We start from the raw sequence: 72089 nt of genomic DNA on the forward strand, positions 1-72089 counted from the left end.
CCAACAAAACCTACCTGCTCTGAATGAGTGAAAAAGCGTATTTTAAGTGGCCTCTATTGGAAAAGATAAAGAGTTACATGTGCATTCAAAAAAGACAGCACTCAGGACAAATGAACAAAAACTCTGACACATGGCTGGGGTATGAACAAGATGCCAAACAAAATTCTTTCTTGCTACCATTCAAAATTTTCCTGTGTTTTAACTGAAAAGTCCTTTTGATTCATGTCATGACTAAAACCTTGCCAGGACTCATTGCAGTGTTCCTTCACCTTCCATCAGCAGTTTCTTGAAGCACATGACACAGGGGTTTACAAGAGAAAAACACAGAATGTTTTTTGTGTATTCAGTTCTATGAATCAATGCACAGAATTTAGAATGAAGCCAGGCAGAAAAAAATAAATATTCTGTTTTTAAAAAGTGAACCCTTAACTAGTCCAAACTGTATCCAGTAGGTTCTCTGGTTATATAGTTATCGCCAGATTACGATATCTAGGGGATAAGAAATAAAATACATTTGACCCAAGAGAAGGAATGTTTAACACAAACAGCTAAAGAAATTTTGTTGTAAATGAACTTTTCAAGTTTTGATGGAAGATGAAATAAAGGGTAATTTGGGTGTGCCTGACATTGTAAGAATATTTTTTGTGACATTGTAAGAGTATTTTTCAATGCTTAAAGAAATGGATTGAACTGAGTGTTCTGGACAGTGATCAGGTCATTAAGTTGTGAAAATGCCAAAGCAATTAGGGTCATGTAATCAAAGTTTAATAAGTCCAAGTTAACTTGTTTGATTATTGGTGCACTTCCTGAAATGGTTTTGAAAATGTACTTTTTGGTGCTTCTTCAACATTATCTGTTCCAACATCTGTGTGTCTTGTTCTGAAAAGGCTTAAAATGTGATAAGAAGGAACAGTTGTTTTTCTACTCCTCTCGTCTCCCCTTCACCATTTTCTTGGATGAAGAACCCCAATCTCCTCCCGGCATAAATGGAAGCAAACTAGGTTTAAACATTTGAAAAGATATAAAGGTTTATTAAATGAATCCAGATTTGACAGCTATTACATTAAATTAAACAGCAATAAAGTTTTAATAGGGTTTCTGTACAGATCACAGTGATTTATCATTGTGCAATGAGGGCTGACTTTGTAAGTTTGAACAGTACTTACACGTGAGCTACAACAAGCAACCAGCAACACACAACATTAGCCCAAGTGAACCTCGCAAGTTGAGCAGTCCAAACTGATTATGTAGCACACAAATGCCTGCTGTCACTATCACTACTTACTACACAACAGAGTATTTATAAAGCAGTCAAGGTTTGCCATAGAAAAGTGCAAAACATGGGAAGTCTGTACACAGTACAGTACAAAAAGGAATCATGCTACAGTCATTGAAAGCTGAAAAATAATTCTATAGCATAGGAAGCACTGCATCACAACTCTTCTGAATGGCAAGCAGACGGGCTGAGGAACAGCCCTATCTTCATTGCTTTCAAAACTGTAAAATCCCTGTTTATCCATTTAAACATAGTTTAGTACCTATATTTGATCCATAACAATGACTCTTTACAGTGGAAGATCACATTAGTTAAAGCTCAGTAGCACACATATTCGTTGATCAAGCTAATTTACAGGAAAATCTACAGCATGTTCTTCATTGAAATCATGAAGCATTTATATCATTTGGTTACAAGGCAATTGAGTTTACAATTCATGTCTATCCCTTAAAACCTCAGATTGGGCAATTAAAAATATATATATATAAAACTCAAAAATAAAGGTTGTTTTTTAATGTTTAACATTCTTGTTCACTGATGTAGAATAGCAAAGGCCTATGGGCTCTCTTGCAAGACAAGTCCTTATGCAACAGTCTATATGCAAAAGTACACATTAACAGAAAGAATCAAAATAAAATGAACTTCAGAGAACACCCTACTTGAATAGGAACTAAAAAAAAACTTCTAGTCTTTTAAAAAAATCCATAAATCCAGAATTCCTAGTGCAGTGTTTACCTGCATGAGCACTCAGAACTACATTAATGGGCCATGAAGTCCCAGTAAAGACTTAAAGTAGACTCACTTGTGCAAATAAATAAAACAGCCAGGTAATAACACCTCATTAGGTCCAGGACTGTAGAGAAAATAACTGATCACTTAAAATAATGCTTAAAAAATGTTTTGGTTTTATTTTTTAATTCAGTATTTTAATTTAAAAAAAATTGAAAGCAGTTTTGTACTAGAAAGCATGCTGACGAGGTCAGTAGTTTATGTGTATGTACACATGGCTCAGAAATAATGTAAAGTCAACGGATTATCATTATTAATAACATTGTATTCACTTCCTTAGTCTCCATCATAATGAGTGTCAGTGCATCCACTGCCAGCAATGGGTGAGATTCATAAAACGAAAATCCACTATCTCCTGTTGTTCAGGCATTCAAAACTTCTAACCACCACCGTGGCAAATTACTCAAATTCAACTTCATTTCCTCAGATTTGAAGACTTAAACATAGAGCAGCTTTGAAATTTGAAGAAAAATCCTATATTTAGCACACTTTCTTGTTGCAGTATGTAAATTTTCAAATAAGAAACTGATGTTGTAGTATTCAGAGTCCACAGAATACTGCAAGCTTGCACATTAAGAAAACTCCCAAACTGTTTGCTCCCCCTTACTCAAAGTAAGTTGTGTTTTATGTGTTTCAGTTTTTCCAATTGATTTAGATTAACGAATTCCACAGATACAAATATAGTGGGGCAGATTCACTTTTCCAAGAGAATAAGGTACTTACACAACGTTAAAACTGTAATTTCCTATGGATTGTCCTGTATTTCACTGTACATTCCTACACGATATTTACTGAGTGGCAGCTGGGGCCATTAAATTGCATAACATCAAGACAGCTTTGTGATACTCCAGAATTATCATTTTGAAATATCCTGATTTTGTTACACATCAAGCATTTTTGCCAAGAGTTATACAATCTATTTAAATAAGACTTGCTTTATGAAGAAATAATCTAATACCCTGGAAGTTACAGGTTCTTGATAACACTTCTGTACTGTTTAAACAAAAAAAATTGAGATCACTTTTCCACAAAGAGACTCCAGTAACAGATCTACCATAAAATCATAAATATGGTAGTTTCAGTAGCAATTAATAAAATGCCTACTTTGTAGGCACTCAGGATTTAGTTTAGAGAAACAAATCTTCGGCCTACATTTGTTATTGCTTTCAGATCAAAAATGTGGAGAGTAGTTTTTGAGAAAAACTGTCTGTGTGATGTAATTAAACAGTATGTAGAACCATAAGTCATAGTAGTAAAACTCCAGAAAGCTGATCTCGGAGAGAAAAGAAAATTTCGTCTGATTACGATAATTTCATTGGAAGTTATCTAAACCCACAACATCCTAAAGAATGTAACTGTTTTCTGTAATTGAAGTACTACAAAATCCTTATATTAACACAAGTATCACAATATGTAACATGAAAAAAACCCTAAAAAAAAGATTTTGGCTAGTATTCAATTTACCTTCATGTTTCTGTGCATTCATATGTATAGATACATACATGTGCACATACTGATATTCAGTGCTACTTAAAATTAAGCAGTATTGCAAATACTTCCAAAAACAGTGTGCTCAAGCTGCTAGAAAGATGTTAGCACAGGGTAAAAAAAGAGACTGCATCTAAAGTTTGAACTCTGTGCATATGAAATTGCTGGCAGCAGGGACTAGGACATTTTCAAAAAAAGAGGAGTAGAAAAAGAAGGCTGTACTATATATTCAGTCTTCCCTCTGATATTCTGAAGTGTTCAGCATTCAACAACAACTATTTCACTAATGAAAAAGGTCTGTTATGGCTCATGCTTTCCATTTGGAGAAGACAACGAGTTTGTGAGGGAACAACTCCTGTCAGTGTCAGTCAAAGCCCCTTCATCAGGATGGACTGACTTGCAAATTTACAGTGAGTTTTCATGTGAGGAGTCTGATCTCAAATAGTGTATAATCACTCAAAATTCTGGTTTCCAAAGAGACATAATTGTAACAGAAGTTCATAAATTAGCCATTAAGATGCATCTTAAACAAAAACATGCCCTTGTCTTTCTGCTTTCAAGTACCATGGTTGCAAGTGTGAGGCATTGGAAATTTTAGGTACAAATCTTTTTTAAAACGTAATTATTTTTGCTTTTTACAAAGAATTATAAAATGTATATAAGATGATGAAAAACTCATTTATCCTTTTTTAAGACTTTTATTCCTAAAGAACTTCTTGAAAAACATTATTTGAAAAATAAAAATCATAGACTCTGCAAAGTACAAAAATTTACATCTTTGCACAATTCCTGTGCTTTAGTTGTACTGTATTCATTATATACATATATACTAATTTGTGCTTTTAATTACACAAGTTTAGTATAAACTTATAAAATTAAGTCTATGAGTTAACTATGCAAAAAGGATCTGGGAATAGCAGGAAACTTAATTCAACCATAAGTTAAAAAAAATAATCCTAAAAATATCATTTTAGTTAGTCTACTTCAAAGCAGACTATCATTATTACAATTTACTAAATTAAAGTCAAATGTTTACAGCAAAAAATTATTCCTGCCCACCTCCATCTTTTTTGATATTTATTATATACTAATACACATATCTGAATGCAGTATCATTCTTAGCCACAAAGAAAATCTTCCTTTACATCTGAACTCCATCGTTCTTCAGACTTGCTCTTAGCACTTCAACTTCCTTCCAGTTTCTAAGACAAAAAAAAAAAAGAACACAAAACTCAAGGTGGACTATTTGAACTCAGTAACAAGTATCAACCTATCACATTTATAAGAGAGAATATCCAGGGTACAGAAATAATCTGACAATCTTACTCCTCTAGAGTCTGCATTCTTAGTAGTAAAACCTTACAGTTTAATCTATCACACTTCCTTATCTGTCAAATCAATCTAGGTATTTCTTTTTAACACACTCTTTTAAGAAATTTAAGGACAGAAGGACTTAAATATCTGTATGCAAATAAACCTTCATCACCGTTGAAAATCAAATCCTATGAGGTGATTTTTGTCACTTCAACCCATTATGAATCAGAAAATGTAATTTCTGCATATGGTTCTCACTCAAAGATCTGCAATGTTTTCAAGGGCACTCTTGACATTTGGACATACCTTGTCCAGTGTAGATGTTATACTCAGAAGTTCTTGAAAATTTCTAGATCTTTCGGAGGTACCGGTGGTGTCTTGTTCCAGTCATCTTCAGGATAAGCTTCAAAATTGGAAGTATCCCCATCATTGGATACTTTGGGCACTATGGGAGGCTAGTCAAAAGAAGCACAACAAAAATGTAAGTGGTTTCCTCAATGAGTTCCTCTCCATCATTCTATTCTGTAAAAGATCTATTGAACAAATAAAGATTTACAGTTCACCTTACCCTAATAATGAATGGCATGAGAGAGAGAAGCTTGCAGCAATACATACTCATTCCCACACTTAGTCAATTTTACACTTAAATTATGTGGTTAAAAGACACTTAGATTAATTAATAATTAATACATTCAATACAGATACCTGTTTTATTGAGCACTAGCTTCTTTTCAACTAAGAATCTTCATAGCAGCATGGGAAACTGCTACCATATTGAAGGAAAAAACCTCCTCTTCACTGCTTTCAAATAGATTGATTGCTTTTAAAGAGGTTGAAATTACTAACTTCCGTCTACCAACTGTGGTTTTCCTAACCTAGCAATAAATTCAAGCAGGTAAAGAAATTGCTTCACCATAATTCATTTCAAAAGGATGGCTATAAAAGCAGCTGAATTCAAATGGGTTGTTTTTATGAAACTTGAAGGTGCCAAGAGAAGTATCAGTTTTTTATCTGTTTTCACAGAGGATCCTTTCAGTTTCTAGTATTGCTCATCAGCTTCACAGTACCTGTAGTTTTAACTTGTCTTAAATCTAACATTGAGAATCCTCTGCCCGTCTGGCCACAGACTATGAGATAAAGATCCTTTCAGGAACATTTCATTAATTGCAGGTGTTAATGAAGGGCAAACTACTTTTCCTCTCTCAAGGGACATTCATCGCTCTGTCCTCTACTCAGCACCTGAGAGCTTAACTATCATGCTGAGTCCAACAGAACACTTTTGAGTGAGAAAACCTTATGGACAATCACTGAACTGGCTCAAAATCATAGCACAGACAGAACTATACAGTATAGCAAAATGTTCTTCTGCATATCCTCAAAAAGATATAAAAGTCTGGCTTCCACTAGCCTATGAGATCTTATCTTTTGGGCTTCTCAAAATGATATCATCAGTAGGTTTTCAATGGGAAAGAGGGGTCCCTGTAAGATAGTACTTGTAACCTTCAGCCAAAAGCAGAGTCCTAATTTTATGTCTGGCAGTCACGGTAATACTGCCCAGCTGCTGAGGAAAATGTGCAGAATCTGCTCTGCCCTGGAAAACTGTCTGCTCTACTGTGGGCAGTCCCTGGTACCCCTCCTCCCTGAAAGCATTTTGGTAGAAAAAATCAGTTTTGTGAAGTGACACACAGAAAGAAAATACAAAGGAAAAGAGAGAAAGGATGATTAATGAAACGATTTTCTCTCTTTCAGCCATTGTTATTGTTTGTATGATACTGATACTTAAGACCTTATTAGGACCATGAATCAATGCCTCATACATGAGACAAATTCACACTTTTTACAGGGAAAATGGAGCATTGTGTGCATTATTTCATATTTTCAATCTCTTCATCAATATGAAATTATAAAAACAAATTCTGAAGAATATAGCTGCCTCTAGAAATAACCAAGTAAAATTCTGATCATTTCACATCCCTACTTTTAAGTTAAATTAAGAACTATCTCATCTTTTAAGAGCTTAATGGAACCACCACAAAGACTAAGAAACAAGTTTTGTATTCATAATAATCTGAATGCTATGGTGACTCTTTTTTGATTATTTTTTTTAATAAAAATGCCACAAAAAAATGTTTGGACCTGAGACATTTGACTGTACATCTAACAATCATTTTTAATACCCTTTGTTTTTTATTGCTTTGGTTGTTATAAACTTCAGAGTTTATATGCTTATAAAACAGGCTATCATCCAGTTTGTGTTCTTTGCAGGTTCCAGTAAACACAATTTGTAGGTCATACCGACAAAAATTTGACTTCATTACAATGCTTATACATAAAACATTAACTGGGTGCAGTAATGATTAAAAATAAAACAAACCCACACATTTATAACACTGTAAACTTATTTTTCCTGAAGAGAAAAGTCCCCTACTGCTTTGTATTAGATATTGTTTACAAGAATACATCAAGAACATTTTATTATTGTCTTTTTTTTTTTTTTTTGCAAGAACTCAAGGTATCTACCTGAAATTTAAGTGTAAAAAACTAATGCAAAGAAAAGAAAAACAAATGTTTAATTGGTACTTGACTGACTGCAAGTAAGTCAAGAGGTAACCCAACCTCTCCTAGAGAAAATCACTCGTGTAAGGAATTGTAAAAGTTAGAAAGTTCTGAGGAAGGAAAGAAATAAGGCAGTTTTACTTCCAAAGGACTTAAAAAGCATTTTGCAGTAATGATAGCTTTTGCAAACATCTGCCATCATACAATACTAAAATTCAGTGCAATTAAAAAGTATGTTGGAATTACATTCATAAATGCTTCTCTTTCACCTTCCCTATTCCTCCTATTTCCATGTGCTTTACTTTTCATTAAAATATTTACCTGAATTGAACTTGGCACAAAAATTTAAAGCCCAGAGTAAAACATTTCCATATATGTAAGGACAAGGGAAAAAAGAAAAAAAAAAACCAAACTAACAAATTATCAATCCCCTCCACCTCCCCAAATAAAAAAACCACTTACAACAAGTAATCACTTACAAAACTCTAAACCTGAAAACTAAATTTTGTATTAACTAATCAGCTTCAGTAAATTAAAGCAGGGATTTTTTTTAGACAGTTTGTATATAAACAAAAATGCAAGTAGACATTCATACAATTAACTCTGCATTGCAAGAAGGCACATATGCATTTAATTACTAAGTGTGCATATAGATATGTGGTTATACACACACAAACACACAGATGCAACAGCCAACAAACCTTCAACAGATCAGCTTAAATGAACAATGATTTCTCCTTGTGATGTCCTATACAGTATTTGCAGAATGTACCTTTAGTCTCCTTTGAGGTACAGCATCCCAGTCTATAGACCTGAACCATCGATGTCTCTTCACATCATCTGCTCCATTCTTTAGGGAAAGAAATCAAAATAACTATTTTTTAAGCTACATGTATGCCAAACCATGAATTTCATTCCAAGGACTGGGATATCAAAGCAGACTAACAGTCTAGCCTTTTTTTCTTGTTTTCAGGTGATAATCATTAAAAGATTCTAAAAGGATAAATTCATAGTGTTAACTCCATAGCAGGTCCTGAGTTCCAGCAATAAAACACAAGCATTTTCGATTTGGGTTTTGTTTGGGCTTTTTTCAGCATTCTTCTGACACAATGGAGAACAAGAAAAGGCTTTAAAGTATCCACAAAACCATTCACTACAGTCCTGTTTACTTTTGTTTTCTCTAACATTTTAGAGAATGCCTTTTATTCATATATACTTTCTAATTCTTGCACTAAAAAAAACAAATGAGGTTGATGGTGTTTTAAATGAAACTAATGTCTAGGAAGCACATAACTTTTTCAAACATTACACATATCTAATGCTAACATGGGGTTGTCAGTACTGTTATGGAAGTAAATATATTACAACATTTGTTTTCATTTTAGATACACAGTTAAAGGTGTATTTGCCTTGCAATGATTATTCTCTCTGGGGTGCCTGCTTTGTTTATGTACATAAGAAACAAAAATGTCTCTTTTTTTCATGATTAAGCTTGTTTCAAGCACAGACTTGTTCTCAAGGCATTAAGCACCAGGAAAAAACAGTTGGTTCTGTCTCAGGCCTGATCACAGCACAGCACTCAAGATTATACCACGTACAGCTCCACAAAATGAAGCATTATCACACATTTAGGTTTTTTCAGATTAATGTGGACAGGGATTATCCACATTCATATCCAATGAGGCATCAAGGAGAACAGTATCATCTAGCTCCCTCAAAAGCAATGACTGAATGCTTCACAAGAAAATGTTCAGTGGGATTTACATCTTTTTAAACCAATTATGATCATGGAAAAAGATCAGACACAATTCTGACCTAGTGCTCCCACCCCAAAATCTGCTCTTAGTTAGAACTATTTTTGATTTAAGCATTTTAGGAAATTGTGGGGAAAACCCCAAAAACAAACCTAAGCAACCACAGACTAAAAAAGTCCCCCAAAACAACACAAAACCCAGCCAAACACATTTACCAAAGCCCATGTTTGAATAAGTCAAGATTTGCTTTTGTTCTTGTTTTTCTTCAAAACTGTCCAAAGATATAAAAGTTTTCACTGGTAAATGAGTTTAAAAATTTTCAGTGTAAGAAATCCTCATGAAAAACACAACAAGGGATTCTGAAGGATAAGAAAAACATTCTTACCAGTCTAAGTTTGTGCCATAAAAGGCTCCAAAAGAAAACACCGGGCAGCTGGTTAAAGCATTTATACTTATATCCCTGCATAACTGTGTACCTTTTACCTTCTTCACCTATGTTTACCATTCAATGTGCTTTGGGCCAAAAAGCAAACCTCTAACATACCTTGCCCAGAGAAATAAAAATTTTAGATGTCTCTAAAGAAATGAAAGATTATACAAGCTAATTTCAGTACCTATGGTCTTCATAAATTTGTTCAGATTAGGGTAAATAGGTCTTCCTGGTGGAAGAGTATTTGACTGTGCTTAATCAGCCCCACCAACACAATGACCTGGTATCATAGTGCTACAACAATCCTTATACTCCTAAAAATAATTTTTAAACATCAAATTTGATTAGTGCTCCTTTGGGGATTAACATCTCCACAAAAAAAGAACCAAATGAGCTGGCACCCTGTACTACAGGACTTAATACCATCTTTCTGGTCTAATCTAGGTTTTCACATTATTAAATAGGGTGGTGGTGGGGGTGGTGGTGAGAAGAGAGGGAAACCATCATGAAGAGTAGCATTAATCCAAACAGGAGAATGATTTTACGAAAAACAGAAATACAGAGGTTAAACTTTGCATTTTGGCTTGCATAACCTAAGTGATATATGGGAAAATGTATCTGTTTCATGCTTATAAAAGCAGAAACTCTGTGAAGAGCTGGTCTATATCTTTCCTACAGAATTCTTTCAACATTGTGCTGTGTTACACTAAAGATTTTACACTGACCTTCATGTTTCCTAGTCGTCTTGTTCTGTCAACCACAAGCAGCTTCTTAATAAGGTCTCTGAAGTAAAGAAAACATGTTCTCTGTTAAACAGAAGTAATTTATATTTGACTGTCCAGTGTTACAGAATATAGACATGCTTCCCTTTGACCCATTCATTTCCTCATATTTTAGGATGTTTAAGAGTAAACAATAAAAAAGAATCTAACAGAATTCTTGCAGGTTTCTTTTAGATTTTTCCAAGAAACAAAGGAAAAAAATTCTCTCTCTCTCTCTCTCTCCTCCCCTGCCCCTTGCCAAGTAGCACCATTTCGTTCTTTGTATTTTTGTATTTTGCTGGGCATTCCAAATCTCAAAATGGATCTCCAATCTGTTGGTCAGAATTCAACACTAATATATATCAAAAAAGCAGATAAAGTTGTATCCTCATCTTTATGCCAAATATCCAGGGAAATCATGGAAGAGCTAGTCACCTGCTTAAAACTAGTAACATCTATAACTTCATTGAAAACAAGAAGCCACACCGAAATACTGGTTCATTGAACAGTTCTACATAAAGCTAAATCAACATTTTAAAAGATTAAAAGAAGTTTAGAGACATAAAACTCTTCAATTTTAATAGCAAAGTACTTCAAATATTAAGCCCCAAACAACTCTGACATAAACAAAAAGTATCAGAATTTATGGAATTAGCTTAATTACTTACAAGTTGAAAGAAAAATATGGCTTCATATTTCTATAAGCAGTTACATTTTATCTGAAAGATTATTTTGCTACTTGATTTTAGAAAAATGGCATTCTGGACTAATTGCATGAATTACGAATGACAAGATAGAACAAAAGTTTAACCATGCTTATAATCTCCTGATTATATCTAATCTACTATATTAGACTCCTAATTATATTCCTCATTATACTCTTTATTCCTCCTTATTATACTCCTGATTACAAGTAGTCTCTACTATAAGTAGTCCTGAGAGATGACATACCGCATGAAATGCTGGAGATTAAAGAGTTTGCCTAGTTCCAATTTTTAACAGTATGAAAGGCTAAAAAAAAGTCAACAGTTTTCTTTACAGCAAACAACACAAAAATAACAATGATACACCTGCCTCTCTTCATCCCTACCTTCAATGTCTACTATCCCTCCCAAAAATAGCATTGTGTCACCTATCCTTGAAATCACAAAAGTGTGTGCAGAAAGAACACATGAACTGAATTTGCTAGACTATTGAAAAAAGTGTTGCATTTGGCAGGAATAAAATTATGAAATTCAACTTAAATGAAAAATTAAATTAAATTATAGGAATAAAAAAGTCCATGTAGAAAGCAATTTTTGAAACTCTCATGATTATTTCAGACAATCAATATTTGAATTAGATAAAATCATGTGACCAACTCCTTTTACAGTCACCTTTGCAGAAATACTCCTTTCCATTTCACAATGAAAACCATTCCTTATGGAAGAGGTGACAAGGATGACTATAAGCACACTTAAAACAAAAGTAGGACTGAAAAGAAATCCAGAAACCCATAAGAGATTCACAGTTTGTGGCCAAAGACACTTCCCTATTCCAATAAAACCAGACAACATTTCATGGATCATTCTTGGCTTGCTGCAAAAAATTCATCACAGAACAGTTAAGGGATGAGCTTACTTGGTGACATAGTGTTGTCACCAAAGATGATGCTGCATTGGACTGGTGAAATATCCATTGAATTGAAACAAATAATAGATCTCTTAGTTGTTCTTTATTACATTGGTTCTAAAACACAAATTTAAAATGATGTTAAAATTAATTCAATGGATATGCTGGTCTATGTATTTGGAGAATCAAATTCTACATGAAGGTCTCTCCAGACCAATCATCAGTAATATGCTGTAACAGTGATATTTCGTTTAGAGTTTTCCTAAACTGGCTTTGCAAAGAAAAGTTTAAAAAAGCGGTAAGAAAGAGGAAAAGCAGAAGTGGTACAAATTTAGAAAGGGTGATAGGTGAGTAAAAAATGTCAGTTCTCAGAGTTCAGAAAGGGACGTAGGTTTGCTGCCTCAGAACGGAGAATTAAAACACTGTATAACCCTAGTACTTCAGACACAGCCTGGATGTGACAGGACCCAAGACAGCCTTCTTTCTGGCTGGAATACTGACTTATTGGAAGAAGACAGGGAAAACAGATGAGTCAGAAGGTAAGAAGCAGACTGCCTTCACTGGACAAAATAATCTTGGCACTTGCTTTAAGCTAATATTGCAGAGATGGTCAAAGACTATCCAGTTCTGCATATTGTGGTTTAAAAGAAGGAAGAGGGGCTGACATCCAAGACACTGTGCTCACAACTCAACTGCAGAAAGCAAGTGAAGCCGCAGAATTAGCGTGGCCAGCAGGACACAGCAGTGACTGTCCCCCTCTAGTGGCCAGTGGTGAGGCCACACCCAGTGCTCCCGTCTCCAGTTCTGGCGTCTCAGGTCAAGAGAGACACGGAGATGCTGGACTGTGTTGAGATAAGGGCAATGGAGCTGGTGAAGGGTCTGGGGGTAAGTCCTACAAGGAGTGGCTGAGGGAGCTGGGATTATTTAGACTGGATAAAAGGAGGCTCAGGGGTGACCTTATCAGTCTCTCTAACTGCTTTCACTATATTGGATGGGTTGTTAGTGATGATAACCTAATCTGAGGTGCTCCACCTTCTGATCACAGTATTATAGTTCAGTGAATACTACAGAATACTACAAGAGATAATCAGTTTTCTTTCCAGGAACAGTTGGATTAGGAAGACCAGACAATGGACTACACTAAACTGGAAACAGTATGGAGCTACTAAGACAAAACTGTTACAAAGAGACAAAAATACGAGACACTAACTAGTCAGCCTAAGAGGATGAAGACGTGCTTCAATCAGCACACCTGATGATTCAGTGTAAGCTTAAATCTTTCTCAAATGATTAGTTTTGTTTTAAATTGTTCACCCAGTACTGACAGTTAGCAAGTGCCTCTCTAAGATCACTATCAAAACATAATGAATGATTAACATAGGAATAACTTCCTGTCTTCACTCCCTCACTCATTCACTCAGTTATCTCTGGTTCTTAGGAGAAACTTCATGTTTATAATTGCATTTCCTCTGTTTTAATGTTTACTAAAAATTATTTCAGTTATGGAATTTTTAAATAGGGGAAAAAAACTTTTTAAACCTGCAATATACCTTTAACATTTGCTAAATACTGAGACTTAACCCCACATTATATGAGTATGTAATACTGCATATTGAACTGGGCCCCTGCTATCATAAATGTAAGCTGATTTTACACCAGAACTTCTGAAGGACCAGAGTTCTTTCAAGTAATTATCCTGAGAGTGATTTAAGTGGTGTGTATCGATACATAGAAAAGTTTAGTGTTTTCTTCCTGCTCTCCTAATTTTTACTCAGATTATCTCCTTATATTTCTTCACTTGATTTTCTTACAGTACAAGCCAATGGAGTTTGCACAAGGTCGAAAAGCATTTAATATCCCATAATACACAGAAAAATGGGTCAGATAATATCTTACAACTGTATCACCACCTCGAAATCTACCAACTATATAAGTTTATTTGGACTGAAAGTGTAAATATAATATAAAATGTTTTCCAACACGATGTTTCAGAAAATCAGAATCTGAAATCAGGTCTTCTAAAAAGATTTTTTAGAAACAGTGCTGAGGAGGTATTTAAAATAGAAAAACAGTGTTGGTAGTCATGGACTTACTTTACATATAAATCCAAATGCCTCGGGAAATCTATTTTGCCAGCAAGAATCTTCTGATATATACCAAATGGATTGTCATCAAAAAATGGAGGAAACCTGTTTTAATACAGACAATTTTTAGATGTTAGAAAAAGAAATTCTGAAAATCTTATAAGCAGTATTATGTTATAGCACTTCTCCTCAGAAATAATTGATTTTATTGTTCTTTTTGTAGGACACTACCAATCAAATAGCATCTTGAAGAATAATTTAAGACTGCCATTGTTAAACAAAAAAACATTTTTGTACACAACACACCAAATGCAGAACTAACTAAAATTTAAACATAACAATAGAATAGAAAAATATAAAATTTTTACATGGTTGCAGTAAAAATATATTTATGAAATGAATTTTCAGTGTTAAAAGTTAAGAATGCTTTGTCTTTATCTCTAAAGCCCAGGGATATACTCTCCAAAAGAGCATTACCATTTTTGATCTTGTCCTGTAACTGCAGGCACACCCTTATTTTTACCAATTTCTGTCTAAAGTGTTAAAGGACCTTCACATGAATACATTATCCAGTTCAGTTATTTGTCGTACTTCTTGAATTCAAGTGTATGTTTTGCTAGATAAGGTTTTTGAAACAGTCAGACTTCTCACAACTCTCCAAGTGCAGCTGCCTTTCTGTGTGGGACAGATAAAGTTTTCATTTCATGATCATCCCCATGATGAATAGTAAATTAACTCGTAATTAAAATTCTACATCTATTTTTTCTATGAAGTTCTTTTTGAAGTTATGAGCAAACAGAAAGACTACTTCTTTTTGCACAGATACAGTAAGAACTGTGTTTTCTGCTGTGCTTCCTTTCCTAGGAAGTAAAGGAAGCACAGCAGAGGTACATCCCCGATTGCTGCAAGAGTTGCATCAGTATAGCCAGTACAGGCAGCTGAGCCTGAGTGCCAACAGCTTTCTGAGCGTCAGTCATGTTCTTAGAAGTTACCACAGGAAATCTAAGGGAATGGAATAACTCAGTCAATAATCTCAGTCCTGCTTTACCCTCTGTAACATGACCAAAGCAACCTCTGCCTCAAAATCCCTACAGAATTAAAAAAACCATTGTTTTGAGTGTTGACCATTTTAATAACATCCAACCACTATTACAGTTTAATTAAAATATTTTCACATCTCCCTAACATTCTATAGTTACTTTCTCAGAGAACTTAAACTGTGCATGTACACGCACAAATACAGTGCTTATGGCTTTGGGAATCACTGATAGCACAAAAACAAGGATGGAAACAAAATTTCTTCACTTCAGGCTCTTTTTATAATTTTAGCTCAAACTAGCTTGTTCTTCAAGAAGTACCATACATTATTTCCATTATGTTTTCAGAGGTATTAATTTCTTCGTTCAGCTGATGATCAAGTGGATTAGCATTCCCTTTGAAATACTGTAAATTTTGGCCACGGCAATAATCAAATTCCATCAGAATAATTAAGTAAAGGTGTCTGTAGGCTTATGGTAAAAAAATCCATAATAATTCAAAGCACTGAAAAGCATGACTAAACTATCGGGCTAGGGAAAGACTAAAGGACGTTTCCTGTTGGTGGTCAGAAAGCCAGAGTACTTCCTTTATGAAAAACTATTTTCCAGCTAACGGGAAAGTGGAAGAATCTCAGGAATAATACTTGTGCTATTGAAAACTCCTGCTTTGACACTAAGGAACATGGAAAACGTGATTGCTATTTAACATGCACAAGTTTTTCCCACACAAGAAAGACTATCATATAAAGTTTATTTTTTAGTCAAGCAATATAAATAGTCAAGCAATATAAATATCATTCACATTGTCCACAGGAAGTTGACAAATTCAATTTTCCATTTATTACCTATTAGAATCTGTAAGTGCATAAAGCAACTAGAATGACATTTTGTAACTATGTATTACAAAGTTGCCAGCTGCAGTAAGCAGATTATTGTACATTACTGAGGTGTGAAATCAAGAAGAATAGAAGTACATATAACTTTTTTCATATTTACATGTTTCAATTGTTCTTTGCTTTTCTACTTTGAAAATCCAAAATTATTTTGTCTAGAGTTCTTGAGAAAAGTTTGAATCACAATTGGCTATACAGTAATTTTATGGTAATTCTGCTTAAATGCATTTCAACTCCATGCAAAACTACAAGACTGCAGAGTTTTCTCATGAACAAACCAAGTAACTCGATTTTGATGCCTTTCGTAAATGTCAACCTTCAACACAGCACAGATTTTAGACAAAATAATGCAAGTATTGTAGAGGGAGCTACCTAATAAATCAACAAAAATCCCCTTGAGTTTCAGACTTTCTTCCCACAACACAAATACAAACAGCTGCCTTTTCACCAACTGAAAAGCAGCTACAAAAAATATCATCTCTGTAAACAGGAGAACAGCTGCAAACCATTCCTTTTACTAACTGAAGCATAACGGTGGCACAGACATAAGTTTCAAAGACAGTCTGAAGAACAGAAGTTGCAAAACCTCAAGGGAAAACACACAGGTCTGAGAATATGAAACTGCAGGCAAGAACCATTAACCTGCCTAAAACGGCAGACCAGCACATCACTTATGACAATCCAAGAGAAATAAAAAAGACATAGCCCACATTAATACACAAAATTCATATTAGCTGCATATCTGATAACAGTACAATTATGACATACCTAATGTTAAATAACAAATATATTTTTCTCTGGATTAAATTGCAACGGAACTCATTTCCTCAAAATAAACTGATGTTCCAACTCCTGTATCAGCAGTTTGTTTAGCTTGTTTAGATTAACTCTATGAAGCTGGTGTTATTCATCTGTTAAGATTTCTTCTCACACTTGCTTCTCCCTGTTCCTTCCCCTTTCTGTACTTTCCTATGTTAAACCTAAACAGGACCTTGTCTTAAACCTAGTTTGTGCAGAAGAAGAATTCCATGGGCCTCCAGAGATTAAGTTAGGGAAATAAGACACTGTAGAACAGGAAGATATGGGTTTGTTTGTTTGTTTTTAGAGAGGCCCTTTCCTTACACTCACACCTACCAATTCTTTTCAATTGCTTTTGGGCTTCAGAGAGACTAACTTCAGGAAATAACTATCAAATGTCGTACGTTAATTTACTTGCAGACAATAATTCAGTCTGGAAGTCAGGTTTTGTTCACTTCAAAATATTTTCAGATTTCCTAAATCTTCTTTGAATTTTGATGGATAAAGTTAACTAAGACTGTTCCTGCAATAAAAGCCTTGATAGTAAATATCTAGCCAGATCTCGAGTTGGTGAGGAGAAGTGCTTCAAAACACCTCTAAAAAAAACCACTTCAAAACACTTCAAAACCCAAAGAACAGCAAAAAGTTGATAAAATTCTAAAACATGTGACAACCTTCCCATCTAAAGGAAACACATACAAGCCATAATCCCTGCTCTCCTTTAATCCCGTAAAAAAAAATTCTAATAAAGTAGTATCTATCTATACCCCCAATCTCAAAAAAACACAAAACACCCACCCCCTCCCACCCCCCGCAAAAAAAACCCAAACAAAAAACCCAAACCTCAAAACACAAACACCCCAAAAAAACAAGCCCTGTAAGCCCTGTATGGAGTCCCTATTCCAGCTTTGGACAATGACTGAATGCTGCTGTTTTATTTTTTTATTGTTTGGGACAGAGTCCCTATCCAAAATAGCATTCAATCATTATGAAGAGCATGTCTATAAAAGTACTGTAGTAAAAAAAACATAGAAAATCAGACACAGCAGACAGCTGCTCTGTCAATCAGCCTATATAAAACCTCACTTGACTATCAGGAAAGTGTAAACTATCTCTATTGGTTAAAAGTCTCTAAAAGCCAAAGTGTTAATATTAAGCCATCTCCCTCCCATCCTCCACCCTGAAACCCAGGTCTCATCCTTTGAGCCAGACAGTGTTGTGATGCACAAGATCCTACATAGAAACAACGGTAGCTGCTCCCTTTTTTTATGACCAATATATACCAGTCATATTTCGGTAGAACATACAGCAGTCATACTTCAGCACCCTGCAGTCTTGAGATTTCAATGACTCCAAACATCTTCCTTGACTGCCACCTGCAGTCAGTATGTCAACTTTGTAAACCATGTTTCCATCAGTGGCCTAGTGGAGAGAATGCTATCAACATCTCTGTAAGGCACGTAAATAAAAAAGGCCCAATATCCACTTACACTGAGACCACACAGACCTAACAGAGAGTGGTCCCACTGAAACCTGTGGCAGGAAGGTAAATCACAGTGGGGTGACTGCACCACCTGCGCTCATGTTACAGCCCAGACAATTATCTACAGTCTTCCTGCTGTCTAGGACTAAGATTAGTGGCAACAAGCTTGCTGGGAATCTCTTTTTTTCCTTTCTGAGAATTTTTCATCTCTCTGAGAAAGATTCTTTTGATCAGCTTGGGCTGCTCACCTTACTGGAAGCAATGGAAGAAAGGTGAAGCCTGTTCTTTGTACAGATCAGCCTACATAAATTACAACTTCATATTAGACCAGTCAGCCAAGCCTGCCTGGGTCTGCCAGCAACTATTATATATTTTTATTGCCTTTCTGTCAACAAATTGCTGTGAGATTCAAAGTCAATGTATATGAAAGCCTTGAGGACACTAAAAAAGCAAGCAGTGGGTAGCAATGCTGGGCTGGGTAAGGTTGTGTAGCTACTGGGCGAACTTCACAGCAGTACATGCAGTGGATCATAGCTCTGAAGTGCCCACCCATCTATCAGGAGAATTAGCTGCTCAGGCAAACTTATGAGCTTGTCCAAACACTGGAACAGTCAACAAAATCACTTTGAAATGACAGTACTGCACAGAGAAGAGGATTAATAAATTTCAAGCAAGCACACTTTGTTCTGATCATTCTACAAGGCTGCAGGTTTACAAAGAAGGACCACAGAGAACACCTGACAAACCTGGGGACCAAGAAGGCGCAGAGTGCACTGATCAGATACCAGAAGACGCTCTAAGAACTGTGAAATCAAACTGATAAATACACTATGTTTCTTCAGAAGCTATGAAAGCCTTGCTTTCATCTGCATGTCTTACAGCACCCACCACAAAAAAAGCCAATCACTTTCAAAAATCCAAATCTTTTTTCAAGTACCCTCAAACAACACAGCCAAGACAAACAAAAAGTAAAACCATGCAGATGCCTTGTTTAGCACACAAGCGCAATTTCACATTCTACCTAAATCATTTATTTGTTTTACAGAAAAGATATTTATTTTTTGAAATCAGAGAAAATTGAGACAATTACTTTTATCTAACTCTAACGAGTAATGAACAATTAATTATACTAATGCCAGAAATTGTTTCTTCAGTTTGAATTTGTATGTTTTGAAAATGTTGCTTAGCAAACAAATTCCAAAACACCAAAAGTAGCGTTTGAGCAAACTGATTTCAAAGAGACTATAACGCTTTTCCCTGCTCTTCTTCCTCTAGTTTAAAGAAAACCCGTGCTCAGTTATCATACAAACTGTTTTAATAAAAGCCTTCCTACTTGCCACTGTGCATTTTTACAGACTAAAGCTCCCACTGTAACTAGGATTTCCCTATGCTGGAAATTAATTACAGAAGTAGTCCTGTTCTTAATCCTTTAAATATAAAGAATCTCGTGAATAAAAATCTAAACTTCGGCAAAACCTGATTTTCCAAAACACATAAGGAAAAGAGAAGCTGTTAAAAAAGCCTTAAGTAAAAAAAAAACAAAAAACAAAAAACCCCCCAAACCACAAAAAAACCCCCACACAAAAAACCCCAAACCAAACAGAAAACCCAAACCCAAAACAAGAAACAAAACCAACAAACTCAAAACCCTAAAACATTCCCATAACAACAGTGATATATGTTCTTTTGTAAAGCTTCGCAATTGATTTTTTCAAAGGCACAAATTAAACTTGTGTATCAATATTAAATGTAGCCCAAATTTGTTAATCCAAATATTGTGAACAGAACTAGCAAATAATTCTGTATTACATAATATCGCTGTGATATAGTAATTATCACTTACCCTGACAACATCTCAAATATAAGAATTCCTAGGGCCCACCAATCCACAGCTCTTCCATGGCCTTTACTTTGTATAACTTCTGGTGCAAGGTACTCAGGAGTGCCACAGAGAGTCCACGTTCTGGTTGTAAAAGAAGGAAGGAAAAAAAACCAAAAAAACACAACAAAACAAACAACAAAAGCAGATCAAAGTGGAACTGAAATAACAGTAATAGGAAAAAAGCAAAAACACACATTGGGTACACAAAGAAGTACCCAACATGTCGCTATGTATTTACTGTACAAAGGAACAGAGAAATAAGAAAGGCCTCTACAAGATCCAATCAGACGGCTTTGATGATATTCTCCAATTCTCCTGGAACAGAGATCTATGCAAATAAGAAACTTCCTGTCTCAGAAAATATCTGTGCAATATCTGTGCACTGAGTTTCTCAGCTGGTGCTGCTCTACCCATTAGACTATACATTGTTTTGAATTATTAGCAGTATTTTTCACTCCGTAAGCTGCAGACCCTGGGAGTTCATTGACTGACAGACCCAGCAGAAGACAAGCTTAATGGCCTTTTCCAGCAAAACAAAGTTTCATTTAGAAAAAAAAAAAAGGGAAGGAGGGAATTTTTAAAGAAGTAGTAGTTTAAATCAGTAAACAGGTGCACATACATTAAGATCTGTTTTACAATCTAAAAATAGTATTTAAATCTAACCTGTCATCACTTCCACAATATTCATTAAAAGGGAAACATTTTGTATTTTTAGTTATTTAAAATATTTACAAGGTGTAGTTAAGCAAGTGTGAGATAAGTAGGCAATACTTTTTGTGATATATTTTAAAGTATTTTTAGTCATAGCTTTCTATGTTAAGGTCAGAATAAAACTGTTACATTGCTAACTAATTGAAGCTCAAATTCTATAAAGACATGAAACAAATTGAAACTAGGCAGTTAAGTTTACAAAGACCAAATTACATTTGAAAAGAAAAATATTCTGAAATAATTTCTTCCAGAAATGTCAACTTTTCTTTGTAAAATTGCCCAGGTAGAATTTGCCTGGCTTCACTCCTTTGACTTAAGTTTAAATGCACACTTGAGAAAAAAATGTGCTCTCATTTTGAATAAATTACCCTTCCCCAGCAGCAAGTCAGAAGATGAAACTTTGAAAATGTGCTCACCAATTCAAGGGAAATTGAAATCACAGCACAGAAGAAAACTGTATCACATTTTAAAGGGAGTTCTAGTAAAATATGACGAAAAATGCAGTCACAGTCACCGCACATGACTTGCACCAAAAAAACCTCAGAGTGTTTGTGAGAGGAAGAATATTCTCCAATCAAACCGGTAACACACTCCTGGACAAATGCATTAAGACAAACAGCAATCACATTTAGAAGAAATACTAATTCAACTTCTTTTTTTCTGAGAATGAAGGGAAGATGAATGTTCCACCCTACTCTGTGCTGACATGGCCTCACCTTGAGGCCTGTGTGCAGTTTTGGGCACCACAATGTAAAAAAAGACATTCAGCTACTGGAGAGTGTCCCAAGGAGGGCAATGAAGATGGTGAAGGGTCTAGAGGGGAAGCATTATGAGGAGCAGCTGAGGGCACTTGGTCTGTTCAGACCAGAGGAGACTGAGGGGACATCTCATTGTGGTCTTCAACATCCTCACAAGGGGAAGCAGGGGGCAGGCACTGATCTCTTCACTCTTGTGACCAGTGAGAGGACACAAAGAAATGTGTCAAGATGTTTAGGTTGGATACCAAGAAAATATCTGGTTCTTCACCCAGAGGGTGGTTGAGCACTGGAACAGGATCCCCAAGGAAGTGATCACAGCACCAAGTCTGAGAAAGTTCAAAAAGAGCTTGGAAAATGCTCTCAGGCACATGGTGTGACTCCTGGGGATGTCCTGGTACAGGCCAGGAGGTGGATTTGATGATTCTTATGGGTGCCTTCCAACTCAGCATATTCTGTGATTCTTTGAAATAGTTTAAAGGGAGCTTTTGGGATACTTTCTTTCTGGTGGTTTTTTTTTGTTTGTTTGTTTGTTTGTTTTTTTAAGCCTAAGCCTATAAAAATAGTTTAGATAAAGGAAGAGGAGCTGTACAGTCATTTAAGGCTTTAAATGAAGAATCATGACTTGAATTTCAAGATTCAGTTTACTATGGCAAAAGCCAAATTGCTCCAGCTAAACTATCAGAAGTATTAGGCACACTTTGCATCTAATGTGCTTCAAGGTTCTTGAAACTACATTCCTAAGTGTAAAGAATACATCATTATTTTTTATCATTCATTTATCTAAAAAACATAAACTCTTCTATTCCAAATCAACCATACTGAATTTTTACACACAGTGCTGCTTTACACTACTGCCATCTAGCAGCTACCTAGATCAGGACTATGGAATTCGGAATAACAGCAAAACTCTGTCATCTTCTAAAACAAAGTATTTCTCCCTCTCCCAAATTTAAAAAGCTGTATCCATTGTGTGACTCAATCATACTGATTTAGGCAGCAATGCCAATGAAGCAGCTGACAGTTTTACTGGTTTTTTATTCAAGTAAAAGGGAAACTGTGAATCAAGGCAAACGTAACTTCAAGTCTCCTAGTTGCAGTAGGAAATCCAATTTATTATCACCACATTAACTACTTCCTTAATTTCAATCAAGAAATGGATGTTCACTAACTACACAAAAACTTGAACGAAGCTAATGTTCTTTAAGATGTTTATTTGTACTGTAAGATCATGACTTGTGTTTCCCCTTATGTTAGTCATGAAACAGACTATCTAGTATTTTGGAAAACACATCAAGTAGATGCTACAAAAAGATAATACTTTAAATTATTTTTTATCATTACTATTTTATGAATACTGAATATTCATCTGAAATTCCAGATAACTTTTTTGAAGATAAATTACAATGCAAAAAAAATAAGAATAGACTTCCCTACAAAATATTCATTGTTCTGAAATTTCAAGATAAACCCTGAAGTACTGTTAAGTGCTAATTGGTAAGGTTGAATTTAAAACATGAAATAAAGAATCTACTCTGGTTACAAAGGTAAGCTACAAAATAATTTTGTGAAACTTTTGAAGAATATTGTGTGAAGAAGTTCAGCCTCAGTGGTTAATGTGTTTAAGCATTTTATACCATTCAGCATCCATCTCTGGAGTATCTGACAAGCTTTTTGCATATAAGCCAGATTACCAACGTTTGTTTTGGTATTCTGGCAGTTTCTCTGTAATTTTATTTAACAAAGATTGCTTTGTATCCAGCTGACAAAAGTTTGTTCTGCAAGAAATTCTAGCTTGCTTCTACAGTGACAAAGGGAACACTTTGCAAACTAGACTTACTGTGTCTTACTTAGTCTTTCTCTCTTCAATCCACTGTGTACAACAGTCATGAGACACATCCAGCTTAAGCAACAGTGCAGAACTATCCCCAATATTTAAGATTAAACACTTCTCAAGTTTCTAGAGTGACTCACAGGTAAATTTCTTTTTTAGGAATGTAAACTGAATAAACTAAAATTAACAGTGAATAACATTCCAGGAAAAAAAAAATATCACTCAAGTCTTAATTTTACCTAAAACGTTTATAACTTTGAGTGAAATCTGTCCACAAAAAACCCATAAAATTTCATGCAGATTAGTTTTGTGCTTCTCTGAAAGAACACGGAAATTAAACCCTAACTGCCCAAAAAAATCACAAAAAACCCCAAACACCCAAACCGAAACAAAAAAACCCAACCAAAAACTACACAGAAAAAAGAAATCAGATCAGAAAAAAAAAAAATGCAATAAAAATACCATATCCAAAGAGTGGTATATGCTTTTCAGAAAGAGAAAGGTCTACAAAAGTAACAGATGAAAACTTCAAAGGAAATCCTTTCTACAGCCTTCAGGTAACAGTAATTTATAAAAACTCCCTCCCCAACATTCTTCTTGACATTGCCCTTTTTTAAAAGTAGTGGCACATCTATTTTATATGAATGTACTTACAAGAAACTGAAAAGGTTATTAAGTCTTCAGTTAAGCAACATCAAGGTGGAAAAGAGAAGAAATAAACAGCAGCTGAGGCAAAGAGACACTGTTTTGGAGAAAAATTTAGAATTTTTAAACGTACACTGAGTGAAAAGGGAGGAACAAGGATAAACAGAAGGACATACCAACAAGGAACAGAAGGAGCAAAGAAAACCTCCTCTCTTCCCTCTGTTTCTAAAAAGAAAATATTGAGAGTCTTGCCCTTCAGAAATTGAACTAATAAGAAGGTACAGGTGCAGGCTGCTTTCCACAGTGGGAACATGAGCTAAGAGCCAGACACTCTTCCTGAAGGGCAGCTTGAATGTAGAGGGACATGGTGAATATTTCATCCCTTCGTACATGGTCATGGGAAGAAAGGAAAATATCTAGAGAAAAACCTCAGTTAGGCAACTACAGAATCATTCATGTGAAGCATTATGCATCTGGAATGTGCCATTGTATCCAGAGTCTTCTGCACACTACATTTCCATTTACATATTATGACTTTTTTCTAGGAATGTCTTTGCTGATTCTGAGAGCAGGTTACCTCACTATGTTTGAAAACCATAAATACTTCATGCCTTCTTTTTGCTATTCATGTATGCAGTGTATATGCACACATCTACACACTCGCTGACACCCATACACATAAGATTCATGTGTATAAATATTTTCCATGCAAAAAAATGACAAAATATCCCCTATAATTTTGATCAAATAGGCTATGCCATAAACAAAAGCACCTACTGGAATGCACTAGTGGATAAAGGGCTAACAACTGTGTATTTTTACAGTGACAAAACCAACATTGTGAAGATGACTTCAGCTAGTGGGGAGAATACTACGCAGTTTCAAAAAAAAATCCAGTAACACAAAAAACGAAACCAGATTTGCATAGGTGCTCAAACCTGTGCTCTAACTGATAATGTCCTTGCTCATTCCAATTTTATGTTCTGTATTTATATTACCTGTTGTACATTTGAAGGTAAATCAGCTATGAAGATAAAACTACTATAATCTTCTATGATTCAACACAAACTGATCAACTTTGCCCCCCAAGCAATATGGGAAATACAAACCCAATTAAAACCAGTAGTGATAACTAAGTTTGATTTCCTAAAATATATTTGAACCAATTTACTCTTAGAGATTCATATTCCAGGTTGAAAAATATACTCTGATGTGAACTATCACCTTATTTAATGAAGAGTTACTTCTCTTGTGCCTTAAACCCACCGAAACACAATTACCACTAAGTGGCAGTATTTACATGTAAAGAGCAAGTCACAAGTATTTGCAGGAAAATGTCTTATAAAGAGATTGTTCTACTTTCTTACATGAAATTATGTTACATCTTCCTGCAAAAAGTTATTTTGCTTTAAAAACAAAATTAAAGGCCAGTATTTGTAGGCCTTTTTGCTTGCCCAGTGGAAACTGAATTCAGATACTCATAATAAAATTCTATGGTTTTAAAATAGATTTTCAGCCTTAAAGGTGAATAGAACTTTCAATTCTCTTTTGTAATTTGATTTGTCTCATCTGACTGTTACTTCATAAGGGATCTTATAAGCAGCTTTCTCAGATCCACTCTTGTTACTGATAAGTAAAACTGCACAAAGGGAAGGCCTTGTAAAATCATGGCTCAAGCCTTTGACCTTTTCTTCTTTGGCTAAGTAGAAAAGGACTGTGGGAAAGAGACTCAGCTGAATTAGGGGAAGAAAAGCAAGTTAAGTAACCATTGTGCATTCACACTGTGGTGTATGGTGGTTGGTTGAATTACATTTGTTATGACTTAAAACTATGTAACTGATAACTGGCTAACTGCTAAAAAGGCCTGGTTTTTGCAATAAAGCAGCTCAGCTTTGCACCTGCCTGGGGACTCTGCATCACTCCAGACCCTCACTCACCCACACACTCTCCTTTCAAATTGACCTTGTAGAACTCTCCTCCTGGAGACCTGTTTGTTACAAAAGCAGCATCAAACAGGTGGATGACCGAAGAGGATGAGCACCTACGTAACACCTCAGTCACCACTGCACTGCCTCCATCACAACTCTCAAACACAGTCTCCCTCAAGAGATGACTCAAAGGCATAAAATCAAGCCTTGCCACATCACTCTTCTGATACAAGAGGCTGGTTTTCACCTCCCTTTTCTTGAATCCCAATGCTCTTGCTTACTCTTAAAAACGTGTATTATAGTCTTGGGAAGAGTAGTCCAAACAGAAAGAACAGAGGAATCACTGCGGGGGAGCCTCTGCATTATCAAAAAGTTTACAGTAAAAAAGTTTACAAAAAGCTGACAGTAATACAGAAACTAGATTTAAATAAATCAGTTCTGCAGAAGCTGGCCTTATGGTTTCTGTCTAGATTTTTGCAGTTTCATTTTAGCCACAGGCTAGTGAAAACTCTGTATCCAGTTATCAAATATTATTCTCACACTTCAAAAATCTCTAAAAGAAAACTAGAAGGAAACATGAGTTACAAAACATACAGAAATTCAGTATCTATGGAGGATTGTATCGTAGCATTTGCTTATACTACTTCCCTGAACTCCTTTTTACAACATGACTGCTGAAAACTTAAATATACAAAACTAGCTATATTAAAAAAAAATCTTTTTTTTGTTGCTAATGCATGATACTGCTCCTGGTTATACCTAAGGGGTAATACTGCTTTCCATACAGCCATTTTAAGGGATTTGATTAAGGAATTTGACATGTGTGAACCACATGGAGTGTTAAATCAAATTCTGAGCACCTGAAATCAAACATTTTTTTTAACTGTTTAGCATGCAAAATGTAACTACCAGAAGAAAACTCCACTTACCTGTCCACAAGTTTTTTTGCAAATCCAAAATCAGTAAGCTTGATATGTCCTTCTTTGTCTAGTAATATATTTTCAGGTTTTAAGTCTCTGTAAACTATTTCTTTGGAGTGCAGGTATTCTATTGCACAAATAATTTCCGTGGAGTAAAACAGTCCTGTGCTGTTGTTGAAACGCCCCATGTTGCGCAGGTAACTAAAAAGTTCTCCTCCTGGCACATATTCCATTAACATATATAAAAAACGTTCATCGTGGTTGGTCCAAAATCTGTAACAAAAGTAGTGTTTTACTGAACAAAGAAATTATGTCTCTGATTTGTTCTATGAGGAAATGTCTGTAAAATGGCTTCTGCTGCCCAACCATGTACATAACTAATGTCTGATTTCTTGTCCGCAAATATTAAACCCCCAAGAATCCAGGATTATGTAAGACATTCAAGTAGCCACCTTAACCTGCAATGTAAACCAGATAGTTGAGGATAAGCACAGCACAGGGCAAGAAAAAAAATTGATAGATTCTGTTTTGTTGTACAAAACAGGTCTCTTCTAAGCACCAAATAACTGACCTGATGTAAAGACCAGACATTTTTTACACACCTCACATTTTATATTATCAAGCATTACCAAAGTGATAGGCAGAATCTGCTTTTGTAAAGACTTTCATGACAATATGTTCAAAACCAGACATCAAAGAGTTGTCCTTCTCCTATGCCTTCTTCCCTAGAGATACACAATCCCAACTAAAGCATCAGATGACAATGCTTGCTCTTGTATGGCATCTTTCACAAAAGCAATAGAAAAGCAAAAATGACATCAAAACAAGATTCATTTCTGTACCTCAGAATTAATCTAAGGACAGGTACCTTCCATTCCTCAGACTGCCACCTTTAATTTAAGACCGGTTTCTGGGGCAGTCAGAGTAACATAAAGAACAGGTAAAGAAGAAAGAAAATAATTATATGTGGCTTTAAAATGCGTCATTACAGAATACAGGAATCTTCTCTTCCACATTCCTCTAAGTTATGCCGTATTTCATTCTATCTACATTAATCAACTCACCACACCCCTAAATGTAGCTCAACAGTTAAGAAGAAAACAAGTATCTGGTAAGATCTTGAAGAACACTACCACTTAAAAGAAAGAACTATTACTAATTCCATAATAAAGAGAACTCTGTGTCCTTACTTACTGATCGGGTGATACAAGAACAGAAGCTACTTCAGCTTCTAGTCAGTGCTCATGCAGTATCACAAATACCTTGTACTTAATCAGGGCATGGAGCCTTGGAAAAGATAAGCAGAAACTGAGCTCCCTAACACATGAATGACTTTTACCCAGGACGATTTTATTTTTGACAGCAGCACGGAGGCAACCAAGGGAAAAAGACAGACTAACAGACATCAGCTATAGCTCTTCCATTCCCTCAGTGATGGAGAAAGCAGAGCTCAGGCTTGTATTCTGCTTTCAGGGAACTTCTTCCCTATCACAGTCATCAACATCATTAATTGGCTATTGATGATATAGTTCACAGCATCTTCATTGACTACGCAGAAACACTCTGAAAATGCATTCTAGGTCATTAGGAAAAGCTGTACCTACAATAAACAATGAAAGAAGAGCAGGAATGGGTGAAACAAAGCAAACCACACATTTATGGGAAAGGAAGATCAAAATCTGACAATACAGAGGGAAAAAAATGGAACATCTACATCATTAAGCACAGGATTTTTACTGGAATTAATTTCTTCGAAAACTGACTCTTAAAGGTTTATCTTTCCACAGAAAAATGAATACATTATTTGGTATAGATGAAAAAGAGCAAAATGAAGAATTTTTGTATTTGCAATTCAGATTGCTTTAAAAGGTAATTTATTACAAAAAGAAGAGAAAAAATCCCACAGAAACTGTGATTAGAGTAACGTTTGGTGTCATTAACTCTACAATTCAGCTTCACTACATAAACTTTAAACGCCATTGTGAACTCCTACAAACAAACAACCTGTTTTAGCCTATACAACCACAAGACATAGTTGATTTTTGTTAATTATTCTTCTCTTCAAAACCATATCAACATTACATCTCACTATGAAGAGCTGTACCACAGTATGACATAATACTCAAACATGGCAGTAAAGACTTCCTAGGAATCTCCAGTGATCAGTTGCTGCAAAAGCACCTAAGAAGCATTTAGAAAAAAAACTGTTAAAAAAAATATTTAGATGAGTAACTACAGTGTGTACAGAAAAACAGTACCTCCCTATATTTAGAATATTTCTCAAAAGTAACAGGAAAAGGAAAAAAAGAGAACTCTTTACATATAGGAAGACATATGGAATTTCTGAACACCAGAAATCAATTATGAGCAGCATTACTTTATAATTTTCCATCATAAAATCCTGAAATATTATGCTGCATTGACACCTATTCCTTGTTTTGCAACCAAAGGAGAATACTATCAGTGTTAAAGATGGCGAAGCTAACTGAAAACATAAAAAAAAGACCACGCAGATAACACACTTTAAAGGCATGAGAGCTGAACTATACAATTTTTCCCCGTTTTTGTTAAACACTTACAGTAAAACAATTAACAGAAAAAAACCCACACATATATTGGGCAGGAGGTGGCTGAAAAAACCTTTTAGTCACCCAAAAAGCTGCAGAAAATGTTATTTGTCATACAGTCTAGTGAAAATCATCCACAAAGGCTTGTTTAACCTAAAGCACATAAATATTGTTGTGACCTAAATTTTAACTACTTCACTTGAGCTACGTTGCTTGGAGTCTCCTCTGCCAAGGGAAAAAGGCACCACATGGACAATTACAGGAGCATAGCTGATGCAACATCTCACTGGACATTTCAACAGACAAGGCAGAACTCTAGAAGACACGAAGAACATTTGCCTTGCAAACAAAGTAAACTATTTGGATTGTATCCTTTGGCAACCTGAAAAATCTGATATTTTGTACATAAGGTGTGAATGAAGTCCAGGAGAACTCCCCTGTTTAGACTTTTGATCACTTCTGTATGAACATGAATCCTCCCATCCCTGTCTCTGACATCTCCCCCAAATTTGTCTACTCCCGCTATTCCTGACACACAGACCTACTGAGACGGGGTTTGCTTGGTGGTTTTGGCAGGGTCCAGATGTACATAGATATTTATATAAAATCCTGTTCCCCTTGTTCTCTCCATACTTCAACCAGCCTAACCAGATGTTCTCAGCCTCTCCACCTTGATTTCTTCCATGAATCTCAATCTCTACATATTCTAGAACTTGTCTTAGTGATAACTATGCCACACACAGGATTGCTGAACACTAGCTGGAAACTAATAGCATGAAGATGCTAGAAAAAGTCGACACCACACCAAGGAAAAAGCATCCTCCTGCAGGGCTCATTCCATCTTCTGAATGACTACCATGCCTTCTTCTTTTCCCTCTGACACTTGCTTAACCCTGGCAGGAAGCTGCACTCTCTACAGCCAGATTAACTAAGGCAAATTTTGTCTAATTTTATGTAAAACTGATTAAAGCAGATAAATGGAAACAAATCTTGGTTAATAGCCAGGCATGTATCCATGCATGAGGACATATAAATGGAAAATTACCCTGCAATTACCAGAGGTTTAGTTATCACATGAATAGATATGGACTCAGACACACAAGAAGCACTGCAGTACTGAACAGAAGAGTATAATACCTTCTCTCTTTAGCAATGGGACCACTGGGATAATTAGGGTTACCTAAATTCCACTAAAACAAAAAAGTAACCTTTATGAACTGTGTTGAAATCATGCTTCTCAATAGGTTCCATCACTTAACAAATACAGGAATACCAAAGTCCAAGAAGGGCTGCTGTTGTTTAAACTGTTTAAAAATTAAGTTTGCAAAAGTATAGTTCACTTATGTTTGTAAAAACTAGGTATTTCAGTCTGGGAACATCTTCAGCTATTTACCAATATCTATAGCACATACATGTAGAAATACTTTCATCATCATTCTAACATCAAGAATTGTTCTAGAAGTCATTTTGATGAGCCAATCCTAACAATTCCCCATTAGCATTTTCCCCTCACTTCACAAAATGTCTCTTCTGCAGTGTGAAAAATAAGAGAGAGAAAACACCTTATAATAAATTATTGTTTGAATGTTTATACCTTTTCATTTAAAATTCTTGATTTTTCTAAAATACGCACTTCATTCCAAAGTCTACTTCAATCTAGATTACATGTGAGAAATTAAATGCTCAGCGTTGGTTAAGTACATTAGAACTTGCAATGAGACTCTGGAGTACTTTAACTACACTTTCTGTATGAGTGAAACGAACTAAAAACACAGCAACTTACAATCTGATCAAAAAAGGGTGGTTGACTTCTTTCAAGACAGACTTCTCATTGTGCACGTGTTGCTCTTGCTTCAGTCGAATGACATCAGGAATGCTCATTACTTTCAGTGCAAAGTAACGCTTGGCCATTTTTTCCTTCACCAGATGAACACGTCCAAAGGTACCTGTGCCTGCAAAGTTGGAGCAGAAACATCAGCTTACCATAAGAAGGGAAAAAGAACAAAGATAATTTGCTAAATTAAGACCGACAGGAACTCCAATTATTCAGGTGTGAGATTATAAACTTAAATGTGCAGAGAGAGGCAAAGCGATTCAGAATGATAAGGAAGTGATGGGAAAAAAAATACATAAAATTTGCTAATCCTTCTAAAAATTGTTACATTTTAAAAAATCTGCTTAGAGTGCACAGTACTAAACCACTTGGAAACAGTAGCTGTCTGGCACCCCTTTTTTATAGTTAATGTATTCCTTTTCCAATTCACTCTAAAAAATGAAGTAAAATAAAAACATATTGACTTTCAAGTAATGCATTAGGCATTTCTCTATTCAATAGTCTCTGAAGTTCCTTTTTAAGTGCATTGGACTCAAGACAATCATACACAACTGAAGTGAGTATCTCTTTTTGTTTGAAATCAAAGTAAAACTTGTACATTTAGCCAGATTGCTATTTGTTGTGCAGCACAGGGTTAAACATTTGAAGATGAACACACATTTCAACTTATTGGGTGGTTGCTGATTGTTTTTCTGCACACTAAACAAAGCCATGTAGGTTCCATTACAGCAGTAGACCAGATATTTTTAATCCCATTCTCAGAAATATGTGCCACTATAAAGGACACCCGGCATTCACATCGAGCACCTAACTTGTGAAAGGTCACTCTCTCCAGAAATGTCAAAAGCTTATTATACTTCAGCTCACAATCATCTTCTTCTTTGCACATACCCTAGGAAAGGCAGCACACAGACCTGTTACAGCAGTATTAACTGGTTTGTTACCTGATTTCAGATTGTGTTTATCAGTTATAATCAATTTACAGCAAAGACACTTTCCTAAGATGCACAACAGGTACAGGGAAAGGAATATGTATGTGAAAGGAAATACATTTTTGAAAGATAGGTAAGAGCAAGAAACTAACAAATGAACTTCTAAAACTGCATTATTGGGGAGATGAGAAAAAAACAAGGGAATTTTTGCCTCTGGTCGCTTCAATTTACATTTGAAATACTTCTTTTCTGTATGCGTATTCTCAGCTAAAAAAAACTATGTTATTTAACAGTTTTTCTTTCCAATCACTTAACATGTTATTTAAGACGTACCATTTACTAAAAAACAAAATACTCATCTTACAAACTAAGAACTACTCACTCCAGCAATCCAGTTTAATGGAATTTGCAGCTCTACTACCAATACAGTTCTCAAAGCCAGTTTTCAAGATAAAAGTTCTCACTACACAAACGCATCAAGGATTACTATTGTCCAAGCACAAAAGATTCTATCAATGAAGTTTTAAATTCCCATCTATCCCCAGTTACAATTCTTTAACCATGAAAACTACATACAGGCCTCAGAAAAAAGCCTGCTGTTACAGTAAAGTAAAGTAAACCATCAGGTTACCCTGGAAAATTTATCATGCAATGAAATCCTTTAACAATGTAGTCACATTACATGACTATACCTGCAAACAACTTTATTTACTCAGTGATGGGCTTCTGCAGTAAAAAACCCAAACAAATAACATAAAAAACCCCAACAAACACAAAAAAAAGGCCCAAAAGCTTCCAAGCAGAGACATCTATTCAAGCTACTTTAAATACTGATTACTTATATCCACGCTGCGTACACACAATAAAACAAAATTAACTTGTGTTATTTCTCAATTAGGAGCTGAAATTTAAATTCAGAGTAAAAACACTGTAAAGAGTAACAACAGCTGTATGGCACACTGAAACTGGAAACCACCTTTCACTTTTGAGACTTTCAAATGTGGACTCAGGGAAATTAACAATACTAACCCCATACGCAAATGTGGTTTTACATGCATTTTGATACTTGTATGAATGAAGTGCTTCCACAGACATATCCAACAGGAAAGTCAAAAGTAAACACATATCTAATTGTTCCTAGATCTCTAGTGATTACATGTTTCAGGACTTGTTCTACTTGTTTAAGAAATTTTTATTTCAGAATGCTTTACTTTTCCTTATGCTGTCAGTTTATCTTTACAAACCACTGGTCAGAAATAACAGCAAAAATAATAGAAATCACAAGATCCATCTATTTGCAAAGAAGAACCTGTCAGGGACTTATTTAGCAATAGTTCTAACTTTGGAAACACTTCCTCCTTAAAAACATCTCTGGCAGGAACAGCAAAGCCTGGCAGGCTGTTCCAGAATAGTGGAAAAGCCATAATCTACAAAGCCTCTGGGAAAAGCAGACGACCACACAGACAGGCGAGAGCAGAGAACCTCCCAAACCAGTTTTATTGCTGAACTGATCCCAGGCAGTCTATTTTCACACATCTTTAGCACAGTTGCAACAGCTATGAAAATTAGGACGATACAGACTGAGAAGCCATGTATCACTTGTTTTCAGACAATTCCTCTCATAATCTGTATTTTGTCCCATCAAGACTTCTCAGAAAATCCATTAGGCCTGCATTAGCTGGCAGTACCCACATACCAACCACTCTTCCACAGGACAAACTGCTATGCTTTTTTTTTTTTCTGTTTTATGCTTAGCCAGTCTTCAAATAATCAGATAAAGTCTGCATACAGAAACTACTGTAATTCAAAGTATCTCTTCAAACCTGCTCATACTTTTAGCCATTTCTGCTAGTATTTTTAAAATGTTCTTCCTTGCAATTGATAGGGAGAAGGGAGAAATGGGACAACAGTCAAGGTGGGAGGGCAACAAGATGTTATTATGGTTGTTTAGCACAGTCAAGAAAATCTATTTTATAAGAACAGGTTGTTGTGCTGTGACTAGATGGAAATTCTGCCCTTCAGATTCATAAAAAGAAAACTAAAAAACTGAAGCAGTAAGTGGCACTGTGGAAGATGAAGGCCCAGCTTCATAAATTTGAGGGAAAGTTTTTGGTAGCAAATAAGGCAGTGTTACTAGTCTTCCATCAAAGCACCACTCCAGGTGAGGAGATACCTAACTCACAGAACAATTTCTGCTAATCCCCATGAATGAACTGTTTAACTTTTTCCCTTCATCACCACAGAGCTCAGCTTTGTGGACCAACTGAAGTTGACCTTTTGTGACAGATGAGTAAACATTCCTTATGATTACCTTAAAATGGAAATATTCTGTACTTGTCTGTAAGAATGAAGGGGAATAGTGTTTACAGACTTGCACTTCAGTTTTCTCACATTTATTTCTTATTTGGTTCAAACTTGGGACATCATACCATTCTAGAGTAGTCCTTGGATCTACCAAGTACTGTCCTGCTGAAGGAAGAGAAATGGCTTCACACACTCCCCACATACATATCCCTATTTGTCTACTATAGTACATGTTACCAGAGTTCCAGAGCAAAACAATGCACCTACACAAGAAGATCATACCTCAAGAAAACAGTTGTTCTTACAAAGTCTGAAGGCAGATTTGAAGTTTATTTGCACAGGCCCCTTCTTCCTGCTAAGGCATATAATAAGTGAAGTGAAGGTCTCTGGCCACCAGTAACAACAGGAAGAAGAGCGTCTGTGCTGTTTGCAACACAGTTCAGGATTTTTAGGACTACATGGGCAAACTGAGTAAAATATGCAAAATGCTAACCACTAATCCAGTATAATCTGTTTACAACAGAAACAATAAAATTCTTGGATTCTACTGCAAATTTTATGTGGCTGTAGAGCTTGAAGGAATGCCAGCCATCTTCTCCATCAGGTAACCTTCTCATGTTAAACACAAAGAGATGAGCCCAAAATCTGCAGAGGACCAACTTGGCCTACATATCAAACACAAGTAGGGTATTTTCAATCTTACAAAACAAGCTGGATTCCCTAATACCATGCAAAAACACCCTAGCCAGTTTCCAGGATTTTGTTCTCTTTGAAGCCTAGCAGAAAAGAATAAAGAATGTGGGAACATTTCTGATGCTAGGTAAACCAATCCTGCAACTTTTGATCAGCTAAAACAATTGAGTGCGTAGTCATGTAGTGACTATTTTACTATTGATGTAGATGACTAATTTAATGCTTAGATTGCCTCTTTATTTGTGCCCATTAATTAGACCCAGCTGTTTCAGCTTCCCATCCTTTTAATCCCCAGCTCTTTCTTAAAACCAAGTTTGCCTTGCTCAGATAGATACCATCTGTTTTAATGAAGAATAAACTAGGTCATGTGAGCTCCATGACCCCAAGGGCTGCTTTCTGAGTCCCAAAAGGGTTGGCCCTGCCTTCAACAGATGCCTACAAAAATCATCAGATGCATTCACTTTTATTTACAGCTAGAAGAAACATTTCCTACTGAGACACATATTAGTCTTTATTGATAGCTACAAGCACAACAGACTTTATTCTGTTAAATATCAAAGATGAACTAAGTGAATTGTATCAGATTGCAAATTCATTACTGAATGTCAAATTTTGCCTGCCATTTAATCGTTGTCATATTTTGGGATGGAACTTCAACAGCCTAAACTAGGAAATGGAGGTTGTCAGTAATTATTGACATAGAAGTGGACAAGTGGCACAGCAAAGGAAAACCAGCCTGCCCAAACAGACAGGTAATTAGAAGGTAAACACTTGGGAGAAAGATTTAGGGAAACCACAAGGCACAAGCAACTGTGGGCTTCTACAAAAAAAGATGTGGTTGGCACATGAATAGGGCAACTCAAAATGGGGATGATGATTTTGGACATCCCAGTAGCGAAGTTTATTTTTTTTAATGTGTAATATCCTACACCAATGTCACTGAAAATGCCAAATTCAGTGTCTTCACTGTTCTGCAAGCCAGCTGTGAATTGTTCACTGTAAATCTTAGGTCACTGCTTTTATAGATCTGCACTACGCTAGAGGGTTCAGATCTAACGCTGAAAAACATGTCAGAGAAGTAATAAAAGTCAGAGGAGGTTTTATAGGATGCCTTTTTTTTTTCTGACTAGAACTGCACATCTCATACTGCTGAGAAAAATGAAAGAAATATCTGATCACAATTTTTGCAAAGCCTTTTTGTATCCTTCATTATGCATTGAAATCAGAGACAGTCTGATTAAGATCATAACAGCATAGGAAACAGAGATGCGTGTGCAGTGTTCACCATGGGCAGCCCTGCCAGAGGAGCTGCTTCTGTGATGCCTTTTATTCATCCATTGTGCTGTGATTCCACTTTCACCAAGAACCCCTTGAAGAGAGAAAACGTCTTTCTACTTAGCAATAATGTGAGACAGTACACAGCAAGAACTATACCCATCACATTCCTGGCAAGATCATTGGATTACCTGTTCCACAACTTTTATTGGCACTGGCACACCAGTGGTTTTCTCTTCTGTTTTGGATGACAGCCACACCTCTTGTCAGACCAATCAAAAGCTCAGTATCATTAATTCTTTATCCCAGCTCAGTTGAACTTAAAAAGAAAGTAGCAATGCATGTTCAAAGTACAGCCTAGCTTTTGACTCAAAGCGGATGCTGTAAAAATTTCCCAAGGTCCCAAAGACCTGGCAATTTTTAGGTTCCTTCTTACTTGGTATACAAGGAGCCTATAACAACACACCACTAAAACTGCATTTAACCACCTGGAATTCAGTCCAGTCTCTTTTCAATGTCACACAGGATTCAGGATGCCAGAGAATACCAAGAAGTTGTGTCAACAACTCTTGTTGCTGACCCACCTATTTAAATCTTACTGAACTACAATCCCTCAGAACTAAAGATATGGGAATCACCAGGCTAATTAACACCCATCAGTCAAGTTTCCTGTTTTCCCATAGTTCAGATACACGCTTCTGTTTTCCAGAAAGTGCCAATCAACTGAACATCAATGATGCAAGTTCTTCTGTATTTTCAGGTTTTTGACTTTTTTTTCCTCACAAATTATTGTCTTTCTACAAAAATATTGCAAATATCAGAGTGTCTTTGAGCAAAAGAAGCAGAATTCTTGAAAGTTTCTTCTGTCTCTTTATTCTTTATTTTTTAATTTACTTTGAGATACTAGAACCAATTAATAAATGAAACCAGAAAGTAACCAGATTGCTGGTTATGATAGCCATAAATCCTCTCAATTTCTAAACAGCTCTTAGAACACTAATTCTAAATGCATCTCCCTTCTCAAAACTTTTAATATTCACAATCTTCAGAACAATTCTCATCAAATTAGTATTTCCCTACTTGGTTCTTCAACAGTATTTTTGCAACTCTTTTGATTGTTTTCCACAAGCTGCAAATCGTGACCCATTGATAAAAAGAAAATGAACAGATGAGTGGATGATAAAGCTTTTCCTCCATAGTAGAACTAGGACATTGCAAAATCATTATTATTCCTACTTTTACCTATTTAAATATTACACCTGAAGTACTGTTAGATTACAGCTTCAAAACTATTAAAAAAAAAACCAAACAGCTGAAATAGAAACCTTTAAAAATTAACTCCTTTTTCACCTAGAAACTAAGCTTTACTTGCTGAACTAAATTAAGGAGGCCTGCTGAAACAGCTTATTTCAAATGATACCAAACACCTGCTAGAAGTGAAGCTGATCAATCTGTATTAGTACCATTTTTAAAAATTTTGGCCCATCACGTTTTAAAAGACAAGTATACTTAAGCCAAGAATCAGGTACCTCTCTGGCTAGTAACACCTGCCAAGCTAAAACACTAGAAAGCATTAAATTCTCTCTTTCATCTGATGAGAATTTCAGGTAACTAAAACATTATCAAAAAGTGTCACATTTTAATAGCTGGAGAAATATCTGTAAATTGGAAATTGTACAAGAAAGCCTTTTCTGGAACTTAAAAAGTTAGACCATCTAAATCCTATTAACAGAATGGATTCTTTCAGGTAGGGAGAGGCTAAAATAAGCACATGAACTACTTCTTGGAATGTAAATATTAAAGGGAGGAATTTTTAACCTATTGGTTTCTTTCCAAATAATTTCTCAAAAAAAACAAAAGCCAGACATGCAAACCCCACACCTAGCCTCCTGTACATTAACTGATGCTTAAACTTCCCATCAGTGTTGAGTAATTCAGGACTCTTTCTAAATAAATATGTGTCAAAGTGAATCTTTTCTAATGGCTTTAATTATCTTTAACTGTTTTAATGCACTATGAAACAGCTTCCCTAAAATGAAACGCAACACAAATGGACATTTAGGCCCAAAGTTGCTATTTTTAATTCAAGTGTGTTACACTTGCACTTACCACAAACAAAATGGGATACAAAGTAACCCAGATTCCTGCAAAAAGAAGGAAAACCAACAAGATGAGTAAAGTACTATACCAAGTATCATAAACTCCCAAATTTTAGTCTACAAGATTTCTCCTGATTGTTTAAAAACAGTAATAAAAAATATTTTGACAGAAATATTTTCCAATACAATCTAAAGTGATGAATCCTGATCTCTCCTCAGATACTCTTGAATTTTTTGTCTGTGAATAGGTGTGAGTTGTGAATATACAGCTCCTGCTTCAAGCTGGCATTAGTAGTACTACACTCAGTATTGTGAATTTGATGTCCCAGAAGCAGTCTAAGCCAAAAGGCTACTAATTTTCTATGAGGATGAACAACTTGCAGTTTACCTCTGGTAGGACATAAAGAATCAATTCCAGTAAATCATTAACACACCATTTTCAGTTAATGAGAAGTGTTTTTCAGTGATTTTTTCCCCCTTCCAAAAAAGGGAAGTAGGAAAAAAACTCTAAGCAGGGACATCTAATATAGGGAAGAAAAAAAAAAAAAGAGAGAGAGAGAGAGAGAGAGAAAAAATAAAAAAGCTTTGTTTCTACGTTTCATTCTCATAATCAAAATTTTAACCAAGAGGACAGTAAAGCTCTCTCATCATTTATCAGCACTTCCATCTTCACCTTCAGTTTCCCTGGTGACAGGAAGTATTTACAGAATTGTTTTGGCTGATTGCTTTACTCAAATTCAGCATGAAGAAATTCAGTTGGTTTTCCACCAAAAAAAACCAAAACCCAAAAAACCAAAAAAAAACCCCCACACCCAAAAAACCTGCAAAACAACATAAAACAACCAAAGCTAAGCAAATTGCCATGTCAGAGCAATAACAAGTTCCAGCAGACTGAAATCCTTTTCAGGTAACTTCAACTAAAAGAAACAACCATTAAGGTCTTCAAAGTTTAAAACAGAACCTCTGTAGAAGATACACAACTGTCCAGGTACCCATCAACTAATTACACACACAAAAGTTTACCATTACACCCAAAGAAAAAAGAAAACCTTAAAACAAAACTGGCCAGCCAAACAACTACAAAACATGGCTCAAAACTCATGTTTTCATTTCAGAAAAATAAATAAAAATAAGATTTTGATGACTAAAAAGCAAACACCAATGCAATAATCCATGAAGGATTTAGAGGCAATTAGTTCCAAAGAAGTGAATGCTACACAGAGTATAATAAATATCAAATCCATGCAACAGCACAGATCAAAACTTTAACAGCAGCCCCCTCTGAACAAGGTAAGTCTAAATAGGTGTACTTAATAGGTATCTGATTAGCAACCTTTCTTTTCAACCCATAAATATGTGTCTCTACATACTTGTATAATTTTACATAATCATCATATTTTGGTCTGTCCTGAAATTCAGCTTTTCTGAAACACTTACTTGCTGTCAGTCAGTCCCATATTAATGCAAAGAAAGCATGAGGCTTAATACCCTTGACAGTGTCCTTTTAAAAAGCAAACAAAAAAGTCTTGTGAAGTACAAAGGTTTATTATTGCTGATTTAATGTAATAAAAGCCACATTGTTTGTACTTGACCGATTTCCTCCTTCACCAGTGCTGGACAGAAGCCTTTGAGGGACTAGTACCTCTTATAACACACTCCTTTCAATTACATTTCACTTCCATCTTCACTGAAAGCAGTGCTAAATCAGACAAAAATTAAGAGGAAGTATCCCACACAGTGCACAAAAACTGTATTTTTAAATACTTTTCAAACAGATTGTCTATTTTTTAGTTAATATGTACTACAATGATTGTAAAGTGTAAGACTGAAATTACATTGAAGAGCTTCTGATTGAAGACAAATAAGACTTACACTTAAGACTTAATGTAAATGGACTCAGTACATTTTAGTTCTCTCAAGAGTTTCAGGAAATAGGTAAAATAGGCAACCAATAGAAAACTGTTCCAGGATTACCTATTCCCTGCTATTTTCTGTGTTACCACACAATTAAACACAGATGGCCCTAGTCCAGAAACACACTTGGATACACACATACCAGCACAACTGAGAAAGCAGGAAAGGACAGGTTGAAAACCTCATACACTAATATTCAGAAATCAAAATTAAATCAAAGTTCCGTGGTGGCAAACAGCTACTTTTCCATTTTTTTTTTTTTCCAATCAAACTTTTCACTTTCTTTTAAAATTTTAAACTGACCTAGAGCTAACTCAGGATATGGAAAAACACGACAAACAAAACCTCTGGCCATTCCCACTGAAGACAAAGCCTGGCCATTCCCACTGAAGACAAAGCCTGACCATTGGGTAGCAGTTAAAGACCTCAAAGCATCAGAAAGTCCAGTCTTCACATTATATCAGAAAACCTTAGGACTGGTATTTTTGAAAACTGAAGTAAAACTTCCACTTTTAAAGAGAGATTACCACAAAGCACCACATAGCTCATACTATCTTTTTCATGCTTGTACATTAAAAGAACACTAAGTGTAAGCTTTGAAAGAAATGTCATTACTCTTGGCCTGTTCCAATTTAAGTGGAAACTTCTAAAAACTTTTTGTACAATACAAAATAATGAAAGTAGAAAAGTTGCAGGCTAAGAGTATGCAAGCTATTAATGTACCCCAAACACAAGGTGAGAGACACAATTTCTCCCATCTTATAGACAAAGAATCACCAGTCTCCCCAAACACCCTGAGCCAGAATGTCTTCACTTATTACACAGCCTGACTTTGGACCAGCCAAGTGGAAACCCCTGCAAGTCAACAGAGGAGAAAAAAGGCACTTCTGTAATCAATAGAGTAGTTTTACACACCCAATTTCTGAACACAGAAGTACCTATTTCCCTCTGTTGACTCTATACATACATATATATACATGGGTTTGACAGTTGTTTACAGTGCACAGGTCTATATTCAGGCAGAAAAGACCAACCTCAAAGTTGTATGGCCTGATAAGTGCACAACACTTACCCTGACATAGAAACCACTGAAACAGAATATGCTAAACTGTGTAAGGAAATATATAAATTTGCAAGGTTTGAAAAAGAATTGTTGGCAACTCACTAAATTCTTCATGCACCATGTCATGAAACCTATGCCAAATGATACCTATACTGCTTTATAATCTACAGTACTGTTACCCAACTTACTTACCCAGTGTCATAAATGTGGTATTAACAATGTCAGTTCATTCATCTAGCATTTTTTCAAAATATTGATACAGTTTAACATTGCACACAAGAGAGGATACAGTGTGTACAAATAATCACAGTTCAAACCACATCCAATTTGCAAGCTTGAATTGATCTCTATAGTCGGTAATTTTACATGTTATTCAAGTTTATACAGCACAATGGTCTTACAAGGTATTTAAAACATTACTCTCACACTTCAGCTATTATGCTGACAGAGAAAAATATTTCTAATATAACTATGACCTTTTCTAAAAATTCTATTTAGTTTGATCTTTGTTTTGACTGGATTGTAGTGAGTACTAGAGATTTTATTATAAGAAGCACAAATGACTCAGCATTGTAACCACAGCAAAAGGAATGCCTTTCCAAAAGACTCAAATAATTCCTTTGCATCTACAAGTTACAAACAGTTGCTGTGCCACTACAGTCCTGCATTCTATGAATTGTAAATGAAATTTTACAAAAACAAAATCAAACTACAAGCCCACACGAATTTTCTCCTCAAACACTATCTCAATCAGGAACAAGCACTGCAAATATATTTATATTTGGTTAAAGGTTAATGCACTGAGAATTTATGAGTGGAACAAAATATTCCTCAAAGGGAAGGCTTTGTTTATATTCAGAAGGCAGTATTAACTGATATTCCCAAGAGACTACAGAATAACAGTGCCTTAGGTATCTAGAATTTACTTCATGTGTTCCATTACCTTTCCAAATTTTCACATAGTATACCTTTACAAAAATTAGTGTAACTGTGTACAAGATAAGGTGATGAAATCACCATTGTTTGGCACTAGAATCAATATCACCATATTCTCCACATAAAGAGCTATTATCCAAGAAAGAGGAAGTAAGTCTAGAATATCCAAATAAAGTTATATTTGATTTAGAACTGGAACAAAAGCCCTAACACAAATACTAAGTTTCAAAATCCCAGTCTCCAAATTCCATTCTCAAATATCAATTAAACATTTTGGAAAAACATCTTGATTGTGCCAAAGAATTACATTGCTAATGGAATTAGAGACTGAAAATATCACTTGTATTAATACCTAATGTTACTGAAGACATGCCAATGGCAAGTAATTTTTCATGCTATTCAGTGTTGTATGGACCAGTCACTGTTTTCTCTCTACAATGCAGAAAAATAAGGCTAAGCTTAAATTCTGTTCTTTGTATCAGCCAACTGAATACGTGACTGAAAAACAGAATGGATATAGTGGGATTTTTTTATTTTTACTATGCAGTTCCATAATAGGAAAGAAAAGCCACTCTACCAATCTCCCAGTTTTACCTTCCCGAGTTTTATGCACACACTTTCCTTCCCATATCAGAACTGGGATCAAATCTCTCTCCAATATTCTACCTCTCAATATCAAGCCCAAGGAACCCATCCAAATCAACAAATAAGACTTTAAATAGAACACTGTACATAATTGACATTATTTGAATGGATCAGGATGAGCACATTTGAGAATTTATGAAAAAGTGCACTGAAACAACCTACCAGTAAATTCCTTTCGTGAAACAACCCTGATTTTCCAAACGACTCTTAAGAAACTAACTCTACAAGAAAAGAGAAATCAAGTCAATAATAGAGTAAGTTTCAGAGGCTGTGGCATTTATCATAACAATATCATTCATTTTGCAACAGTAAGGATAGATTTTTTGGCTGATAACCAGATGGCATTTCTGTGCTGGAAATTGTTTCTGTACAATCTTTCCTTTTGTTTTCCTTTAAGCATAACATCATCCAAGTCCAATATTCATTTTTAAAAAAATTGTATTAAACACAGTTTGCAAATTTAACACATCTGAAGAGACAGGTGGAAAGATGCAATATGTCACGAACAGGCAAAGATAGAAGTGAACTCTGTACGCTAGATATTTTTTTCCATGCAAAAAGAAGGTTGACATACAAGATTATTGAATAAATCTCATTTGCAATGACTAGCTTCCCTGAACAAATATATTTAAAGAGTAAATATATGTGTATAATAAAGAACTTATCAGATTTGAAATTATTAACAAGAAATGCATGCTTGTAGCCCAGGATCTGGGCTGCATCACGAGCAGTGTGGGTGAGCAGGTCAAGGGAGGGGACTCTGCCCCTCTACTCTGCCCTGGTAAGAACCCACTTGAGTATACCCAGGTCTGGGGTTCTCAGCACAAGAAAGACACAGACCTGTTAGAACAGGTCCAAAGGAGGGAGACAAAGGTCATCAGAGGGCTGGAGCACCTCTCCTGTGAAGACAGGTTGAGAGAGTTTGGTTGCTCAGCCTGGAGAAAGCAAGGATCAGGGGAGACCTTATTGAGGCTTTCCGGCAGTTAAAGAGGGCTTAAAAAACCCAAACAAAACCACTACTTTTTACATGGGCAGATAGTGACAGGACAAGGGGGAATGGCTTCAAACTGAAAGAGGGTAGGTTTAGGCCAGATGTTAGGTTATATCACTCAGGTGGCCCAGAGAAGTTGAGGATGCCTCATCCCTGGAAGGGTTTGAGGCCAGCTTGGACAGGGCTTTCAGCGACCGAGTGGAAGGTGTCCCTGCCCACAGCAGAAAGGTTGGAACTAGATGGTCTTTAAGGGCCCTTGCAATCATTTCAAAGCATTCTCTGACTTTATGACTACTCAAATCTTGACAATAAAACCAAGTTCACTTTTTTTGGTAAGAATCAACATTTTCTTTCAGATTTTCTGTTATTTTATTCTGCTATCCTATGTATGAATTCATCACACATCATATGTAAGTAAATACTCATGAACCCAGTTACACAAACGCAGGATAATTTACTCTGTTGTTTACAGACATAGTTGCTTCTTACTACTACTCTCTACAATTCTCTCACCCCATACAACCTCAGAAATACCTGATACACTTGATAGTCTGATACACTTGAAAACAAGACCACAGTCCGCAGGAAAGGAGTGATGAATAGTAAATCCGACACCACTTGGATAGGGTAGATTAAATTACAGCCAATTGAATTCATGAGCTATAGTTCACATGCCAAGAGTACTTGATGTGCCCTTTATAGACTGTGTTTCTCCAACACTGAAACATCCTTGCTGAGGGTCATTCACTATTATAGCTGACACAGCACACAGCTAAACATAAATGTATTTTAATTCGTATTCAATTTAAAGAACAAACAGTTCAATATCATTTAAAATTCAGAATTTACATTCACAGAAATAGTACACAAGCTCAAAGCTGCTAAAGTTAGAAGGCAGGGACAGATTTAAGAATCAGAAATAAACACAAAATCAATCTATCTGGGCCTGCTCAGAAGCTAGTATTTAACTTAAATCAGTTGTAACTGAAAGCTACTGGTAATCTGATGGTTATTATATTATTATCTATTAACACTTTTTACAAAAGGTGAAGCATGTTAAGTTTTCAGTAGCAAAGCCAAAAGGCACACTTCTTCCCTGAAGACAGATGAAATAACCAAACAAGAAAAATGACCAGGCATATTAGGTATTTACTGTTACTGAAGCTTGTTTCAGATGCTTGCAGATTTCCTAGGAACAAGTAACAGTCTCAGAAGACAGGACAGAGACTGATGAAAATATTGTTTCATATCTATGAGGTCCTCATACTTCACTGATGGAAGAAGAAACTAGCACTGCACTATACAAAATACACCCCCTCACAAGGTACCAGAAGAAAACTCTGCCAATGATTAATAAAATTTCATACTTCTTGACATAAAAACAAAATGTAATCCTTTGTAGGACATGCCAGTACACAAACTAAGTATAATCAATGTTTAGAGTCCCTAAGCACCTGTTTTCACTATAGTGCCCTTTCCAGTCAAGTTTACTTTCAGTCTTTAAAATGAGGTCTGTGTACAACATGCAAAACTCCTCAGAGATGACTGTACTTTATTATAAATTATTAAATAGCTTCCACTCCTTCCCCTCCCACCCCCCCCCCCCAAAAAAAAAAAAATAGAAAAGGACTTGTCTTGCTTATAAAACTTAACCAACTATACTGTGGAAGGTTCTCCAAAGGAAAGTGATCTTTGCTCCCCGCTCCCCAAGTGGCCTTACATTTCTAGATGGCTTTTCTTCTTCTGTCCTATTACTACAATCACTGTTCAATTCTATATCAAGAATCATATTTCAGAGAAGCAAAGGAAGCCTAGCAACAAAATTGTGGTTGTTCTCCAACAGTGCAGCTCTTAACATTTCTATCAAACATGAAAGCCAATCAGACTAGAAATCAGCTATCACGGGAGGACACAGAGTTTTGAATCTCTCCATACAGACAAATGCCAATAAGAGTTTTTCTCCCGTTTGTACAAATATTTTAGATGTCAAAACGTATTTTATCAATATATTTTATTACAGGACATAAACCGGACATATTTCATGCAGGAGTGCCCAACCTGAGCGTATCAGACAATCCAAGACAAAACTGCCATAGCTGTTTTATTTCCACATGAATAGATGACATTGCATACCCAGTATTACCCAGCAAAAACACATGTAGATAAACTTACCAAATCAAGAACTAGTGACATCAGTTTCTTCACTTACAACAAAGGAATCCAGGAAAGGAGGATGTGCTTCAAAACAGAGATCATGAAGGCACAGAAACAGACTGTCCCAAAAATAGAGTCAATAAGGCAACTATCCAGCCTGGATGGGCAATAAGGTTTTGAAGGAACTTAAGAACAAAAAGGGGATGTATCATCTTTCGAAAGAGGGTCAAGTCTCTCAGGAACTATTTAAGAGGGTTGCTAGGGCATGTAGGAAAAAAAATGGGCGGGGGGGGGGGGGGGGGCAATGCTCAATTCAAACTTAATTTGGCAACTTTCATAAGGGTTATAAAAATGTTTTTCCAAATATATTAACGGCAAAAGGAAGGGAAACACCAACCTTTGTTCTCTACTGGATACAGGAGGGATCTTAGTAACTGCAGATGAGAAGGCAGTGGTGCCTTCTTTGCCTCAGTCTTTAGTGGGAAGGCAGGTTGTCCTCAGGACATCTGTCCTGCTGGGTTGGCAGATGGTGTCAGGGAGCAGAACAGTCCCCCTGTTATCCAGGAGGAGGCAGTCAGAGAACTGCTGAGTTGCTTGGATGTTCATAAATCTATGGGACCAGGTGGGATCCACCCAGGGTGATGAGGGAGCTGGCAGAGGAGCTTGCAAAGCCACTCTCCATCATTCACCAACAGTCCTGGCTCACTGGTGAGGTTCCAGATCACTGGAAGCTGGCCAACGTGACACCCTTTCACAAAAAGGGTAGAAAGGAGGATCCTGGTAACTACAGGCCAATTAGTTTGACCTCAGTACCTGGTAAGGTAAAGGACCAGTTTATATTGAGTGTCATTAGGCAGGACTTCCAGGATGGCCAGGGTATCAGACCCAGCCAGCATGGGGGTTAGGAGGGGTAGGTCGTGTTTGACCAACCTGGTCTCCTTTTATGACCATGGGACCCTCTGGGTGGATGCAGGAAAGGCTGTGGATGCAGGAAAGGTTGTGGATATTGTCTATTTGGACTCCAGCAAGGCCTTAAGCACTGTCTCCCACAGCACAGTCCTGGAAAAGCTGGCAGCCCATGGCTTGGACAGGAGCACTCTTTGCCGAGTTAGGAACTGGCTGCATGGCCAGGCCCAGAGAGTGGTGGTGAGTGGTGCTGCATCCAGCTGGGGGCCAGTCACCAGTGGTGTCTCTCAGGGGTCTGTGCTGGGGCCAGTTCTGTTCAATATTTTTATTGACCATATGGATGAGGGGATTGAGTCTTTCATTAGTAAATTTGCTGATGACACTAAGCTGGGAGCGTGTGTCGATCTGTTGGAAGGTAGGAGGGCTCTCCAGAGAGACCTGGAACGTTGGATGGATGGGCAGAGTCCAGTAAGATGACATTTAGTAAGTCCAAGTGCTGAGTCCTACATTTTGGCCACAATAACCCCCTGCAATGTTATAGGCTGGGGATGTTGTGGCTGGACAGTGCCCAGGCAGAAAGGGACCTGGGGGTGCTGGTGACAGCAGCTGAACATGATCCAGCAGTGTGCCCTGATGGCCAAGAAGGCCAGTGGCATCCTGGCCTGGATCAGGAATGATGTGGCCAGCAGGAGCAGGGAGGTCATTATTCCCCTGTACTCGGCCCTGGTGAGGCCACACCTTGAGTGATGTGCCCAGTTCTGGGCTCTCAGTTTAGGAAGGATGTTGAGACACTGAGTGTGTCCAGAGGAGGCAACAAGGCTGGTGAGGGGCTTAGAATACAAACTCTGTGAGGAACTACTGAAGGAGCTGGGATTGTTTAGCCTGGAGCAAAGAGGTGACCTTATCACCCTCTACAACTCCCTGAAAGGCGGCTGTAGCCAGGTGGGGGTTGGTCTCCTTCTCCAGGCAGCAACTGACAGAACAAGAGGACACAGTCTCCAGCTGCACCACAGGAAATACAGGTTGGATACTAGAAAAAAGTTTTTTATGGAAAGTGATAAAATACTGGAATGGTCTGCCCAGGGATGTGGTGGAGTCACCATCCCTGGATGTGTTTAAAAAAAGACTGGATGTGGCACTTGGTGCCATGGTTTAGTTGAGTGTTAGGGCATGGACTCAATGATCTTGAAGGTCTCTTCCAACCTAGTGATTCTGTGTCAATCTGTGTTCCTAGTTACTCTTTCACTCAGTTCTCCTGGTTTTGCCCCGAAAAGAAGCAATTATCCAGGAAATACAAACCCCCCCTAAACAAAATGGAAGCGTCTCAAACATCATTAAGCCCCCTTATCCTTTCTTTTTCCAACACCATTTTTAGTAGGAACTCCAACATTCTGTACTAAAGGTGTAGCCTTACATAAGAATTCATCTCCACTGCCTGCCAGCCTTTTCTTATTATTAATTTCTTCTGGTAAGTCCTCATTTCACCAAGAAACCTTTTTCAAAATGCAAATAGCAATCACACAAAGTCAGTAAAATTCTAAAAGAATATTTAACACAGAAGTGTAAACCCTTGTCTCCAAATACTATGCCAAAGCATTTCACTTGCAGTTTAAAGACAAAATTATCTATATGGCAGAAGTTTATCACCACGGTACACTCACGAGAAACTCTTAAAAGCAATGTGAAACAGGTAGACACTAAGCCACCAAATTGATAACTATGAAACCAACCCCTGTTCAGATTTAAGTTAGCTGGGTTTACCTGCAAACCTGTCAGGATAAACGACTGCTTGCTGAGACACTGGTTAATTAGTCACAAAAGCAGTTATCTTCCTCATTTATCATTTCACAATGCCACCTCTCTATTTATGATTAGCATGTATTGCAAGCTCCTCTCGACAGATCAAGAATTCACTGATAAGAAATATCACTTGCAGACAGCACAAATCATACATGTTTCATGTTCTAAAGTATTTAAAAAAAAGTTTTCACAGAATTATGTCAAATCAAACAAACCAGGTTGTACTCTGTCTAATTCACAACCAACAGTGGTCTAGGAGCACTGAAAAATTTAAGTTGCCTAAAAACCAAGGTGGCAAAAAATTATCACCACTGACACCAAAATCTTCTATTTTACAGTAAGTCAAATGTTGCAGATAAAGGATTGAGGTAAATATAGAAACTCTTCACTTATTAGAACAAAGAATATAATTTATTTATTAAAATATTTAAAATGGGTAGATGTCATAAGCTTTACAGCATCAGGATTAGATATGCCCCAATTTGTCTTATTTTCAAGTGATGAACGTATAAATCTAAATGAATGTGTAAAATTGAAATAAAAAAAAATTAAAAAGCTTTCACCCCCCTGAAGAAATATATCTCCATGGTTTTGATAATATTTTTCATTAACTGTTATGGGGTTTTTTTCAGATTCCTTCCAAGTCTCTTCTCAGTTACTTTTGTTTTTCCTTCTAATGGCGCTGTCTTGTAGGACACACTCTTTCTCACAGCTTCTTCCCAGCTGGCATTTATAGCAGAAAAAACAAACAAAACAAACCCAACTTTAATCAAGAAAAACTTTCCATAAACAGATCCAAGGGACAACAGCTCCCCACTGTAAAATACTAGAAGAGATGTAGAAAAGCATTCAAATAAAATAATTTGAATTAAGGTGCAATACTGGGAAAATTTTAGAAATGTTTTTAAATTTCTTATAACCCAAATTCCATTATTTCCAAATATACAAAAGAATGAACCATTTCTACAAATATGGGAATTGAACTGTATTGGTTACTAAAAAAGGAGGAAGAAAAATGTTGCTGCTTCACCACAAATTCTAAATTCACCACTTCTGAGTGTTACAACTGGGTGTCTTAAATAAAGATACACTGCCAAAGTTTTTATAGGCCTTTGAAAGTCACAGAAGTCAGGAAGATTTTAATGGCCTCAGAACACTAACTTAACATAATGACATTCAACCTGAAAAATTTTCATAAAAGAGGGGACAAGAATCCCAGTTTAGAAACAGACTGGCCAGCATTGTCCTCCTTGTTTGTTCTCCAGGGACAGACAACAAGTTACCCTCTAATCTTCCTGAAAACAAAAAATTTTACAATGCATACTCTTGAAGTTATTTTTGGCAGGCCATGCAAATTAAAACTGTACAGGCTATCATCTCCTGCACCCAAGAGCTATAGGAAGCCACTCCAGGCTGGGAGGGAAGAGGTCTGAAGCCAGAAGTCTGTCATCAGTTTTGGGGCAGGTGGCACGAGGAGTCTGCTATTACAGCAACCAGAAGTTCAATATGAACACAGTCAGTCACCAGCCTGCCTTCATTTTTATATTTGCCATCCATATAGCTATTACAGCATCCTCATTAGCAGATCAGCAAAGTAAAAATCTTATACCCAGTTTAGCATGTTTTTAGAAGAGTCTGTAGAGGGATAGTTCCCTTAAGATCTACCTAAATCATTTCACAGCATTTAATTTACTGACTGGAGCAATACCTGAGAGGCATAAAAAGCAGTACTAACTAGACGTTTTGTTTCCATCCAGAGAGCACCCTGCACCTTCAACAATAATGGCAGTCATTACTATTATATTTCAAATTGCTCTGAGTCACCATATTCCCCAACACAAACATAACACTTTAACAAACACCAAGAATGCTCTCTAAGAAGCTACATTTTAGCAAAGAATAATTTTAAAACTCATTAAAAAACACAGCATAATGGACAACTTCAACTGTCATTTTATAGGATTTTGGTAATCAGCCCTTACCTCCTTGGTAAGAATCATGTAAAGAAACAATAAGAAAACCAACCAAACAAAAAACAAAACAAAAAAATCCCACACCTCCGCACCTTCACCTGATTTCCTCTTGTATTAGACAACGTCAGAAGTTCTATAATCGCATTTTCCAGGCAAAATAATTTACTACATTGTTAGCTTTAGTGCTTTTAAAAATATGCCTTAGACAATATCGAGACTAAATACAAAAAACAACACATCTAAGTCACAGGTTAAAATTGCAGACAATTGTTTATAATATACAGCTCTTCTGCTTTGAGTTGCCTTTCTCCAGTACTCCAATAAATACAAAATATAAATAATTACACTCGAATATACAAATTGCATATTAGAATCAGATTAACAAATAACAGGAACATGAATTTCCATGAAAAATTAGCTCAGAACCAATCCTTTAAGGAAGTAAAAAATATCCTAGCCTAAAAATTAAATAAAAAACCCATTCCTGCATGCTGTAGGTACTGCACGAATAGTCTCTAGAAATAAAGATTTGGTGTGATAGCCATTCAGAAATCCAAATATGCTGACAGAAAAAGAGGAGAAGAATTACATATTCTCACTCTCCCTCTATCAAGCTGCAGAATAGTAAAACTTACAATTTATGAGTTTGTACAAACTTAAATATATATACATATTTACATATATTATGTCTAATCCAATAGAGAAAGCTGTAGGTGATATTAAAACCAAATATCCAGAAAAGAAACAAGAGCAAAGATTTCACATAAAAATTAGTCTCTTGATATACAGACAAGATACCTTGTTGGCATAAGGGCTTGAAATACTCTCCCTAACAAACAGTCACAAGACTAGAAAACCAGATACTTTGGGAATGGTTCCACTGATCAGATCAACCCAGCAGCCGAGTCTCACATTCCATCACCATCAGTAGCACACAGAAATAGCTTATACCATACAGTACAGTGACATGAAAAGGATGCCTCATTCATTTAAATTTCATGTGCCTCAATTATCAATAAATAAATAACACACACACACACGATTTGTCTGATTTGAAACATATTGAAGCAGACCAATTGATTCCCTGGCAAAAAATGACAACACATTTACACAAAAGTTACTGTCAATCAATTAACAGATCAGCTAGCAACTGCTCCAAGCTGGGATGTCAGTGAAGAGACAGTCCAGAAAAAAAGGGCAGCTAAGTGGAAAGTTTTCATGACCAAATTACAGATTGGTCGTGAAATCACAGAATCACAGATTTCCATCTTTGATCCACTCCAGTATCAAAAATAAGGATTTTTAAAAAATCTGCATTTTATACAAGAAACCAAACCAGTGCTCTAATGTGAAGTGCAAACAGTGCAGTTCACAAACTGAACTTTATTGGCAAAGAAGGTTTTATCATATATCTCTCCCTTCTTTATTTCTTAATATAAAAGAAATCAACACTTGTTGAGCCAATTGAAAGACAGTCTTCCTATGGGAAAGGGGAAATAGTCTAATTCTGAGAATTGTTCTACCCTAAATATCCTAGGTGCACACTAACACCCAGTAACCAGCAAAATTTTACTTACCAATTTGAAGCTGCTAAAAAACCCTCTAAAACACTGCAGAGGTGAAAGGATGCTTTCCCAAGTAAAGATAATAAGTTAAATTACTCCTAAGTAGTACAAGCTAATACTGAAAATGTTTTACACTCTAAGTGTCTACAGGAAGGGAACTACAGTGAGCTAAATAATTTGATTAAAAACAGCTTATGCCCAGAAAAGACTTTGGAAGGTAAAAACAGATTCCTGTCTTTTAGTTCACAAAAATTCACTCTTCATTGCCACATACACCTCAATGTCTCTCATAATAAACAAAATGGTATTTAAATTTCACCACACTTGTCTTTTTTTTTTTTTTTTCCTAATTACACTGCCTATTACTCTTAAAAGTAGACCAAACCAGGCTTAAACACACTTTAGGAAGGGATTTGTTTTGCTAAGTTTTCCTTACATGAAAGCCAAAATATCAAGGCAGTCATCTCCCAAAGGCTGCTCTCCCTGTCCACTACAAACAGTCCAGACATGCACACTCAGGAAGCTAAACATAGAAAAAATTGAGTTGAGCCCTACGAACCTACATACTTTCAACCTCTAGTACTTTAAAGTTCCTGTTTCTGCCCACTGAAGAAGGAAAAAGAAAAAAAAAAAGTAATTAATATCACTATTTCTCTGCAGGTTTCTTATCTTGTTCAGTTTGGGCTGAGACACAAGGCTTAACAGAGATATTTTCCCAAGTATTTTCACCTGGTACATTAGGGTTTTTTAAGTGTAAACTCAGCAGGGGAAAGGTGTGGTGTTAGGTGCTTTTGATTTTGTGGGTGAGTTTTGCATGCTTCTTATTTCTGAAATCTTAGTACTAGTTGGGTTCCAGATTATTTGATTATTTGCATTGCAAAAAGCACTTCTGGGCATCTCTGGGCTATTTATAGGACTTAAATTACTTATCTTCAAAAAGTATATTTGAGTGTCAAAGCCTATTCTAGAACACACTGTCAAATTCACAACATCAGAAAAAAAATACTGAACTTCTTTCTGCAATCAATTAAATATCTAAACTAGATTCAGACAAAAGAAACAGGTGACAGGCAGACACTAACAATTTACCTCAAGACTGATTTTTAACACTGAAGATAGAAAAGCAGAAATGTGAACTTTCAATTTTCACATGTTCAGACTTCTTCCATACACTTTCACTTTTCTGACCTCTCTGAAAGATAAAAGAGAATATTTGTTTCAATCCATTTTTTTCTATCCTAAAGAGAACAAGAAACTTATGGGAAAGAACCTGTCTAATCTACAATAAACATTATGGTATTGAAATTCACCTCAGTAGTGGAGTAACAGGAAAAGCAAGGGAAGAAAGCTGAGTCACACCTGGTCATTTCTCTCTACAACAGCAGCTATAATAATAATGATTTATTTTGGGACAAGTGTCATTTTGTGGAAGGGAAAAACGAAGTAAGAAATACAGAGAGTGAAAACAAAATCCAAGTAATTTAGCTTTATGACTAAAGCCTCAATGATGTACAAAGGTAATGGTGAATTCAGGTCACCATTACAGACACAACATTCAGACCATGTTTTCTTTCAAAACTTGTGGTATTTAAGAACATTGCCAAGCAAAATCATGGATTATTATTTATCATCTCAGTATCAAGAAAATGTGACAAAACAGGGAAAAAATGCTCATACATCCCTTAGAAAATTTAAAATAGGTGACAACCTTGGTAGTGAAACCAAAAATAACACTTGGTAAGAAACTGAACTAATTTAAGCCTCCAAGAAAAGGGGGGAAAAAAAAAAAAAAACCAGCATTCTTTTCATGTTAAGATCTTGGCTACTCTGAGGCACAATTTCTTAGACAATTCTCTGGCATTAGACTACAACTGTGTACCTACTGTCATGCTGATACAATGCCACTTGAAATATCTTTGGCTAGCATATTTTGTGTGTGAAAATAGAGAAATTAAGTATTTGAAAATACGTAGCACCTCATTTTTCCCATGAACTTTTTAAAATTTTCCCATGTGCATAAAATGAAAATCCTGGTATGCTCAAATTTTTATTCTGCATTTGTTTAGTGTAAAGCACTGCATGGGAACAGTAGTTTAAAAGAATCTTTTTGCATAAAAATACTCTAATTAAAACATTTCAATCAATTGAACAGATTCACAACTCCAAATTTATATTTACATAGTCTGCTACGGGATTCATTGCACTTTGAAAAATGGACAAGAAACAGATCTCAACGGAGAGAGGCAAGAAAAAAAATTGTCATCTTTCTCCTCCTGGTACTCTCTTCCTTCTCCCTTTCCCATTACCATGCATTTCAACCGGGAATGTAACACTTTTCCCACCTTTACCTACCCAAAAGTGAAGTACTTTCTGGTTTTTCTGTATTACTTATTCTAGTTTACCTGAATTACTTTTTCATTATAGCATAATTAAAAATTTAGCATCTCTATTTCAGGAGATGTATCAGGTGTCCAACTGCAGGCACTCTGGCTTCTGGAACAGGAATTTTGCCCATATTAAATGCTCATCACAACCAAGGATGATTCAGAAACTATGGCATTAGTGTACACAGTCTCCTTCTTACACTGACCAGACCTACAAGAAATTTGAAATAGGTTCAGATAAGCATGGGCCACAAACTTTCAATGAACATGGTGGTCATGGCATATAAATTTTTGCTTCTGTACAGCACAGAACTCAATCTTGGCACAGTTGAGTATGTAAATTCACTGAGATTAACACAGTATTTCAGCCTGGCCTGAACAGCAGTTTCTGAGTGTGCTGAGCAAACATTCGTATTTCAACCTCCTTTGAAAGGAAAATTAATTCAAAACAAGATGTGGACAACCAGGCACCTTCAACGGCTCCAGAGCAAGAGTGTTCAACTTTCATACAAGACTAGTTAAATAACCCATACACTTCAAAGGTTCAAAGCCACATCTTCAACCCCTCAGGAAGTACCCCTAAAGAAATATTTTTCCTGTTTAACTTCTCTTAGTGCCAGAAACCAGTATGTGCTCCAGTCCTGTGCCCTCCCCAAAGCCATAACTTCACTTTATCAACTAAATATTAAGGCACTTCCCGCCAAAGCAAACTTGCACTCCAAACTCTGCCCCAATTGCCTTTTAACAAAGGGCCCAGAAACATCCAAACAAAGGTTGAGTCCTGGGATGTTTGGGGGGAAATAAATGTCCTCTGAATCATTATGCTGTACTTCCCTTTTGATCTTCCCACCTTTCCATTGAGTTCTTTGCTAAACCAGGCACAGCATCCCAACAGAAATCACAGAGAAGACACGCAATCCAGCCTGCATTATGGTGGCCAGCTTAAGAGAGAGATTTTAATCCTCTGAGACTATGAAGGATACTTAAAACAGTAGTTGGTATATTCAAAGCAGGTATTGCATTCAACTTTTTTATTTTTTTTAACATGGATTTTATTCCATCCTCAGAGAGAAGCTGCATAAAGCCATGGATGACTACAATCTCACAGATACACAATTCTGTTACCTTAAATATTAATCACAAACAGCTGCGAGAGCATGGAACTCACCTCCCTATTTTGACTTTCAACTTTCTCAAGCTGATAGTTTCCAAGGCCATAACTATTTCTAAGCCTACGTATATCTATAAGCAATGATTCTAGTGAAGGAAATACCAGAACTTCCTGTTATGTAATTTTTGGGTATTTCCCCTCCCATCCCCAAACATCCCAAATTATCTCAGAGCACACAGCTTTCAAGAACATCAGCAGAAAGAAAATGGTTATCCTTATCAGAGCATTCACACTGCAAACAACTCCAAAGTGCTGTAGTGAAACTGATGACATTAATCCCCTCTATTTGTGCAGGGAGATCAAAATGGAGGATAAGGTAATAGTGACTTAAACCAACTGCTCAAGAGAACTGTAGATATACTCCTTGAGTACATGTGATATAGACCTACAGTGTACTTAACTAACTGAATTAAAAAAGGTTTAACCCAAGCAAAAAAGTTTCTCAAGCTCAACTACAAATCCACTCTCCTACCTTGCAGTATTTTGCGCTGATTTAACTTGCAGCCCATTCAAATCAGGTCTCCAGTACTTCACATCAGCAGGTGCACACAGAGCAGCCCAACCACAGACTAACTGCCTCACATCCCTGATGCACTCCAGCAACATTACTGGCACTGCATCTTTCATAAACTTGGCCACTCAGAGCAGGTATTCACGTGCTCAGTTTCAGTATCACTTTGAGGTTACAACATTGCTTTCTGGTCAGGAGCTAGACCCTGTCCCTCTCACAGACTTCTACAAAAGCACACCGGCATGTCATAAGTTCATTTTTGAACCAACTTCAAGCCATCTCAGTTTCTTTGACAAGGTAAGGCCTTATGTATTTATCTGTGCACAGGTTTATACCTTTTATACCTTTCCAGTTTTGTTTTTTTTTTTTTCCCCCCCCCTATAAAATGAGCAATGACGCAGTTCAAAAGAGATACAAAGACTGGCCATCTTTTCAGACAGAGCTAGCTGAGACAAAAAGAAAAGAAAAAAAAAATCAAGCAGTGGAAGACAGAGGATGAAGGGAGACCCTGTTTTCTGTCAGTGCCTTGACAGGGACCTATCTGCTCCTTTTTACCTTTTATTTCTTTCTCTGTTTCTTTGTAACAGGCAGTCCCTTACTTTTTTAAAGTCTCTCTTTAAATCCTGTGGAATCACAAGTTTCTCTTTCCTTAGCCTCTAAAAAGCATCTTAAAGAACACTCTAATAATGGTATGCTGCTTAAGGTTGACACCAAGATTATTTTCACATTTCTTCATTGGCTGCAGGAATATTTCCATGACTACTCTGTCTTCCTTAAAAATTACTATTTTTCTGCAATCTGCATTTCACCCAAAGTCTTAATCCTCAGTGATGACTACTGTATCCACATGGTCATGATGTAATGAAGAAAAGCAACCACTTCTGGAGGGAAAAAACACATCACAAACCTTTCATGAAGCCTCTTAATAATCTCAAACAATTTATCAATGAAATGTCTGCCCACATTTCAAAGTGGAATATTATCTCAAAACACAACGCACTTCAAGAAAAGATAATGTATTCTTCACTGACAACAACGCTCTTGGGCCTTTCCAATTCCATGTTTAAAGCCATCAACTTCCCTAAGAAAGGGTTTATATCACACCTTTTTGGCTGAAGAGAGCTTAGGGGAAATTAAGATTTACATCACGTTATTTACTGGAATAAATCTATCCAAAGTAATTTCACACTCCTATAATTAAAAAGTGAATAAAACTTCCTCTGCAGTTGAAGATACAAGAAACCAGGTGCAAAACCATATGCAACTGTCAGTATGTATGTCCAAACAGAATGTAAAGATACAGCACACATGAACACCACGAACATCATCACTGATGTCTGAAATGCCTGTTTATTAGGCACATGCATTTACTCTGTAATGCCACTGCCTACAGGCAGTTTTAATAAGTGTGGTACTTGTGAGATGAGACCTTACCTTCTACCAAAATTCTACACACGCAAAGCATCTTTGCATCAGTATTCAGGGCAACAGCATGCCGGGGTTTGACATACACTCAGCTGCATTCGGCTAACCTGTTTGATCTCTTCCCTGGCCCGACAACTAATTTAAATGATGAATTTTTTATCATGATGCAGGTAAGTGAAGTTAAACCAGATAAACCAGGTTTTATACCAAAAGATCTTTCAGCTTCAGCAGTGGCAGTACTCATATCACAGACAAGCCAAACCCTGTTTCGGGTACAGGCTCGCTCTGCTGCAGCTCTGGCCACCGGAGCCGGTGGCACGGCAGCACCGGGGCCGTGCAATGCCCGTACAATGCCCCCGCAGCGCGGCTCCCCAACTGCGCGGAGGCTGCGGCGCGTCCTCGTCAGCCGCCCACAGCCACCTACAGCCACCACCGGCACCCCAGCTGCCCTAACACCGGCCAGCGGCGGCGCGGCGGGAGAAATGGGAGCGGAGCAGGGAGGGGAAGGCGGAGAGAAAAAACCACAAAAAAGAGGGCGCTCGGGAAGGGGGCAGCCAGCTGTTCGGGCACCTCCTCCCGCCAGGGACGGTCGCAGACAGGCACCTCGGCAGCTCCTTTGTTCCCCTCCTCCCCGCACTCACCCACGGTGGCCAGCGTCTCCAGGTCCTCCAGCTTGTAGGCAGCGGGCTCAAGCGCGGCGGGCGAGCCGGGACCGGCGGGGCTGGGGGCCGGCACGGCGGGCTGAGGCGCGGCCACTCCCGCCGCCGCCGCCTCGCCGCCGCTCTTCGCCCCCATCTTGGCCTTGGCAGCGCTGAAGGCGTCCATGGGGCCGGGCGGGCGCCCCGCGGCCGCTCAGCGCATGGAGAAGGGCGAGAGGAAAAGGGAGGAGAGGGAGCGGCAGGGACGCAAAGTTTCAGGCTTCAGCAGGCGGGCTGGCTGCTCCCCAGGGCTGGAGCTCGCTGCCGCGTCTGAGGGGGCGCGCAGCCCTTCAGCATCGCGGCCACAAGCGCCGCGCCGCCCGCCGGTGCCCGCAGCAGGCAGGGACCGCCGCGCAGACAATGGCGAGGGTGCGCCCAGCCGCGCCACACGCGGGGCGGAGGGCGGGGTTTGCCGCTGCCGCTGCGGCACCGTCCCGCTGAGGGCTGGCGGGGCGGGGCGGGGCGGGGCCGGGGGAAGCGCGGCCCCGCCGCACAGCGGGAGCGCGGCCCGCGCCGCGGGCACGGCCCGGACTGTGTGACGGCCCCGGCGCTCTCTGCTCTTTCCCCATCCTGCGTCCTGCCCGAGGGGCAGCGCGGCGGGGAACGGGGTGGAGGGAGGTGCCGACGGCTGCCGCGACTGCCCCGCGCTCCCTCAGTGTTGCAGGGATGCCTGGGACGCTCCCGTCCGCTTCTCGGAGAAAGTTAAAAATGAGCGATGGGGCCCTTGCGAAGTGGCAGCCGGCCCCCCACCGCGGCTGCACGGTAACAGCCCTGAGAAGAGCTGGTCTTTCCACTCGCGTGGGAGCGCGTGTCCGGGTAGCTCCTCCCGCAAGTCCCAAAGGGTTTGTCACGCCTTATCTTACTCCCCGTTTCCAAGCAGGTGTGGATTCCGCACCGGCTGCAGCCTGTCCGCGTCCCCTGCTCCAGCCTGCAGGGTGCTCGTGTGGCTGGGGGTAGTGCTGGGCTGTGCTCGGCCGAGGCGAGGAGACACCCGTCTCCTTCAGCAGCAGCAGTGGAGTACCGAATCCAGCCCCTTCCAGGGCAGCCAAGAAGCTGTTGACGATTATGCTGGAAGACAGGGCAAATTGGTGTGTGAAACAAGTCACTGGAAAGCGTACACATCAAAATTGGGAAGGAAATCCTAATTTTTTCTTTGCCTTGGTCTGGCCCAGTTTTACCCTATTCATGGCTACCTACTATCCCTTTTCCCCGTGAGCAGGATATCTGCAAAGCTGGTGTGTAAATCAAGTCATACGGGTGGCATTTGGCATCTCCATTTTATTAAATGTGACATCATGAGAATTTAAAGCCTATTGGTTTCTTTGTGGAGTAGGTTCAATAATTATGAGAAATAATTGTATGTATACAAAAAATGAGTACAAACATATAAATTATTTATAAGAATTACAAATTTATGTGCATTTATCCTGAGGTATCCTTAGAGTCCAATTTATAGTCATAATATCAGAGGATATAAAATGAATCTTTTATCTTTTAGCTTGTTGACATGAAGGGTTATGACTAATTCAGAAAATAGTTAGGTCATCTGTGCTTCCTGTCAGCCTTTGAAAAGTCACCAGCCAAGGAGGATGACATAACTTTTGCTCCAAAATTTCAGATTTCATCTGTGAACTCTTTGGAATGCAAGTTTTGCACTTCTATTTTGCTTTACTACTTTACTGCTTTACTTCCCTTTGTGCCTCTTTGCTGCGAAGTTGTCTGAGCACTAGAACAGGATGCCCAGAGAGTTTGTGGAATCTCCCTCACTGGAGATATTCAGAAACCGTCTGGATGCAATGCTGTGCAGTGTGCTCTGGGATGACCCTGCCTGAGCAGGGAGGTTGAACCAGGTGACCCACTGTGGTCCTTTCCCACCTCACCTATTCTGTGACTATGTTCTGTACATTGTACACCAGATTTACCATAATTTAGGCCTTGAATGATGTATTTGAAAGATTCCTTAAACTGCAAATTGTAAATATTCTGGCAAGCTGTAAATTTAATTCCTGTTTGGTCACAAGTTAAGCAAGCCAACAAAGATCTTTAAACAATAACTGAAAATTTTGTTTAAGATGACAATTTGAAAAAAAAGCATCAAAACGTTGAAGAAATCTGTGTGTCTAAAAATCTAACTTTGTTTTTCTAGCCAAATAATTGCAAATTGAGAAAAAAGGTATAAACTGATTGTGATAATTATTTTCAAGAGAGTGTACCTTAACCTATCTAGCTAAGACAACTGATGTTTGATCTTCCTGAAACCTTCCCTTTTCAATAAAAACTATGAAATCATTCACTGCTCAGATCTTTAAAAGGGCATAAAGTATTTTATATTAGGTATTGATTATCTTCAACTGATATTTCCATTTATGCTACAAATTTTACCTATTGTTTAAATTACTTGCATTCAGAACCATAAAACCTTATTTCAAAGAGCCTCCTACTGCCATACTTCAACAGTTGGTGGCCTGTATTACAGCACCCATTCTAAAGAGCTGTAATTCAGCAAGGTTCCTAAGAACAGGATTAGTTCCATTCGGTGCAGTGTCTGTTCTTGAGATTAAAGTTTGCTTCCTTCCTTTGCGTCCAAGGCATTTGCTAGTTGTAGCAACATAATTGCAATGTTTATATTTAGAATGTCAACATATTATTAGTGTGCTTTGCCACCTCTGTATAACCCACTCAGAATTTATCTTGCAGATGCTGATCACTATCCACAATACTTCAGAGAAAGAAAATATCATTCTTTCTACATACAAAGCGGTTGAGAATCAAGACTCCTAACTTCATATGTTGCAGGTGGAAGTGGAGCTGGCCACTAGATTGCAATTATTAATATGAAACATAGTTTCTTGCAAAATTTGGACACAATTCATAGGCAAGCCTGCAGCCCTGTACTCCTCTTTTCTTTCTTCTTTGCCCTCATTTTATCCTAACATGTGACCTTTTGGTGACAGGTACTTTTAAAATAATCTTGGCCTTTCCCTTGCTCTCAATAATTCGTACTTCTCAGGTTTTTCACTTTCCCCGCACATGCATTAGATGCCTACAGCTAGGTTCCTTTGTCTTAAAACAATTCACCCCCTTTACGTTTCCCGTCCTTTGCCTTACAAGTGCTTATACTAAGGGTTAGTTCTATTTTCATTTTCCCTTAAAAGTACCAGATGTTAAAAATGATTCTTTCTAATAACAGTGAAGATCTTTTTAAAAGTGATTTTATTTAGAAAAACAAAACAAAACAAAAACAGACAAGCAAACAAAAAACAACCAAACAAACCAAACAAACAAAAAAAAGCCCCACCAGAGAACAGTAGTTCAGATGGTTTTCTCAAGTTATTATTTTAGTGAGGGCTTATTCTTCCATTTCAGTTGCAAAAAGTGTTCAGTGTACTTATATTCCTTTATAAGCTAAGAAGTCTCAGGGACCAGACAGGTTCCAGGTGTCAATTTGGTTATTTCTTCAATAATAGTGCGTTTGCCAAACTTCAGCACATACAGCCACACTGGTAGTTAAATGTTTCTTTGGGTCCTAAATTACCAACTTTCCTCCTATTCCTTCCTTTTGGTTTGTAGTTTTTTATTTTCCCTCGGGAAATCTCTAGTTAACAATATGAAACCAATGGAAGGAGTAACAAACTTTCTGCTTTTCAATGAGTGGATATAACAGATCATTTTTCTGTCATTTTGAGGGGACATTGTGGTACACATTCCATGCAAATTGAATATGATTTAAGCACCTAACTCTCTGGGAAAGGAATCAGTCATTTACATGTCTCCATGGCTGCAGACAAAAGAGTTTTTCCTGTGGTCTGAGCAACTTTGCGTTTGTCTACCTGAAAGCCTGCTTCTTTCTTTCCTGCAAATATATAATTTTCCTTACAAATCTGGTTAAAGCATATCTTTACCATCAGCATCATAGTAAAACTACTGCAACAAGTTTGCTGGAGAACCTGTTCAAACCTGTAGGGAGGAAATGGAGAAGTCCTTCAGTGGTGGTTATTACTAATAAATAGCTCCATATCATCTCCTTTAGTCACATTACATACAGTGCCTAAAAACGTGGGACTGCTCTGAGGAGGAAGAATAACTAGTAAAGATAATTAGTACTGGTATGTGTTTTTCATTTGTTTTGTTTTGCTAAAGAAGTTCATGATCAGGCAAGCCCTATGATGTAAACCAGCACCCTTTCGTGCAAAAAAATCCTGGCCTGTGACAAAGGAAGGGGGAAATTATTCCACCCATCTGAAGAAGTTCCTTCATAGTATGGAAATAAGCCCATCTGTATAATGAGCAATCACACACCATGCAAATGTATCGACACATTCATAAAGCAACTATCACACTTTTATTTGAATGTGATTATGTTTAATTTTTTTTTAAAAGCATTTAAATTATGATGAGCATAGTGGCTGTATCCAAATGAGAATTTAAACACAAAGAATATAACATAGTTGCCTACATCCAAAACCGTGTTTCTGATGAGTTTTGCTGAGTTGATTCCTTGCTTCGGAAGTGCATTGGTGTAGCCAGTTCAAACATGGAAATGCTGTTACTGGGTTGTCTAGACTTTCTGCCCAGTCTGAGCAAGTTTGTGTCTAGCTTCTGCCAAAACTAGATTGAGATCTGGAAACAAGATATTGCTTTGCCTACGTTTGCTGAGGAACTTGTTCTGTTAAGCATTCTGAAGGCATATCTCACATACATGCAAAACTGCTACCCTCACAAAAGTGAGTTGTGGCTAATTTTTTACACCAAAAAAAAAAAAAAAAAAAAAAAAAAAAAAAAAAAAAAAATGGTTTCAGGAACACTGTGTTAGCTGATTAGAAGACCATGAAGCATCAGCATGCTGAACAAGCTCTTTGAAGTCAGGTGGTGATATTTGCTTCAGTTCAAAGATAGAATAAAGTAGCAATGCACTAGGACATCTTTTTGTTCATTCTTTTCTCCAAACAACTAGTTATGTCCATTGACACTGGTGTATCTCATTTTGAATACTCATGATAGTATGCTGCTTACAGCAGTCACCCAGCAAGTGGGATATCCAGAATTTTTGATCTTAATTGTATGAGAAGAGCTCTCATTCTAGCCTCCCTTCTTTAAGCTAGTGAATGCAATTGTAGGACCTGATCTCCCATACTGTGCATTCCTACTTCACAAACACTCCATCTTTACTGTGCCAATAAAAAGATGTGTTTGTTACATTGCTCTGTGGAATTCTGCAAAAGTTGTATAAATTAAATATAATTCAGTTCACATTTATTTATATAATTTATGGTATGTAGCTATAGTGTATTTTTACAAATTTTACTGCATTTCTGCAAAAATTAGTGTAAAATAAAAAATTCCACAAACAAGTGAATTGGTTTGAGCTTTTTTTTTTTTTTTTTTTTTTTTTTTTTTTTTTTTTTTCATATCAAGAGGTCTAATGTGAACTTTATAGCATTCAGGGTAGTCAGACAGAAAAATAAACTCTATCTATTGCTAGCAGCTTCAGGGAATTAAGCTATCTCAATAAGGATTTCTCATTTAGATAAATATAAAATTTCTGTGACAAAACATTTCCCCCCCTGTATTTAGAATACTTAGAAGCCTTTTAAAGTGAAATTGCATATGATTTTTTTAAGGCAGGAACAGAATCAATCTTTTCATTCAACCTTTTTTAAAATTTTATTTGGTTTCATATTGGTATCTTCGTGTCCAAGAGTAAGTATTTGGTGAGAAAAGAGAAACAGCTAAAATCTTCCTCTAGTCACAGGCATCAAAGTGAGAATGTTGCCAGGCCTCAGAGTCCATCATATCTGCATTGATTTAGCATCAAATTTTCCCTGTGTCACAATTTATGTGGGCTTCAGGTGTGGCTCATTTTAACCTGATCCAAATCCAGGCTGCCACAACTCTGTTGTTCTCCTCCCTCTCTCGCATCAGCACCCACGCCCTTGCTTTTGCCTTTGACACTCAGGTAGCTTCCTGGTGAGCCAGTTCAGGAATTAGTTCAAGGATTAATTTATTAAATAGTTATTGAGGTTTCTAGCCGAATCACTTCCCAAACCCTTGCCATGCACAGGGTTTTAGGGCCTTTAGTGCCCTAATCTTACAGCTGTGGGGCATTCTGAGCCAGACTGCATTTCTATCAAGCTGGTTCAGCTTTATCCAACTCCTATTTTGCTTATTATGCCTTTTCATACACTTTTCATGCACTGACCCTTGGAAAAGAAAAAATCAGCAGTTTGAGTACTTCATGGATGTACATGGCTGCAGCTGAGGTTTTCATTAATAGTTTTTAAAGATACATTAATGCATTAATTTTTTCCAACCTAAATGATTTTATGCTCTGCATGACTAAATCACTTCACAGTGGTGTTGAAACTGGCCATAAAATCAGGGGAAAGAGATGGGCACCTCATTTAGACTGTCAGATGGTAGGTGATACTCTGGATTCCTTTCTTTGACTAGCTCAATCAGGAAATAAGCAGTTAGGTTTAATTCACGTTGTTTCTAGATGAGACTGTCATTCTCTCTTACCTCTGTAGCTCTTAAAATCAACTAAGCGAAATCTGACCCTTATTTACTTCCAGCTTAGACAAATCTTTTCAAATCTTTGCAGTTTATCACTAAAACAAAGATGAAATCAGACCCCCCAAACTTTTAGAAATAGTATACAAAGATGTTCTGTAAATATTTATATTCATGGCTAAATGTAATCAATTCCGGTTATTTTTTTTTTCATTGAAGGAAAAATGCTTGAATGCATGATAGTTACATCTTTAAAATTGGAATTGAATTCCAAAAAAGAAGAACATTTTCTGTTGAATGCAATAGCATGAATTATGCATTTATTATTTTTAACTGGGATCTTCTGCTGTGAAGTAATATATTCTTAATCTGCTCTTAGTATAATTAAAATATTATAAAGACTACATTCATTCTGTAATGTCACGCTTACCACTTTACGCTTCAAGCTGACCAAGTTTATACTTTTATCTTTTATTGTCAATTAATATCCTCACAGAAAAATGGACTAAAGCAGGTAGAAAATACTTCAATGTATTTCTACTGCTACTCTTACAATCTGATTACTACTGAAGCTGAAGAACTAGGTTTCAGGTTTTTTAGAATCCATTTTTATACTCTTTCATATGAAATAAAATTTATGTATGATATTCAAACTCTTTTTCTGCTAAACAAGTATGTTTTACTGAACAAAGTGGTATTAACTGTGATTCATTCATCTGTTTACAGTTCAGTTCACAAACTGTTCAGTACATGAGAGCCATTGCAGACTTATTAAGCAAAGTATTTAAGCATCTACTTAATTTCTGTTAGTTTTAAGTAAGTGCCTAGATTCTGTTAAAGCCAATGGAATTAGTCATAAAGTACAGTGATTTAATAACTGCTGTTGAGTTTACTTGCATGGTTAAAGTCATGCATGCACTTATGTTCTTTATGAAAGCATGAAACTTTGCAAACAATGAAACAAAAGGAATCATATTTCAAATATAAAATGGAAATAGAATAAACTGAAAATTCTTAGGGATCATCATGCTCATTTAACTGTGAACTGCAACCAAAAAAAAAAAAAAAAAAAAAAAAAAAAAGCATTGTGGCATTTAGGAAGAATCAAGGGTCAATTAAATATAGATCTGTGCAAACTCTAGGTTATGCCCAGGCATATATTCTAAATATTCTAGCTGGTCACAATAATTCTTAAAGAAGAAGGACAATTTGTCATCAATTTATATGTGAATTCATTTAATGCTCTCACATTTTTTGCTGCTTTATGGTATATTTTTGGGTTTTTTTCCCATTACTTTGATGTAGTATAAAATCTGCAAAGTAGTCAACATAAATATTAAATGTTGTGGATGTTGGGCAATACAGAATATGAATGTAGCTGAGTTCAGCAGCGTATGAGCAGTCCAATTGTTCATTGATCTTGCAAAACAACTAATTACATAACTTTCCTACTATACTTAGCAGCTGATCTCAGGCCTTTGGGTCAACTTTGTGTGTGTTGGAAGGAAGTGGATAATTTCTTTAGATAGCTGGAATAGATTTTATTAAGGATGAAAACTTTTATAAGGCCACAATTTGACACACAGTCATTCTTTTATTCAGGTTTCAGATTTAAGTAATTTTACAAGTTTATACAGATGAAATTAGGATTACTTAATTAAATGTAAAATCCAACAGTTCAAATTCAAGATAATTGCATTTCAGGGGATAGGTTACTGCATCAATTAATGCAGTGTCAGGGCAGTTCCCTGCAAGTCTGAGAGGAATGAGGAAGACGATGTCTTGAATCAGAGGAAATATTCTCTTAGGAAGAAAAGATGCTTTAAGTAATCTAAAAATAATTGCAAGCATTCTTTTCCAGCTTTGATTTTAGTATATCTAGAAATCGTGTCTTATCATTAATAAATTCACTTTATCAAAGTTTATACCCAGTGTTTTCAAAATTTCTAAACGTGTTTATCTGTTTTTGCAATGATTATTTTTCAACATCCATTCATGTACTTCTCATAGTCACAGGAATGATGACTGTGATGACAGAGGCTTTGCGTCAGGTATAATCTACATACTCTTGGGATTGGTTTGTCTGTTTGTTTGCTGTGATTAGTTAATAGAGGCATACTTGAAGTATTGGAAAAATGGTTGCTTAGATACTGATTCCAGTCTGGTGGAAATTACCAGGAATCTTGCACTTACTGATGTCCGAGATTAGTGAATGATAAATCATATATATATATAAAAATTTTGTAAAAGAATACACTATTTTGAGGAGTCTCAGATTACAGGAAAAGGATCTATTTGGTATTTCCCTCCAGTTCTAGTTCCCTTCCTTCTCTTTCCCTGCATATGGAAGAGAGTCAGATATATACAATTTATTTTACTGAAATAATTCTGACTATATATTTTTATTGAAAAGAAAAATAACACTGTTTTTAACTTGGGCTGCATTTAACTACTTGATAGGTCCTGTAACAGGGGGATAGGGTTTTGATCTTTATTTTGTTTCTCCTTTTTTGTGACTGTTATTATTCAGATCCTTGACTCCCTTAACCATTTTATCAGTGGTGCTACTTTCATGAGTATGAGAATCATGTTTATATATTGTGTGTTTCTTCACTGTTTCTGTTTTTAGAAACCTGTTCATCACCAGCCAAGCAGTCTCATTGCTTTCAACAAGGTTCATATCTCCCAATGTCACCTGTACAGTTGCAAAGGATACTACTCAAAAATTAATAGAAAACTCTGTCAGATGTCTTCATGTTTCTCATATTCTCCATTAAAAATGAAAACACAGTATGTGAAAAAATAAAAAATGTAAATAACAAGTACTAGCAGACATGTAGGCCAAGGAGAATGTTTTCTGTTGGAAAAGCAAGTGCCATGTGGGATGGGCAGGATAGTGGGAGTCGGGGCAGCACTTTCTGGTGCCATGGCTAAGGAGTAAGTCTGCTGAGGGGTTTTGAGTCTTGGGGAAAGTCTTTTGAAGGAAAGTGTTCATAGTTTCCTTTTTCAGCTTCCTTCTGAACTTCTAGTGGGGGAATAGCAGATTTACATTTCACTGGGGACTGAGAAACCCAGACTATGGAAACTGCTGAAGACAGAAATTGGATTTGATCGTACCATGGCTCATGCCATGACTTTCCCAGATGGCTCTGTCCTTTTCCAATCCCTTAGGAGGAATGGGTAATAAATGCACATGTGGTAGTGCATGACTCTATGAATCTGGTTTTTAAATCTAATGGGGGAAATGTGAAGTTCTTTAACAATGATTTAGCTAGGTTGATCAGTTGTTTTTAGTATCTGCATTTGAACAGCTGGAACTGGGGAATATTGAAAGGAAGAAAATTGCTGTAATTCAGAAAGAAATATGGGTAAGGCGATATAAGGATTTCACAAAGAAATAGTGAAGGCATAAAAATGCTTCCCTAAAAATGGCAAGGTAATTTTAGGGTACAGGTGTCTGTAACAATGGTGAGGTGTTTCTGAATGAGCATGTGGTCTTTAGTCTGGACAGTTGCTCACCTCTTTATTCTACCACTGGTAATATTTGACTGCTCCAACTCATGCCCCCAGGGATTGTTACACAAGAAAGAGTGAGGAATTTATTGAAGGGGCATGCATGAGGTTTTCAGAAGTTAGGAATTTGTGAAAATGTGAAAATCATATTGTGACAATGTTAGAGATAGTAGAGTAATGATGTAAGTTGGATGATGGAGACATCAAATGTTTCTGTAGGTTTACTCAGTACTCTTCTACTTATTATTTGGGATGGAGTAAAAGTTACATTACCTCTGGTAATGGTACGTTTTTCATTCATTACATATATTCAAGATCTTTACTAGTGTAGTGGGCTGTTCTGTTAAAATTGTTTCAGTCTTAGTATTTGATGGTGAAAAAAAAAGCCCAAAGATGACTTGCACATTTGAGAAGAAATGTGAAAATACTTGGTGATATTTTTTTTCTGAGATTCAGTGAGAAGTGGTTTTCACTAGATGATTTGAAAAGCACTGATAGCATTTATTTGGCAATATTACAAATAGTGCATATCTGAATCTCATTACATTGCAGATTATTTTTATTTCTTAAGCTGAGTAGTTATTTGCTGAACATAACATGAAAACTTTGATACTTCTTGAGAGAAAGGTTTTAACTTTAGGTCAGGTTCAAAGGTTGACAATTTAATCTCCCCAGCCATACCCAGGGACTTGGAGAAGGAAAAATCTTTAATGAATTATAATGGAATCAGATATCAGCTTTTCTTGGATAATTCCATTTAAAATGTATTTATCAGTTTGATCTTGTTTTATGAAATCCATAATATGCATTTTCCGTTTAAGATTGTGTATGATTTGGAGTCAATAGGAACAAAAGAAACTTAAAGTGCTTTGTTGGCTAACAAGAAGTTAAGCACATACTTAACAGTAAGTGCTTTCCTAAATTGAAACTCTTCTAATGTTTTCTCCAGTTGTGATGAGAGTAGAGTGAAAAAAAGGAAAAAAATTACCTTTGATCTCACTGAACCATTTAAAAAAGAGGTATGGCCCTCTAGGAACCTATTGTACCAAATCAGGCGAATTCAGCAGAATGAAGCTTCAAACTGGAAATTCTTATTACATGTAACACTAATTTCACTGGGTGTGAAATTGTTTTTTGCTAATCCAGAAAGCATGAAATAAGCACTGAACAAGGAATAGCTCATAGAAATAAAGTTCCACACTGATGATTTCTGACAGTATGTAATGATAAAGGAGAGGGAAAAGGTGTTCTCATGACACAGGATTGCTGCAAATTAAAAAATTCCCTTTTCACCACCCGAATTTATTCTTTTCCAAAGGAGTACTGAATTTTGATTTTACAAAGCAGTAAAATTGTCAAAAGCCAAACTATTGATGCAAAGCAAATATGGTATTAAAAAATCATACTTTTGTGGTTTTATAGATTTACTGAAAATAGGAATTAATTTCATAGCAAATGAACCATAGAGTGCTGTGCAGAAATAAAAGACTGGGAAATGATATATCACTGGCACATGTAGATCTCTGTGCTAAGGCCTCCCAAATAATTAAAGTATTTTCTATTAGTTCACACATGTTAGTATAATCTAAAAGAACTGGTTCCCTCTTATTACAGATATTGCATAATTTGTCACTAGAAGTGGTTATGCATCAGGTATCCCAAAATAAAACAGCAGTGATAAAAATATCCTGAAAAAATTCTTTGCATGAGATGAAGGTCTGCCTCAATTCTGAGAAGTATTTCTCCTGAAGATGTGGCAATCTGTCAAGGCCATGAGAATACCTACTCCATGGTGAAGCCTCATAAACCTTAAGTAGCCAATCGTTTTAAGATGGGTATGCTATCACCTCTGGAGCCCTTCAAGACCTCTTCCTATATAGCACAGAAAGATATCTTCTAATTTCTGTTTGTGTTTATTTAGCAATGCTTTATATCATTACAGTAAAGAAGTGTTCATATCATAGATTTTATGAGAACCATATATGTGCCTCCAAAAAATAACTAAAATTATTAGCTCACAATTTTATTCTTAGATTTTTGCTTTTGTAAAATGTAAACAAAAATATAAAATAATATACCAATTATTCCATTCTAATTCAGTATTCCTGTTTTTATCTAGGTGCGTGCTATTGAAAATAAGATATTGTCTTAGTAGTTCATTTACTCAACCCAGGCAACTTTAAAGCTAGATTAGAATCACAATTTATATTGCCGTGTTGCAGTTTGAAACAAAATGTTTCAAATTTAAACCAAACATTTATTAAGAGTCTGATATTTTCCTTCTGAAGACATATTACTTGCTTTGAGTTATGCTTTCCACTATTAAAAAGTATATAATTATGGTTTAAAATGCCATGATGTATCTTTGTTTATCTTTAAGAAATCTCTCAGAAAATTGATTTTTTTTTTCACTGGGATTCATATAGAAAACATTTTTCTGAAAAAAACCCCAACTTTGTGAGTGCAGGTGAACTACCTGTTTACTACTTTCCCTCTGCAAAATTCTCTCTGTTTCTCACTGAAAAACATGATCATTTCTGTGGCATAAAAAGAAGAAAGACTTAGCACTACTAACTATACTAACATAACACTGAAACCAGGGTTGCAGACCCCAGTGTGCTGAGCAAGGAACTAGCAGTCATCCATGAGTGAGTGGAGGTCACAGAAGGCAAGGGCGAGTACAATGTGGAAAAGGCTAAGGATTTACTTTTAATAGGCAAATTATTAGTATACAAAGTCAAGATGGAAATGCAGGTGCCTTTTCATCTCATCCATTGGAGTAAAATGAGATTCAGGCCAAGTTTAGCAGTTGTCAACAAATTGTTTCTTTTTCCCTCAGCCCCTTCCATTTGTCCCCTCAGCTAAGCAACCACAGAGTGAACAGTCCTGACAAAGCCATCAGACTGAAAAGTGATGCGACAGAAAGGGAAAGCTTTTTCCACCCTTACCAGTTCCTCGGTTTGGGATACCTCACTTTTACAATAATATCTCTCCCAGAAAGATGGAAGAGGTGATCAGGTAAAGAGGAGGTAGGTGAGCCACATGAGGTGGTGCTGCAGCTGAAGAAACCCATATAAGATAATGACCTAACAGACAATTTTCTTTAACTGCATCTTGGTGTTGACTCGCTACAGGATATCGTGGAGTCAGAACACTTGTATTCTAAATCTATATGTAATCTGAAGGTGTTTTTAAGATCCAGTGTTCTGAAAAAAGAACATCTTGTGTTTGCATATCTACAGTGGTTATGAAATTGGTTGTTGTACCTAGGAAATAA

The 72089-nt window shown here is 36.8% G+C and overlaps 1 protein-coding gene across 1 annotated transcript; it reads right to left on the minus strand.

Annotated features, from left to right (window-relative positions):
• Positions 1–1032: 1032 nt before the first annotated feature.
• On the minus strand, positions 1033–59104 carry PRKX (protein kinase cAMP-dependent X-linked catalytic subunit). The gene is made up of 9 exons (XM_066176780.1): positions 58733–59104; positions 31300–31468; positions 26959–27222; positions 20118–20237; positions 14073–14168; positions 10333–10390; positions 8196–8273; positions 5174–5322; positions 1033–4755 (listed from the first exon to the last, which is right to left on the minus strand). Exons 1-8 carry the CDS (start codon positions 58914–58916, stop codon positions 5197–5199), a joined length of 1095 nt encoding a protein of 364 aa, XP_066032877.1. The 5' UTR covers positions 58917–59104; the 3' UTR covers positions 1033–4755; positions 5174–5196.
• Positions 59105–72089: the final 12985 nt, after the last annotated feature.

The sequence above is a fragment of the Chamaea fasciata genome, unplaced genomic scaffold, assembly GCF_029207755.1.
Source record: "Chamaea fasciata isolate MVZ Bird 193981 ecotype frontalis unplaced genomic scaffold, bChaFas1.0.hap1 SCAF_2, whole genome shotgun sequence".
Taxonomy (NCBI): Eukaryota; Metazoa; Chordata; class Aves; order Passeriformes; family Sylviidae; genus Chamaea; species Chamaea fasciata.

Coding starts and splice junctions, on each gene's coding strand:
- PRKX (XM_066176780.1), bottom strand. CDS start 58,916: ATGGACGCCTTCAGCGCTGCCAAGGCCAAGATGGGGGCGAAGAGCGGC. Junction 20,238..26,958: donor GCAAAAAAACTTGTGGACAG/GTAAGTGGAGTT, acceptor TTTTACAACCAG/AACGTGGACTCTCTGTGGCA. Junction 10,391..14,072: donor CATTTGGATTTATATGTAAA/GTAAGTCCATGA, acceptor TCTTTACTTCAG/AGACCTTATTAAGAAGCTGC.